At 33.1% G+C, this 69,391-nt stretch overlaps 9 protein-coding genes, 2 long non-coding RNA genes and 1 pseudogene across 16 annotated transcripts in view; 5 read left to right on the top strand and 7 right to left on the bottom strand.

The window, feature by feature from the left end:
* The first annotated feature begins 8,939 nt into the window (after nt 1-8,939).
* Nucleotides 8,940-14,336, top strand: LOC108852240 (uncharacterized). The gene is made up of 7 exons (XM_018625743.2): nt 8,940-9,138; nt 9,232-9,318; nt 9,397-9,621; nt 9,717-9,878; nt 9,970-10,023; nt 13,451-13,597; nt 13,729-14,336. Exons 1-7 carry the CDS (start codon nt 8,989-8,991, stop codon nt 14,098-14,100), a joined length of 1,197 nt encoding a protein of 398 aa, XP_018481245.1. The 5' UTR covers nt 8,940-8,988; the 3' UTR covers nt 14,101-14,336.
* Nucleotides 14,337-24,640: 10,304 nt separating this feature from the next.
* LOC108853071 (uclacyanin-3-like) lies at nt 24,641-26,407 on the bottom strand. The gene is made up of 2 exons (XM_018626534.2): nt 26,189-26,407; nt 24,641-25,447 (listed from the first exon to the last, which is right to left on the bottom strand). Exons 1-2 carry the CDS (start codon nt 26,349-26,351, stop codon nt 25,038-25,040), a joined length of 573 nt encoding a protein of 190 aa, XP_018482036.1. The 5' UTR covers nt 26,352-26,407; the 3' UTR covers nt 24,641-25,037.
* A 992-nt stretch (nt 26,408-27,399) lies between these two features.
* Nucleotides 27,400-30,872, bottom strand: LOC130511826 (uncharacterized). 4 transcript variants are annotated; one of them, XR_008945342.1, is made up of 6 exons: nt 30,689-30,872; nt 29,882-30,379; nt 29,541-29,725; nt 28,606-28,956; nt 27,943-28,100; nt 27,400-27,671 (listed from the first exon to the last, which is right to left on the bottom strand). It is a non-coding gene; the product is annotated as an uncharacterized LOC130511826 (long non-coding RNA). The 4 variants fall into 4 exon arrangements; XR_008945344.1 differs by lacking the exon at nt 27,400-27,671 and having other exon boundaries at nt 27,683-28,100; nt 28,606-28,669; nt 28,789-28,956; nt 30,689-30,867; XR_008945341.1 differs by lacking the exon at nt 27,400-27,671 and having other exon boundaries at nt 27,683-28,100; nt 30,689-30,867.
* Nucleotides 30,873-32,980: 2,108 nt separating this feature from the next.
* Nucleotides 32,981-34,843, top strand: LOC108849376 (uncharacterized). 2 transcript variants are annotated; one of them, XM_018622923.2, is made up of 7 exons: nt 32,981-33,190; nt 33,339-33,377; nt 33,466-33,603; nt 33,704-33,843; nt 33,940-34,001; nt 34,113-34,228; nt 34,307-34,843. In XM_018622923.2, exons 1-7 carry the CDS (start codon nt 33,053-33,055, stop codon nt 34,694-34,696), a joined length of 1,023 nt encoding a protein of 340 aa, XP_018478425.1. In that variant the 5' UTR covers nt 32,981-33,052; the 3' UTR covers nt 34,697-34,843. The 2 variants fall into 2 exon arrangements, with proteins under 2 accessions (XP_018478425.1, XP_018478426.1); XM_018622924.2 differs by lacking the exon at nt 33,339-33,377 and having other exon boundaries at nt 33,049-33,190; nt 33,399-33,603.
* A 2,325-nt stretch (nt 34,844-37,168) lies between these two features.
* On the top strand, nt 37,169-39,756 carry LOC108854748 (uncharacterized). Its single transcript, XM_018628387.2, has 6 exons — nt 37,169-37,442; nt 37,523-37,712; nt 37,787-37,937; nt 38,062-38,265; nt 38,337-38,591; nt 38,674-39,756. The coding sequence occupies exons 1-6, from the start codon at nt 37,212-37,214 to the stop codon at nt 39,560-39,562; spliced, it is 1,920 nt and encodes a 639-aa protein (XP_018483889.1). The 5' UTR covers nt 37,169-37,211; the 3' UTR covers nt 39,563-39,756.
* Nucleotides 39,757-39,931: 175 nt separating this feature from the next.
* LOC108854747 (nitrate regulatory gene2 protein) lies at nt 39,932-43,022 on the bottom strand. The gene is made up of 4 exons (XM_018628386.2): nt 41,794-43,022; nt 41,524-41,708; nt 41,223-41,446; nt 39,932-40,835 (listed from the first exon to the last, which is right to left on the bottom strand). The coding sequence occupies exons 1-4, from the start codon at nt 42,884-42,886 to the stop codon at nt 40,052-40,054; spliced, it is 2,286 nt and encodes a 761-aa protein (XP_018483888.1). The 5' UTR covers nt 42,887-43,022; the 3' UTR covers nt 39,932-40,051.
* Nucleotides 43,023-46,252: 3,230 nt separating this feature from the next.
* Nucleotides 46,253-50,181, top strand: LOC108854746 (ATPase 7, plasma membrane-type-like; annotated as a pseudogene).
* A 1,722-nt stretch (nt 50,182-51,903) lies between these two features.
* On the bottom strand, nt 51,904-56,165 carry LOC108854961 (protein ARABIDILLO 2). 2 transcript variants are annotated; one of them, XM_018628638.2, is made up of 10 exons: nt 56,009-56,165; nt 54,164-55,705; nt 54,011-54,091; nt 53,795-53,926; nt 53,486-53,701; nt 53,276-53,370; nt 53,129-53,192; nt 52,844-53,019; nt 52,447-52,756; nt 51,904-52,377 (listed from the first exon to the last, which is right to left on the bottom strand). In XM_018628638.2, the coding sequence occupies exons 2-10, from the start codon at nt 55,670-55,672 to the stop codon at nt 52,180-52,182; spliced, it is 2,781 nt and encodes a 926-aa protein (XP_018484140.1). In that variant the 5' UTR covers nt 55,673-55,705; nt 56,009-56,165; the 3' UTR covers nt 51,904-52,179. The 2 variants fall into 2 exon arrangements, with proteins under 2 accessions (XP_018484140.1, XP_018484141.1); XM_018628639.2 differs by having other exon boundaries at nt 54,164-55,662.
* Nucleotides 56,166-61,233: 5,068 nt separating this feature from the next.
* LOC108851741 (probable U3 small nucleolar RNA-associated protein 11) lies at nt 61,234-63,080 on the bottom strand. Its single transcript, XM_018625206.2, has 9 exons — nt 62,931-63,080; nt 62,765-62,840; nt 62,580-62,670; nt 62,303-62,394; nt 62,110-62,203; nt 61,947-62,026; nt 61,729-61,809; nt 61,540-61,639; nt 61,234-61,460 (listed from the first exon to the last, which is right to left on the bottom strand). The coding sequence occupies exons 2-9, from the start codon at nt 62,818-62,820 to the stop codon at nt 61,368-61,370; spliced, it is 687 nt and encodes a 228-aa protein (XP_018480708.1). The 5' UTR covers nt 62,821-62,840; nt 62,931-63,080; the 3' UTR covers nt 61,234-61,367.
* Nucleotides 63,081-63,461: 381 nt separating this feature from the next.
* LOC108851394 (peptidyl-prolyl cis-trans isomerase FKBP20-2, chloroplastic) lies at nt 63,462-65,073 on the bottom strand. The gene is made up of 7 exons (XM_018624818.2): nt 64,917-65,073; nt 64,731-64,809; nt 64,469-64,650; nt 64,237-64,346; nt 64,041-64,149; nt 63,882-63,958; nt 63,462-63,764 (listed from the first exon to the last, which is right to left on the bottom strand). The coding sequence occupies exons 1-7, from the start codon at nt 64,963-64,965 to the stop codon at nt 63,645-63,647; spliced, it is 726 nt and encodes a 241-aa protein (XP_018480320.1). The 5' UTR covers nt 64,966-65,073; the 3' UTR covers nt 63,462-63,644.
* Nucleotides 65,074-65,514: 441 nt separating this feature from the next.
* LOC108831333 (uncharacterized) lies at nt 65,515-67,769 on the bottom strand. The gene has a single exon (XM_018604886.2). It carries the CDS (start codon nt 67,476-67,478, stop codon nt 65,658-65,660), a length of 1,821 nt encoding a protein of 606 aa, XP_018460388.2. The 5' UTR covers nt 67,479-67,769; the 3' UTR covers nt 65,515-65,657.
* Nucleotides 67,770-68,364: 595 nt separating this feature from the next.
* LOC130511824 (uncharacterized) overlaps nt 68,365-69,391 on the top strand; it is a 1,850-nt gene continuing 823 nt past the window's right edge. The window contains exons 1-3 of the long non-coding RNA XR_008945340.1: nt 68,365-68,611; nt 68,918-69,021; nt 69,268-69,373. This is a non-coding gene — a long non-coding RNA (uncharacterized LOC130511824). The remainder of the gene's footprint in view (nt 68,612-68,917; nt 69,022-69,267; nt 69,374-69,391) is intronic.

The following is a 69,391-nucleotide window of genomic DNA, read 5'->3' as shown; positions in this document are numbered from 1 at the left end:
AATATTAAATGATGTATTTTGTAATATTTAAATATAAATTTAGATTGAAAATTAAATTTTTGCAGTTATAATAAAAATTAAAGTTAAAATTTTTAAAAAATATTCTGATATAAATTTTAAATTTCCTAATTAAAATAATATAGAGGTGGTCATAATTTTTTCCAATTCAAAAATCTTAGTATCCCTCAAAACAAAGAAAAAAATTTATAAATACATAAAATATATAACCATATCTGGAACTATAATTCTATTAAAATAAATTTGTTAAAGAATAATAATGTTGCGCTGTTTTGTTTATTTCTAGAGTTTGACCCGTGATCGTCGTATAAATATTGTTGACTATAAATTTTTTCTCTGTACTAATGGTATACTATATATATTTGTAAATTAAAATGTATTATATAATTGTTAATATAACATTTTAAAAGATAACGATTTTATTTATTACTTTCAAATAATTATATTTTGTGATTTAATTGTTTATTATATCACAGTGTATCATATAAACAAATCTTATATTTATAACTAATTGAACTTATATAGGAAGCATTATGCTAATAATATATGAATTTTTTATATTTTTTATATGTTATATAAATTGATTATGATGTGTGATTTTTTATTTTATTATTTATTAATAATAAATATTAAAAATATTTCATATGTTAATAAGAAATATATTAGGAAATATATTTTGGTTAAGATTTTATTAAGAAATCTATTATTTAAATTAGGAAAAACATTAAATGGTTAAATCTATTATTCAAATTAGGAAAAGACAATCATATTTAAATATAAATGCATTTAATACTTCAGTGGCATGACAATGTAAATATAGTGAAAAACTAAGGGTTAATCTAATTCTAATAAATAACTTAATAAATTTATTAAAAATTACTAGAAAACTTATATACAATATAATATTTATATAAATTATTTATATACATATACGTCTTTACGTACATGTATATGTATTCATATAACGGATCAGATCAGATATTCATTCTTAATAATATTAGTATTTTTGATTTGCTACGTTTCTTACAGATATTGCATATAAGTATTTTCTTTGCTTTGTAGAGTTACATATATTTGAAATTTCGGTTTAAATCGAAACAGATAAAATCAAAATTTACGGATATTTTGTCCAACTGTTATGGTATTGTGACTAAGTTAATGTGACTATTATGCTTATATGTGATTATGATTATGTGTGTTTATTTTTATCAACATATAAAAATTGGTTATGTTGTTGTAGATCATGCTACTATGAAATTTAAATCAAAGATAACGATTTTCCAATGGATTGTTGTAGGTCATGCTATTAAGGAATTTAAATAAAAATAAAGAATTTTCAATAGAAATAGTGTTATGGATAACTCGCCTATACAATATGAATATTGATGCCGAAATCATAACTGGAAGTTATGTGGAAAAACAGATTTGTATTCTTAGAATAAGTCTCATACCTACATATGCAAGATGACCTTTCAAAATGAAAAGACTTCAATTTTCTATAAGAGTGTTCTATGAAATGACTATCAACCAGAACTAAGGTCAAAGCTTAAAAAGTTGGTCTATTTGCCAAGTTCAGTCTTACAATTATATGTCGCACTATCAAGAGTCACTACAACTCGAGAACTTCAAATTTGTAAAACATACCGACAATGGTGTTTTACAAAATATTGTATATAGAAAAAGATGTTAAAGTCACACCATGAATGTTAAAGTAAATAAATTTGATATTTTATCTAGAAATATATTCGATATTTAGCTGACTATCGATAAAAAATATTGACTGGTGTTATGTAATATTAATATTTTTAATTGTGTCGTTTTTAGTTTTCTTACACAATATAAACAATATAGAGAGTTCACAGTTCTATATATTTCAATTAAATATAGCTAATATTATTTTGAAAAATTATAAAAGTGAAGTATTTATTAAAAAATATAAATATCAATGTACTATTTAAAACACCATTATTATTAAAATAGAATATCAATAAAAAAATATGTAAGAAAACAGATTATTGTTATTAAAATGTCACCAATATATACTGAAAATCCAAGAACTAACGTGAGAAAAATATTTCCAATCTTTTTATGTGTTCGTGAATTAAAACATCAAATAAAACCCGTGCAACGCACGGATCCATATCTAGTACTATATATAAGTTAACTCTATAAATCATTGAATGTCAACATATTGTTTACTAAATAAACTAAATGTTTGAAACATAACCGTAAATTAATTAATAAATATTAATCGTAAAAATAAAATAATTTCAAATAAAAATAAAATATGATTTGAAAATACATATGATTTCAAAATTGAAACTATTTATATAGTTTTCTGATATTTTTATATTTAAAAATATCAAATTAAGATATTTGTAAATTCTATATGAACACATAATTTCTCTCAAAATAAAATGAAAATATAATAAGTTAAAGACAAAATCCTTCATCAAATATTTAACTTGATATATAACATAAATGTTTTAAATTCCACATAAATTGTTAACTGACCAAAAAATAAAATAAAAACAAATTAAGTTTTCAAAAATTAATGTATGTAAAATTAAAATAAATAAAAAACTACAAATATATAATCAAAAAATGTTAAATTATCTTAAACTTAGATTTATGTTTCTATTAACTTATTGAAAATTTAATATATGAGATTTAAAAAGAAAAAACAAAAATATAATAGACAAATTTGAAATTTAACATTGGATTTATATTAAGGTTACAACTATTAGTTAAATGTTTATGTTAAAAATTATTGAAATGACATATTGTTAGAAACTAAATTAGAGCAAATTTTAAAAACATAATTCTATTTTTGATATGTTATTTGATTTGTAAAATAATAGACAAATTTGACGTGATAAAAATATAAAAATTAGTTTATTTTTAATCTAAAAATGACTTAAACATTTTAAATATATTTAAATTATTTATATATTTGTGTCGGGCGGGTTTAACCCTAGTTATAAGCAAGCTTCGGAAACAAACAAATTAATGTATATCACATTCTTCCAGCTCCACTCCTGCATTCAACTCCTTCCCCAAATAATTAATAAAAACTATCATCATTGTCCTACAAATCACTTCCCCAGGCAAACCTAACACAACAGCAAACCAACGCTTCCAAATTTCTTGTTGTATTAACTAAACTAGATAATGACCCATGCATTAATTTTCACTTTTAGTTTTTATTTATTTATACAAAATAATATATTTATAATATTTAATCGTTTTATATTGACTAAGTTAGGGGTGGATATTTGGGTATCCACTCGAATTCGGTTAAAATCTATTCATGTTTGAAATTTTCGAGTTTAAAGATTCTAGCTTTATTCGTGTATTTATAATTTTTTGGTTCCGGTTTGATTCGGATTTTTGCGGGTTTGATAACCCGTTTAAACTATTTTTAGATTTTCAAAATTTATATATCTTTAAATATCTCTAAATCTAAAAATAAAAATAATATAATATGTAAATATGAGTAATGTAATTTGAATAATGTAAGCCAAAGTACCTAAATTAAAAATTAAAATATGTTTAACTTGAATATTTGGATGAGAATAAATATATATTTTAAGTATTTTTGTGTTTTGATTATTGTTTATCTATTTTAGATGTTTACTTTTGACTATTTTTTATATTTCAAATATTTTAAACAATTTTAAAATAGCTTATATCTTTGATATTAACTCTAAAAATAGCTAACATATTGAAGTATATAAATATGATTTAAATACATTCAAATATCCAAAATATTTCGTTCGGATTAGGTTTGGTTATGGTTCTCTAGATATCAAAATGGTAAAAATCCGTTTGGATATTATCTAGTTTCGGTTCAAATTTGGTAATATTTTTCGTTCAGATTTGTTAAATGAAAAGTTGATATTATAATTTCTATGAATTGTTTGTCCAATAAAAATGTAATTTTTTTTAATTTGAAATTTATTTAATGGAGAAGTTAATGAAATGTATTTAATTCAAATTCAATTTTGGAAAACACATTAATCTAAGTGAAAAAGACAAAGTATTAAAATAGAAAGTATTATTTAAGTGTGTATTTAATTTTGGAAAACACATTAACTAAAGTGAAAAAAACAAGCATAAAAATAAGGAACTTAATTAATACTACAGTGACATGAAATGTAAATAAAAATGAAAATCAAGGGGTATTTTTAAATTGGTACTTCTCTTTTAATAAGATAGATAAGAAGAAATAGGAAGACATATTCCGTGCGTAGAACGGTTAATACAATAATTAGAAACTTTACAAGTGACAAATAAATATAGAACAGCTAGCGTGCACTCAAAACAAAAGGAAAAAGTAACGGGACTAGGTAAACCAAGTTGAATTTGTGCTTTTTAATAATTGTTATCTGACCAGTAATTACAGTACTTAATTTATGTTAACCGTAATTTTGTTTAAAGTATTGACATCGATTGATATATATATATATATATATATATATATATATATATATATATATATATATATGTTTTAAGAAATAATATTTTTTTTTATAAAAATATTTATATTATATGAAATTGAATAGTATAATTTTAAGAATACAGCTTCACAGAATTAATATTAATACTTGTTATTTGATATGTGGAATAATGTTATAACATGTATTAGCTTATTTTAATATCTAATTTATAGTTTGTGGAAGTGAAATAATATTTAACAAAAGAGAAAAAAATATAATATTTTTGATATATCATGGAATTTTTTAATTTTACCTTCCATGTGGTACCATTAATCGTGTTTAACTTCTCTACATGGATAGTTTCAAAATACCTAAGCATAAGGTTTCACTAAGGAGACAAAAAAAAACATTTATACTCTTTCTTTACAAAAATATAAATATAAATAATTATTTAAATAAATAATAATAATAAAATATTTTTATAGTTTTCGAATTATAAATTTTTAAATTCAAACTGATTTATTATTTTATTATAATAATTTACCGAAATTATGATAATATATATTTTTCATAATATGCTTGATGGGCAATACACAAAAAAAGTTACAAAACATCTTAGAGAAAATATAACAAAGTTTGGGGTCAAAGAAAATAATACTTCTTACAAGCACAATAAAGAAAATTCAAGTTTTAGACGTGTGTAATTACTCCTTTTTGTTTATATATAATTAGTTATATTATATGATATGATATTGCAGGATAACCTAAATTTTTTCTAACAATTGAAGGTTTTGCTAAAAGAGATATGATATGATATTGCAGGATAACCTAAATTCTAAATGTTAAAAATTAAGAATACCATATTAAAAATACTTTAAATTAAAATTATTACAAATAAATTTAAATACAGAGAAAAACTATATTAAATTTGATATAGTCAGATGTATATTAGTCTGACACTTACCTAGTAGGTAAATAAGTAACACAACAAAACTTCATTACATTGATCTGGTTTTCAATTGTTGTTTGTTACAGGTATTGATCTGTGTTCAATGCAAAATCTTTGGATTTTTTTATAAAAAAAAATCACTGAGATTCTGTTTTATCTATGGGTACTATCATCTAATTATTATGAGACTCCAGTTTGTTTCATTGGAATAGTATATCTAGAGGTGTCAATTGGGCTGTCCAAATGGACACACCAGTCTAAATGGACATTATTTTTTAATCTCAGATTGTACCAGACCAAATTGTCCAGACCAAATTGGCCCATTTCAAATGGGCATTCCGCAAAACCCAAATACAATCTCTACTTTAACATCCAAAAATTCATTTTAACAAAAAAACATAATTTCATTGTTTTAATTCAAAAGCATAGATACGATTTTGGCGAGAAACTTGATTTTATGGTTTTGACGGGAAAACTCGATTTTACGGTTTTGGCGGGAAAACTCGATTTTACGGTTTGACGGGAAAACTAAAAATTCGATTTTATGATTTTGGTGAGAAATCTCAATTTTACGGTTTTGGAAAAAAACTTGATTTCACGGTTTTGGTGGGAAAACTCGATTTTACGATTTTGGCGGGAAATCTCAATTTAACGGTTTTGGCGGAAAAACTCGATTTACAGTTTTGACGGAAAAATCAATTTACAGTTTTGAAGGGAAAACTCGATTTTACGGTTTTGGCGGGAAAACTCGACTTTACGGTTTTGGCGGGAAACTCGATTTATAGTTTTGACGGAAAAATTAGATTTACAGTTTTGACGGGAAAACTCGAAAACTCGATTTTAAGATTTTGGCGGGAAATCTTCATTATACGGTTTTGACGGGAAAACTCAACTTACGGTTCTGTCAAGAAATTTCGATTTACGGTTTTGGAAGGAAAACTTGATTTTTTCCTCAAAATAAAATCATATGATTTTTTCCTCAAAATAAAATCATATGATTTTTGTATCATTTGGTCGCCCATGTCCATTTGGATTAAGACCATTGGATTTGAGTCTAATTGGTTAAACTCAATTGGACATCTTTATTTGTTGATCTAATTTGGTTTAGTCCAAATAGGTTTGGACATGGGTGACCAATGACATGATGTCCAAATTGACTATCCCTAAGTATATCACTCTTCTTATTTTGATTTTGTATCTTATCTTTGTTAAGAAAAGTTCTTCATTTGGTTGCATGGGCATATGCTGGAACCAATGACTTATACTGTCAATAATAAAAAAAAGTCTAAAATCTGAAGGTAAACAATCATATTGTGATTGATCAATTTCACACAGTGAACTAAATTCAGTGTAAAAAAAACAACTAAATCAGCCATTTGAACTCTTTCAAATCGAAAGAACTGCAAAACACTATCAAAAATGAACTCTTGGTTTAACACAAGATAAAAAAGGAAAAAAGTTTCTTAGCTGCATGAAGTTTACACTAATATGCTGGAAACAATCTAATGTATGAACCGGAACTTCTAGCTCAGGTGATAAAGAATTCACACCTGTGAGTTCCATCACCTGGGTTCGAATCTCGGTCACTGAGAAAACATTTCGGCATCGTCAGGGATAGAAAACCAACATGTGGCAACACGTTACTAATCTGGACCATTTCAATGGGGTCATAATACCTCTGTATATTTCAAAAAACAATCTAATGTATGAAAATGTGTCAATTATTACATGAAGTTTATGTTAATATATGCCATATGTACGAAATAAATGATAATATGGTGGCAATATCACAATCTGGTTTAATTGATCTTAATTTGAGTTAAGAGTCAATCCGTAATTTATGAGATTTATAAACTTAATTGATTTTATTAATAAACTTAATAATTATTAAACTTAATAAAATTATTAAACTTAATTGATTTTATTAATACACTTAACCATTATCAAACTTAATAAAATGAATAATTTATTAAACTTCATAAACTTAATCCTAAACTTAATAAACTTAATAAAGATAATAGTTTAATAAATTTATTAAGTTTAATAAGTTAGAAAAATAAATTTAAAAAATTATAATTTAATAATTTTAATAAATTTATTAAAATTATTAATTTTATAAAGTTTAAATAATTATGAAGTTTATTAATGAAATCAATTAAAATTATTAAGTTTAGTAATAAATTAAGTTTAAAAGTTTATTATGTATATGAATCTTTATGTTTATTAAGTTTATTATGTTTAATAAATTATTAATTTTATTAAGTTTAATAATTATTAATTTTATTAATAAAATAAATTAAGTTTATTAAGTTTCATAAATTACATATTGTCCCCATTAACTTACTTTAAAATCAATTTAACCCGATTTTGATGTTGCCATCATATTATCATTTACTTCGTACATGTAACATGTATTAACATAAATTTCGTGTAATGTTGACATATTTTTATATATTGAATAGTTTTCACCATATCAGTGTAAACTTCGTGTAACTAGGAAACTTTTACAGTTAGCGTAGGAAAATAGTCTAGCTTTTTCTTTAAATGTTACATTTAATGTACAAAATAATAAATTTAACATTAATTCAAAATAATAATAATAATAATAAATAGATCAAAGATTGTATATACAACAACTAATAGCAATATATTTCAAAATCTTTCAAATATAACAAGTGATAACCGTAAATTTTATTTAAAATTTTCAAATCAAATAATCTAATAACACTAGATTATAAACCTACAGAACTAAATTTAATCTATATATCCAATAACACCTCCTTAGTTGTGCCCGCTGCTGACAACAATTTGCCTGGTCCATGCTACGCACATCATCATGATAAAAGTCATCTAATATATACAAAATAATAATAAAATTTCATTTAAAAATGTCATCTTATATAGAAATATTCTTAAGTTCAAAAAAAATCTTATATAGAAATATTCTTGTTTTTTTTTTGCTAAAAAGAATTATTCTTGTTTCAATATATATATTCTGCATGTAAACTATAACTGGAACATTACTTGAGATAATGGATAAAAAGTCAATCTGTGTATTTGTACATTTTGTATGACAAAAAAAGACTTGCTTGCTTTGATGACGTTTAATTACTGAGTCAGTTTTCATGAATTTTAAAATCACGAGGGGCTGATGATGTTAATTCATGAGCCCATTTTCAATTGTATGTTAAAGTAAGTAATCACTAGTGTTTTTCTTTTGATAACCCAGCATCCGACCACTAAGCGTGATCGACTAGCCCATCGGGCTTATGCCTATGCCATTATAGTAATTTTTAAACCTCTACTTAAGGACCCCTGGTTACGCAAAGTGGTCTCGAGGACGAGAAAAGCCCATGTAAATTCTCTCGTGGCTAACGCAGATCGAACCCAAAACAGGCACTCCAGCTGGAGTTCCTTTACCACTAGGCCAACACGCGTTGGTTCACTAGTGTTTTTCTTTTATCCAATTTCCTAATTATATATATAATATATGAGAAATTTACTCCTATAAATTCCAGCGGTAGTTGATAAAAAATTTTTATAATTACCAAAGAGTGTTTCTCAGGATTACAATTAACCATAATGGGAATGGCCGGTTTCGCAGTAGCACTGATGATAATAGGAATGATAATCTCTCCTTGTGTCTATGGAAAAGAGTTCTCTGATCACGAGGAAATCAAAGTACAAAGACTTTTGAAGCGGCTCAACAAGCATGCTCTTAAATCCATTAAGGTGTATATTATACAAATTCCATATTCATAAACTCAATGCTTTGATTGTTGGTGGGAAAGCTTTATTGAATGTTTCACTTTAATCTCTGTGAAGAGCGAAGATGGTGATATAATAGATTGTGTTCCAATACATAGTCAACCAGCTTTTGATCATCCTCTGCTTAAAAAACACACCATCCAGGTTTGACTTTCATTGACAAGCCATCTTTTGTTTATATATGCATGCATGAGGATGTTGAAACGTCAAGTTTTTGCGTAGATGAGACCGAGCTTTATACCGGAAAGTACGTCTACGTACACCAAGAAAAAGATAAACGCTACTCAGGCGTGGAACAAGAATGGAAGATGCCCTAAAAATACAGTTCCGATAAGAAGAATAAAGAAAGAAGATATCTTACGATCAAAATCTATTAAGAGTTATGGGAAGAAGACGACTCAAGGCAGCCCTGAAGGTACTACGGTTGATCCAAGTAAAGGCCATGAGGTATACTTTTAATATATTGTTCTTGTTTTAATTACTCTCTAGTCTCTCTTGCGGGCGGCTTTATTTACATTGTTCTCTTTTTGGAGCTGGTTTAGTACGCGGTCATGAATTCCATGAGCGGAACGTTTTTCGGGACACAATTTTCAGTGAACATCTGGAAACCAGAAGTTCAAGTTCCGGAAGAGTTCAGCTTGGCCCAGACTTGGCTCGTGTCTGGAGTTGGCACTGCTCGTAACACAATTGAAGCTGGTTTGCAGGTCTTGTAGTACTTCATATATCCTTAATTACACCTTTATTCATTTGCAAAACATCCAAAGTAACATTACATCTGTTTTCCTTAATCTATAGGTTTATCCAGGAAAATATGGTGATAGTAATCTAAGATTATTTGTTTACTGGACGGTAAGTTCCCATTCTCTACATCGACATGTTATAAAGCTAATCACTAAAAAGTTTAAATGACTTACTAGCTAGTTTCTATACTATTAAACCATAATTTTTATTAGGATTCTGACTTTGATTTCTATAACATCTTGAGGTAGAGAATGTCACTTGTCTTTTTTTTAATGAATTACGAACATATTATAGTCAACCAATCAGAAACAAGAGTTTTCTTGACCAATCAAATATCAGCACCATTTAAGCACAATAATTTATGCCTATTTCGGGTGAATTATAAACCCAATCTTGCCTATTTCGTCTATAATATAAACGATGCATTAAGGAAAACATAAACTCCTTGTGAGCTCGCCTATAAAAATGGTTTTAAATAAGTGATCAAATGTATCAGAATAAAAGCAACAAAATTAAACCCAATACAATTTTGATTTCTGAGGCCCAACAATTAAATGTTATTTTTAGTTTTATATAAAAATGTGATTTACAAAGTCCAATAATTCAGTGTTTTATCCTTGATAAAAAAATATACACTCTAAATTATATAAAATTATTATAGAATAAAATTTATATTTAATATTTTAAAAACTATTAAATTTTTATTTATATTCTATATAAATATACAACTTTAATAATATCTTTAACTATGTGTTTTGTCCGCACGTGCAGACTTAATCGTTTTAGTAATATTTATTAGTTTATATTTTATTAATTCGAAAACCAGTATGATAATTTAATTATTTATGTTTTCAAGAAAATCAAACATCAAAAAAAAATAATATATATATATATATATATATGTATATATGACGAAAATATTTCATTAAAATATATATGTTTATAATCGTGTTAATATTTTAAAAGAAAACATTCACATATTAAAAATATTTTAGAAAATATATTTATACAAAATGGTTTTAGTTGGTTAATATTTAATTATAAATAGTTTATATGTTATTTTATATCTTTATAATTGTAAAATTAAATTTTTAAGATAACAACACAATATATAAGAATTATCTTATTTAAAAATTTAAGATTATTAATAAAAAATCGTTTTTATTAAAAAAAATAATTATATATAAAATTCATTAATGTTAAGGGATAATTTTATATATACACTGTTTATCATTTAAATTTTGAAAAATGCATTTCTCTTTTTTTTTTTTGAAAACTACACTTTTTTGTATATGATAAGACATATTTATCCTGATTCTAATATTTCTTGTACATTAAATAACTAAAATGTAAATATGAAAATATTATTATTATTTATGTGTATGAAAATTTATGTTTGAGATAAATACATAATGTTGTGGGGTTTAGTATTTTCATGAAATAGATTGAATTGTTTTACTAGTTCATCCTCCATCATTAAAAACAGGCAAACCACACAATTAAAAACTGTGAAAATATGTCATAAAAAAATTGCAGCTCCACGAATTCTTATGTGCCCATATTCACAGAGTTCATAAACATACTATTTTTTCCTGTAATCATCATGCTAATCAAAGTACAAAGTTACTGTAATTATTAAACTGAAACAAAAAGAAAAGAGAAACATCAATACACCTTTTATTTTTTATGTATCTTGGATTGTTTTCATGAGTGTCTGAATTATATCAACACAAAATAATCTTCAAGGGATCATTACTATATGCCAAAGAAGTTTGTATTGGTGATTGATTGGTTTTTGTTTCTAAAGAGATCCTAAGAACAAGAATATGTTGAATAGTGATGAAATACTTAAAAGCATTTTGCTGGGGAAGCAACAATAGAGCTACTCGAGCTTTGGCCTTTCCAAAGTATGGATAATTGATTTCTTTTTTTTTTAAATTCCAAATTTGGTTATATTATCGTGAGGGACTACTAAGTTTTCTCCATTATTTTTAGTTTTTTATTTCTATAGTATTTGGTGCAATACTAAAATAACTAAAAATAATGGAAAATATTTAGTAGTCCCTAACGAAAATGTAACCAAATTTGGAATTTTAAGAAAAATAAATCAATTATCCATACTTTGGAAAGGCCAAAGTTCGACAAGTTCCATTGTTGCTTTCCCAGCAAAATGCTTTTAAGTATTTCATCACTATTCAACATATTCTTGTTCTTAGGATCTTTTAAAAAAAATCTAAGATAATAACACAATACATAAGAATTATCTTATTTTTTTAAAAAATTATTATTAATAAAATGAATTATCTTATTTTTAAAAAATAATATTATTAAGAAAATGAATTATCTTATTTAAAAAATAATATTATTAATAAAATTCGTTTTTGATTATATAATTATTATATATAAAATTCATTAAGGGTATCATCGACTTTGACCACTCAACTTTTAACGTGAGAGTTTGGTTGCGAAAATTACTTACAAATAATAATAAAATTTATATTTAATATTTTAAAAACTATTAAAATTTCATTTATATCTATATAAATATACAACTTTAGTAATATGTTTTAACTAGGTGTTTTGCCTGCACGTGTGAGCTTAATCGTCTTAGTAATATTTATTAGTTTATATTTTATTAATTCGAAAACCAACATGATAATTTATTATTTATGTTTTCAAAAAAAATAAACATCAATATACATATATATATATATATGACAAAAATATTTCATTAAAATATATATGTTTATAATTGTGTTAATATTTTAAAAGAAAATATTCACATATTAGAAATATTTTAGAAAATATATTTATACATGATGGTTTTAGTTGGTTTATATTTAATTATAAATAGTTTATATGTTATTTTATATCTTTTATAATTGTAAAAATAAAATTTAAGGTAACAACACAATATATAAGAATTATCTTATTTAAAAATTCTAAGATTATTAATAAAAATCGTTTTTTAATTATATAATTAATTATATATAAAATTCATTAATGTTAATATTGACTTTAACCATTCAATTATTATAATTTTTTATATCTTATTTTTAACTTTTATAATTGAAAAATATTTTAAAATAACAACACAATACATAAGAATTATCTTATTTTAAAAAATAATATTATTAATAAAAAATCGTTTTTGATTATATTATTATTAAATATAAAATTCATTAAAAGTATCATCAACTTTGACCAATCTAACTTTTAACGTGAGAGTTCGATTGCGAAAAATTATTTCGCAAATAATAGAATAGATAGTATGCATATTTGATAAATATAAACAATCGACATAATTGTAACTAGAATATATAGTCTTATGTAAAAATTTATAATTTTTAAGCAGTAAAAATATATACTACTTTTATCACTTAAATTTAGACGGTCTGTTAAATATATTAAAATATATACTACTTTTTGGAAAAAAAAATTAATACAAAAGTGTCTCTTACTATTTTTATGCGTGCGGATTCACGACGAATATATTAAAGACGATAATCATAATGTAACTTTTTGTTGAAAATAGGCCGATGGATACCAGAATACAGGGTGCTACAATAATGACTGCTCAGGTTTCGTTCAAAGGAGCAATCTTATCACAGTAGGTGGAACCTACACCACCGTCTCAGAATACGACGGAAATCAATACGAGCTCTCCATACTTATATGGAAGGTACTAAGAACTAACATACATAATGTCTTTTTCTCATTTTAATAACAATATGGGGTATTATTGAGTTTACCCTACGTTACGTTATATTATATCTGCATATCAACCCAAAATGGATTGTCGATTATATCTAGGACGGGGAAAACTGGTGGCTACGGATAGGTGAAGAGCTTGTGGGGTACTGGCCTGGCAATTTATTCAATTCTATAGGAAGTGGAGCTACGATAGTTCAATGGGGAGGTGAAATCGTTAACTTGGAGACTGGTGGGCAACACACGACCACGGATATGGGAAGTGGCCATTTTGCAGGTGAAGGTTATAAGAAAGCGAGCTACTTCAGGAGTCTTATGACAGTCGATGGAACCAATACTCTGAGTGCACCACAAGGAGTTTACCCCTTGACTGGTCATGATAACTGTTACAACATTATGGCAGGAGATGCTGGAACTTCCTGGGGGGTGAATTTCTTTTACGGTGGCCCTGGCCGGAACGAGAATTGCCCTTGATTTGGATCTGCCTAGCTGCCCATTGCTAGAACTTCCAGTGCTAAGGTGTTTGGTGTGGTTAGGCTAGGAACTCCTCTTTCCGACTTGTGTGCTTTTTATGTATCTGACTATGAACGTGTAAGTAAGAAAAATAATTCACGTCACTGATGTTAATATTATCTGTCTTCGGATAATACGTGTGTATAAGCTTTTCGAGTTTCGCGTGCTTGTAATTTGAATAATAATATGTTTGACAAGATCTTCAGTTTATAGTTAATTTTGATCTGCCTGGGAGGCTTTTTGATACGAGAATAAATATTCTTTACCTAGAGTATCATTTCTATGTTATAGTGCATCTGTAGAGGATGATATATTTTTCTTGAGTCATAATAAGGAAGAACCCCTGTTTTAATAGCGACTCATTCTTAACACACAAAAGCAACTTTTACATTGACAAACTGGTTGATGGTCAGTACTCTGTACAGACTAATGTATATATACATAATAATAATTTTCAATTTTAATATTTATTTTAATTTAATAGGTCATATTTTCAGTTTATATAATATTTATTATCTCAGTTTTAAATAAATTATTTTGATAACATTTGTGATTTTATAGATAAATTCATCATTAACATAAATTCATTTAGGATTTTGATGTTCTTCATGTACAGTTACAAATTAATTTACTTTAGGTTATGAATATGGTTGTTTAATATTATATATATAATATTTAACATAAATATACAATTTTTATTTTACTACATATTTTCAATGAAGTTTTACCTTTAATCATAACTTTAATATTGTATGTACTTGGATCAATTTTCATTCAAAATTAGAGAAACTGGTTTTAATATCAGTCACTAAACATAAGATATTACCAGTAGATATTGTTTATTTAAATATCCTAAATATCATTACAAGCATATATATTAAAATATATTATTTTAAAATAATAATATATATTGAATTGAATAAGTTGATGTTTATTAAATATCATGATATATATATATATATATATATATTAAAGTAAATTTTTAAATAATAATATTAATTGAAATAATAATTTATCTTAAAATCATAAAGAAGATGACAGGTAAGCTTTTCAAATAATAGTATAGGTTTGACTCTTTATGGTTATTGGGTTAGACCAAACATTTTTTTGTTCAAAATGAAAAATAAGATAAGAGATGTACGTTTTTAAAGAGAAATTACTTAAACTACCATGTTTTTAATATTCTATTTCATATTTATTTTAATCATATTATATTTAATTTTAAATAGAAAATATCATTATGCCTTTAATTAACTAAAGATAAAATTCTGAATAATCAAAATGTTTCATTAAAAAGGTAAATAAACATTTATACCTTTGAGGTTAACTATTATAGACTTGGGATTCAAATTTGAATGGTGAAGTTTTTGGAGAGAATTTAGAGTTTCTAAAAATAAATAAATAAAATAATAATATAATTTCGAAATAATTTTAAAATTAAAAAAATATAAATTTCAGAAAATATAAAAGTTCAAATTAAAAAATATAATTTAAAAAAAAATATTTTTAATATATTTACTCATTTACAATTTTTTGGGTGAAATTTACTCATTTAGAATTCAATTAATGATTTTAATTATTTATGAAAATTTCTTTTACTGAAGGTAAACATAAAACGTGATACAAAATATGAGGCAAAAGCAAAATTTCATTTTAAATGAAATCGAGAATAATAATAATAAAGTTCCTATTAATTTAACAACATTTTACGATGATCAAATACCTTTTTAAGTTGTGTGTATTTTATTAAAAACAGCAGAAAATGTCTTTGAATTTCTTTTTGTTAACTAAATGTTCAATTTATTTCAATCTCTTTAAATCCTAGACACGCCAAGGATTACATAGTTTAGGTATAATTAAAAGGAAAAAATGCCAAAAAAAAAAAAAATAGCATGATTGTCCTTATAATATAAAATTATTATTTAATTATTCCTTTAGTATATTATTTTATAATTCTAAAATAACACTTGATAAATCTGATTGAACAGATTAAACTAATATTTTTTTTTTAAATTAACTAAAAACGTTTTACAAAGGGAAAACAAAATACAACTCTTTAAAAAGTTTTTGATAAAAATAAAATTCGTAAACTTTATAAAATAAAAATATTTTACAATTTTTTTTAATAAAACCGTTAAATAAAATTTATAAAAACGTTTTACAAATTTTTTTTTATAAAAAGTTTAAAACGATTTTGAAAAATTTTGATAAAGTAAAATTTGTAAACTTTATAAAAATAAAAAAAAAACTTTACAAAACTTTTTAATAAAAAATTTGAAAAAACTTTATACAAAATATTTTACAAATTTTTATTTTTTATAAAAAAGTTTGTAAACTTTTAATTTTATCAAACCTTTTAATAAAAGTTATTTTTTAATTTGTTTAATAAAATTTTAATAAAAGTAAACTTTTTAAAATTTATAAAAATAAAAAATAAAAATTTACAAAAAAATTCTGGTAAAAAACTTTAAATAAACTTTATAAAAACGTTTATAAAGTATTTTTCTTTATAAAAAGTTTAAAACGTTTGTAAATTTTTTAGTTTTATTAAACTTAAAAAAATAGAACAAAAATTTGTGAAATTTACAAGACAAACTATGGAGATATCATAGATTGATGAAAAAATGCAAAATCATTTTTCACAGTAAAATCGACCATAACACGTTTTAAGAAGTTAGAAAATTTTTAGGAGATTTTTAGAATATTTTCTTAACTGAAATTTCATTAATTGTTCGTAAAAAATCATGTATTCTTATACGTAGAAGGCGTCTTCTAAAAGTTTAGAAGAATGATAAAACTCCTTTATATTTTGAGTAGACGTAAGAGTGCATTGTAGAAAACACATTCTCCGAAATTTAGAATACTTTATAAAAGTAAAAAATATATTTAGAAGAAAAATGGATACCTTTAGGATTAGTAGAAATATCATTTATTTTATTTAGAAATTTAGTAAATACTAGAATGGACGTTTTAAAAGAAGTAGATGAACGTGTTTATTTTAGAAATGTTTTCTACTATACTATTTTTCGTAGAAAACGCATTCTACTTTTAGTAGAACGTATTTCAAAAATTTTATTTATCATGTTTTTGAACAAAAAAAATTACCGAGCAAGTTTTTAGAAATACAAAAAATAAAAAGGAGAAAAAATGGACAAAAATGATTTTATACCAAAGGGATAATAACATGTTTTTTTGTTCTATTCTTGCAAATTTCCCTAGTTAAAATGTGCTGGCGGATCATAATAGGGACTCGTTCAAACTCACAAATTAGTCACAATCAGAATAGAAACACTCCTTAGTATACCAGAGACGAAACATTCGCTTGGGCTTCCAAAACAAATACTATATTAAATTTTTAACTTCTAAATAAATTATAAATATATGTGTAAATTATAGTTCAATCAGAAATTCTATAAGTTTTAAAAATCAAAGGGCTGGCCCTTTTATAAATTCACGAAAATAGTAGAGCAATATTGTCATGTAAGCAAATAATAATGCAATTTGTAAAACTAAAAAAAAGTATTCTAATAATATTTACACTTTTAACAAAAAAAAAAGATCAACAACACATATTCTGAAAAGAGCTAGTATAGTATATCACAATTTGAACCCTTTTTTGTCATCTGTAGATTTCACTTAAACAAAAGGAATAATAGTTCATTACAAGCACTTAATCCATCCTATACTAGAAAGGATTGATCACAATTTGAACCCTAACTGGGGGGCATTACATCATGAACTATTATTTACATGACATAGCTCGCCAAATAAACCTCACAAAAAAATATTCTTAATATCAGAAAATACAGTAGCCACATTTGACCTTACCAAAAGAAAAAAAAAGAGACAATTTGAGAATCAACGACAACGTCTTGTAGAAATAGAATCCATACATACTTATGGATTTTGGAATTTAAATTCTTTCTAATAAAATTGTGAAATGTGAATTTTGGAGTTTTTCCTAGGTGATTAAGTAGATGAGCAAGATTTGTTTCTGAAAATTTCATATAGTATTCTACTAGATGGATCTTCCAAGTTCCAACCATGTTGGCATGTACCTATATTTTGTATGATTAATGTACCTACTATACTTTTATATGAAACCATTTACAAATATATAGAGATAATTAATATTCTCACATATTTCCAATATTAATATGATATTTTCATGATATATATTATAACTGGTTTATATTTCTATTAAGTTAAATTTTGAGAGAGATACATTTCTGGTAAAGAATTACCAAACATTGTTAACTAAGATGTCATTTATCTGTCACAACTTAGATTACTAAAGTGTTTGTATTCTTCTGACTTCTGCTGTTGTTTGCAGTGAATGAATCTGCATTTGACATTCTTTATTGCATTGCCTTCAAGCTAAGGGATCAGCAATGGCTCTCCATGCGTGCTTCATACATGGAATTTAACGTAAGCACTTTCCTATTATCACTAGAAGTTTTGGATTCAAATGAACATTGGGAATCATTTTGGCTACGTACTTTTGATGCTTTTTCTTGGCCCCAACATAATAAGATCAGCAAGTGGTTAATGGTAATTGTGTCAAAATGTGGATAAAAAACACAGACGGTAATGAAATCGACAAGGCGGCAATTGGAGAGAGAGATAATGGCTGAAGACATAACATATATTGAAGATATGCCATTTATACAGCCTCCTTCTCAGTCAATAAATAGCAAACAGCTTACGAATGACTACTGTGTAAGTAGAATGATCTAACACCTCAAGAAACTCTAAGACAAGCATGAAAGTGTTGGAACTATTTTTTTAGCAATGTATTCATATGCTAAAAAATAGAGTTAGTGTGAATGAGAAATGGAGGTTTAATGTGTGTGATTTGAAAAACTTGTATAAAGTTACAAATATACACATTAGATATTTGGATTTGGGTTTTGATTTGTTAGTTGGACTTCATGTTCATTAACTTAATCTTATAAACCAAATATATGTGATCTTTTATATTGATAAAATATAAAAAAAAAATCCATTTAAAGTATATTATTTTGTTTGAATGAGTCAAATAATAATAATTATACTCTTTAATTTTCTTGGTCAAAATGTGAAATGAATTCACATATTAATTGACAAGAAATAAAGACTCCATTAGTGCACCATGGAAGTTTCATTTTATGTTGAAAAATGAAACTTGTGTTTCTCATTATTTTCTATATAAAGCCTCATGGCAATGTAGAAAAGGAGACACATCAAATACCAAAAGAAAAAAACCACATTCTCCTATATTGAATAGTCATGTTAGTATTTTTTTTTTTTGTGTCTGAGAGTACAACACAAAACTAGTTTCGCCAGGCTTCTGATAGAGTGACGCAAATTCAGAAGATTGTTTGCAGTTGTATCCTGGGACTCATTACGTTATCGAACCGCCGCACTACGGGACATATTTTGAGTTAAGAAAAGAGATAGTATATTGCCTCTGCAATTGTATCATCTTTTTCTTACTCTTTGGTATAGTTTTATCATTTTTATTTTTTACAATATTCAGTAATCTGTAGTTTATAAAATACGGTTCTATCAGAAAGAAGACAAGGTCTCTCTATCTACACATTGAATTTAATTTATCTTAGTGATGGCTACATGAATTTCGGACATTGAGTTGTTATTTCTTTGAAACAGAAGTTCAGGTTGTTTCGTATAGGATTAGTTTTGTCTAACTTGTATAAACGTTGTTTGGTTCGATAGTTTTTGGGCTAATTAATAAATTTGGTTATAATATTGGTTAAAAGCAGTGGACTAGATGTGTAGTTTACAATAGTCAAATGTTATGTAGCTGTGTGAAATATATTTCAGTCTATTTACAATAACAAGTTGAGTTGCGATGATTAGATTATTGTTTTACAACGGGTTAATTTTAGACCACGTCTTTGTTCTTTATACGACTTGTTTTTCTTTAAAAAAAATAATTCAAACCCATTTTTTCACGCGCTAATTTGGCGTAGATATATATCAACTTGTGTTTTCTTGATTAGTTAAAATCCAATATGGTTTGTAATTTGCTCCATAATCATGTAGAACATAAAGTCTCAGACAATACTTGTATAAGACTCTTGTATAACAAAAACAGTAGCTTCGTTTTTATTAATCTTCTTTCTTAACTTGAGATCTCTTACATTAGTCTCTATATATAGGTAATAGAAACCTTAGTTTTATCCTATTACATCATGAACAAGGAACTTATCTTAATCCTAATCCTATTGTTATTCTACTTATCTTAATGAATAACTTGTTCTCTAAGTAAGCTATTTGAAGCTTATCCAACATTCTCCCTCTTAAGCTTCAAGTCTTCTTTACTTAAGTTGAGAACTAGAATTCGATCCCTCATTTCCTTGAACTGAATCTTAGCCAATGCCTTAGTCAATATGTCAGCAAGTTGATCCTTTCCTGGAACAAACTCAACATCGATCAAACCTCTTTCAACACACTCTCGTATAAAATGATACTTCTTATGAATGTGTTTGCTCCTTCGGTGAAAAACTGGATTCTTAGTTAAGGCAATAGCTGATTTGTTGTCTACAAGAACTTGTGTCTTCACGACCTCCTTGCCTGTGATCTCGCTCATTAAATCCTGAAGCCATATGGCTTGCTTCGCAGCTTCAGTTGCGGCCATAAACTCTGCTTCACAAGATGAGAGAGCCACAGTTTCTTGTTTTTGAGAACACCAAGTTATAGGTGTCTTGCCGAAACAGAACAAGTGTCCCGTGGTGCTCTTACCGTCATCAGGGTCTGTGTTATGACTACTATCACTAAAGCCAGTGAGAGATTGTGGTCCGTTCCGCTTGAACTTCAGACCGTAACCCATGGTTCCTTGAAGGTACTTGAGAACTTGCTTCAGTGCGTTCCCATGAGATACACGAGGAGAGTGCATGTAACGACTGAGAATGCCAACAGAGAAAGCTAAGTCCGGTCTTGTGTGTAATAAATATCTTAGACATCCGATCCTTCTTCTAAACAGAGTTGCATCGATCTCTGCCTCCTCTGTTCCTTTAGATAGCTTCAAACCGAACTCCATAGGTATTTGACTTGAGTTGCAGGTGTCCATCTTTGCTTCTTCCAATATGCGTCGTGCATAAGCTTCTTGCTTGATTTCTATGCCATCGGAGACTTGCCTTACCTCAATACCTAGATAGTATGTCAATTTACCAAGATCCGACATCTCAAATTTCTCTGCCATTGACTTCTTAAACTCCATGATCGATTTGAGTGAGTTTCCTGTTACAAACAAATCGTCAACATAGATAGCCACTATCAAAAGCTTCTTGCCTTCCTCCTTTCGATAAACAGAACTTTCTTTGGAGCATCTTACAAACTTCAAACTTTTCAGTATCTGATCAAGCTTCGTGTTCCAGGCTCGTGGGGCTTGTCGTAGTCCATACAATGCTTTAGAGAGTTTGAAAACTTTGTGCTCTTCTCCCTTCTTTTCAAACCCCTCAGGCTGCGCTACATAGACGTCTTCATTCAGTTCTCCGTGCAAGAAGGCCGTCTTGACATCCAAGTGATGGATTTCCCAGTCACTTGTAGCAGCCAATCCTACCAGGAGTCTGATCGTTTCAATGCGCGCTACAGGTGCAAATACTTCATCGAAGTCAATCCCCATCTCTTGAACATATCCTTTGGCTACTAGCCTTGCTTTAAACTTGATTATGTTACCATCTGCATCACGTTTGATCTTAAAAACCCATCGAAGACCAATAACTTTCACTCCTTGTGGTTTATCAATCAGCACCCAAGTCTCATTCTTGTTGATAGAATCAATCTCATCTGAGCAGGCTAATCTCCATCGTTTGTTTTTGCTTGCTTCTCGATAGTTAAGAGGTTCATCATCGAGTGATAAAAGCAAAATCTCACATTCTTGGTTTGCCATAAGAAGATAATCTTCTAGGTAACTTGGACGAGCGGTTTGACGAGTTGATCTTCTAGGTTCAGGGTTCTCTATTTCAACAGACCCTGTATCTTCATCTACTTGACGTTGGACTACTCCGGTTTCTGCAATATTAGGAAGTTCTTCTGCAACTTCCTCTGTAGCTACTTCTGGAGTTTCCGGCAGAGATACGATATTGAAAGGACCGTGACCAACGTCCATAGTTGTTCCCCAAGATAGGTGGAACATACCGGGTTCTTGTATCTTTTCCTTGCCGTCTCCCTTCCACTTCCAGCAAGCCTTCTCATTAAAGATCACGTCGCGGCTTACAACTATCTGTCTTGTTGTAGGGTTATACAATCGATAAGCCTTGGATCCTGGTTCAGTTCCCAGGTGAACTAATGTCAATGATCTATCATCAAGCTTTCTTAAGAGAGCAGAGTCTATCTTAGCATGAGCGATGCAACCAAATATCCTTAGGTGACTAATGCTCGGCTTTCTCTTCTTTAGACTCTCATATGGTGTCTGATTTTTTAGTGCTCTTGTGGGAACACGGTTGATCAGATACGTAGCATGACGTACAGCTTCCCCCCACATATAGTTTGGGACATTCATAGCCTTTAGAAGACTGCGAGACATCTCCATGAGTGTTCGATTCCTCCTTTCCACCACACCGTTCTGTTGAGGCGTGTATGGAGCCGTGAGATGACGTCTGATTCCACTTTTGCTGCAGAAGTCATTGAAAGCTCTTGATGTGAACTCACCGCCTCTGTCCGTTCGAAGTGTCTGGATTTCCTTCTTAATGTCCTTCTCAACATATATCTTGAATTCTTTAAACTTCTCATACGCTTCACTCTTATCTTTCAACAAGATCGTCCACATATATCTAGTACAATCATCGATTATAACAAAGATATATTTGTTGTGTGAAGGCGTTGATGGTGAGATAGGACCACAAAGATCAGCATGTAGGAGTTCCAAAGCTTGTGACGATCTGTAAGTAGTTGCTTTTGGGAAGACATGTCGCGTTTGCTTTCCAACCAAGCACGACTCGCAGATCTCTTTTTCTTCTTGAATCTCAGGAAGTCCACGGACCATATCATGAGTTGACATCGTTCTTATGGTCTTGAAACTAATATGCCCAAGTCTAGCATGCCATCTCCATGCTTCTTCTTCTACTTTGGCAAGGAAACATGTTGGTTTACCGACCTTAAGAGTGATCTTGTAAAGACGGTTAGGCGCTCTTAAAACTTTTATCAGTAACCTACCATCAGGGTCTCTTAATGTCAGATAATCATCTTTCATTCTGATGTCACAACCTTGCTCGGTGGCTTGCCCTAGACTTAGTATATTGCTCTTTAGCTCCGGGATATAGTAGATATCAGTAAGTAGCTTTTGTTCCCCTGTTTTAGCTTCAAACAGGATTGTACCTTTTCCATCAATATCTACATATGATCCATCTCCAAACTTAACTTTACCTTTGATGTTATGATTCAACTCTGCAAAATACGAGACCTCTCCTGTCATGTGATTACTTGCGCCATTATCTAAGTACCAAACTCCCTCTTCCTTTTTGCTGGTTTCGTACTTCTTTGGCATCACCTTTTCTTCGTTAAGAAAAACAGTTTCATGTAGATATAATGCAGCATCTGCCTCTACCGTATCAGCTTTGTTGAGTTCGTGGTCATCTTGTTTCTTCTCAGGGCAAACAGACTTGAAGTGACCTTTTTTCTTGCAATTAAAGCAAACAATCTGTGAGTAATCTCTCTTTTCTTTGTTACTCTCACCAGAACTGTTTCTTCCACGTCCCCTTCCTCTATTGCCACGCCCACGACCTCGATACGAGCCTCTCCCTTGTCCTCTTGAGTTCTGATCATTAGAACTTACTGCGTTTGTGAATAGGAGGCTGGTTTGTTGATCTTGCGGTAACTTTCCTTTGAGACGTTCCTCATATGCTTTAAGTCTCCCTACAATGTCTTCGAAGGGAATTTTATTTAGGTCTAATAATTGCTCCAGAGATGCAGTCATATGGAAAAACTTCAGAGGTAAACTGTTTAAGAATTTCTTGACAACTTTTGGTTGATCAATCTTGTGACCTAATGAAGCCGCTTTAGACACTAGTTCAGATAATTTTCCAGAGAAGACATCAATACTCTCTGAATCTTCCATAGTAATCCGATCAAACTCATTCATAAGTGTTATTAGGCGAGCTTCTTTTACACGTTCTGCACCAACGTTTCTTGTTTTGATTGATTCCCAAATCTCTTTAGGAGTATCATCATCTCCAATCTGCATTACCAGACTCTCAGACACTGATTGATACAGTAGTATAGTCGCCATGCTAATCTTTTCTTCGTCCTCTGTTCCTGGATCAATTGCTTCCCATACCCTATAAAACTTAAATAACGCTTTCATCTTCTTCGCCCAGACATTGTAGTTTGTCGTTGTAAGCATTGGACAAACTACTGCACTTGGAACATCTTCTCTTCTTCCTGGTGGTGTCGGAACTTTCACCTCTGTCAAGTCTTTAGTATCAGCCATGGATACCTTTTTCTCGACTTTATAATCGCAACAATAACCTGGTTGCTCTGATACCAAATAAAGTCTCAGACAATACTTGTATAAGACTCTTGTATAACAAAAACAGTAGCTTCGTTTTTATTAATCTTCTTTCTTAACTTGAGATCTCTTACATTAGTCTCTATATATAGGTAATAGAAACCTTAGTTTTATCCTATTACATCATGAACAAGGAACTTATCTTAATCCTAATCCTATTGTTATTCTACTTATCTTAATGAATAACTTGTTCTCTAAGTAAGCTATTTGAAGCTTATCCAACAGAACATGATTATACATAGCCTGCACAATTTACCAATTACAAAAATGAAAATGACAAGGAAAAAATCATTAGAAACAAAAGCAGGTGATAGTGTAGTAATAGTAGTTACAAAGATCCAGACCAAAAAACAATATTGAGCAAACAAAGCTCTGTACACTATGTAATTTAGCTCATGGCAACAAATATCACTAACATGGTGAGCCCCATCATTCCATAGCTCACCGTGACTCCCTTAAAAGCTGCGTTTGACGGAGAAGGGGTTGTTGAAGTCGGCAAGGACGGCGAAGGGGAGGGCGACTCTGATGGAGATGGAGTCTTAGGTTTACGCGGAGAGCGTGGGGCAAGCGGTGGAGATTTTGGGGAAGGAGTGGCAGGATCAAGGACGGGAACGGCGAGTTTCATGCCACCTAGGCAATGACCAGGAGTAGGGCAAATGAAGTGTATAGTTCCAACTGTTGTAAGATTGATCTTAGTATCTCCGCCTGAGAAGCTTTGCGTAGCTCCGCTACTGTCGCAGGCATCGAAGCCAGCTTTATTCACAACGGACACCGAGTGTGAAGGACCGTACTTGAACTCTATACAATGATACATGATAACGGTTAAACATTTAGGCTTCATTAGTTTAATATTTTACATCATAGTTTTTGGTGATTTTTCCATTTAACCATTATCTAGATTGTGATCCGTTTTTACTAGCAGATTTTATTTTTGGATAAAATATGTTAATTGGTATTAAGTATTGAATTTTGAATTTTAATTTACATATTTATTTTATTAAAATAATTACACTTATTTCTTTAATTTTACTTAGCTTAATCGGCTTTCGGTTGAACCGGTAAATCTAATAATCTATATGAGAAAGAAGAAAGTTCCGTGTGTCAAATATAATTAGTGTTCAAATGATATACATTTCTGACCGGATATTTACTAAACAATCAACAGTATAAGAGAGGAAGTAATAAAAGTTCGATAGTATTAATTATTTTTAACGGGTTTAACATTAAAATAAATAAATTTATTTAGTTTAAAAACTTACAAAGAAGATTGAGTCCAACACAATATTTCTGTTTTAATAAAATAAATTTAAAACTTTATTTTCTATTAAGTTTAACCGTTTTTAATATTAATTGAGTCTTTATATAATAGTTTCTTATGATTAATAATAAAGCATCTTTCAAGAATTAATTTAATTCTAATTCTAACAAAGGTTAGGTTAGAAGAAAGAAACAAATTTGCTTATTAGGTTAAACTTAAAAATATGTTTCTTAGTCAAGCAATTTAATTTTTTTTAGAGGAATGAAAATCAATTTATATACCTAGAGTGTCACCGACTCTGAATGTCTTTCCAGTGACCCAAGTCGTGTAATTGACACCACTGGTCCAGCCAGCAACATCACCGACCTTAAAAGTCACGGCCAAGACGGCAGGGGCTCCCGCTAGAAGGAGAAGGAAGAGAACGCCCGCCGTGGTTGATCCCATTGAGATAAGTAACGCAAAAGAAAAGAGAAAAAGAGATCGAGATAAGGAATAGAGTTATATCGAGAGAGGAAATGAGGAGGACGATGCCAACTACTAATAGATATATAGTTACATAAGGGATCACATTTGAAAAAGTCGTGCTTAGATGATCGATGGCCAACTAGTTTATATTCATTGATTTTAAATATTTGCCAGTTCTTTCTTCTTTTCAAACTTTGTCGTCGTAAAATGACGAACTATATATTTCAAGTGTTCAACCTAAAGTTTATATATCCATGTGCAATTTGCTCAACCTAAAGTTCAAAATAAAAAGAAGTTGTACTCCATCTTTCGTTTTTTTGGATAGTTTCATATCAGAAAAATGTATTTCGAAACGTTAATTAATTGTCAAAGTCGATAATTGTTATTTTACCTATGTGACTATGTTTCTTTTTTGATAAAAGGCTAAGTGACTACGTTGTTTGCTATATTTTTATCAAAATTGTCGTTTACACATTTAGCTTGCATCAATGATGTTGGGTGCTTTTTTGATACAGTCAGTATGTTTGACCGCTAAACCGTTGACCTAAAACAAGTTACCAATTGTTTCTTTTTTTTGCTAAAGTATTCGGTGTGTAGAAGATAAAGACGAATGAAACAAGATACAAAATGTATGAACATTGCAACGATCAAAAAAAAAAAAACATTGCAACGATCGAGTTGAAGTAAAACAGTTTCTCTGTTACTAAACCTCGGTGTGGACCTGTGGTGAACGTATAGACAGAGAGAGACCCCTTTGTTGCTATAAAATTATTATTATTATAGAAATTAAAATAGATAGAACGTATATAAGCTTTCTAATCGGAATGAAACCTTACAACCTTTTTTTTAAATTAGGTGATAGCAAGGAGAGGGCTACCATATTCTCTAATATCCATTTCAATATTGGAAGACATTGCCCACAAGATTGCAGGGGAATGGCTACAAGATCTAAGAGAGAATTTTTATTCAGAAAAAAAAGAAAGAGAATTTTTATTCAGAATAGTCAATGACAGAACAAAAATCCGGTAAGAAGTATTACTATTAATTTGACTTTCACAAAATAGTTATTTTTAAGAAAACCAATCATTTCTCTAACAATGGATTCTCTGAGTAATGTCAGAAAAAATGTAAAATGTTGACATTTTCCACATTCATATATTACTATATTAGTTATTCAAATGATTCTAGAAATGCTGGTCTTATAGAACAAGTAAACAACTGTTGTTTTTGCCAAGTAGCAACATGTTTGTTCACTCTCTCTCCAGTCTGTCTCTGTTTAACCGAGCATCTCCAATCCCACTGCAAAATTTACTGCAAAAATTTACTGCAAAATAGAGTGGAGAATACAGTAATGAATAAACAAAAAATATATTACTCTATATTTATAGTAATGTTTTTTTGTTTGTTTATGACTGTATTCTCCACGTAAATTTTGCAGTGGGTTTGGAAATGTTGTAAGCACATTTTATGGTAAGGTTGCAGGCCCAATGCCGACATAAATAAAAGTCAACACGTTTCAGAAGACAGACCTTCAAGGTTCATTATGTAACAAGAAGGTGAAGAGATATACTTGTTTTGAGACATTACTATGCAGATTTGAAACTGGAGCCGCCAAGTTGTATTTGTCTCTCAACTTGTCACCACTTATTATTTTTTCTTTTCTTTTGCATTTCCATATTTCTCCTTCCATTGAATCTCACCACTTTCTCTCTTTGTCTTCTTTGTTCCCTGATGCACAAGAAAACAAATCATCACTTTTATCATTCATCCAAAAGAAATCACCCTACCTATTTGATTTGAGCCAAATACAGATAAGCCCAAGTTCACCTTCATATAAATCCAAAAACCCATTACTCACTAGAAAAGACAACAGTTCACATAGAGTAGTAATGATCTCCATGAACTTATACCAATTCTCAGTCTTCCTGATGACGTATATGCACAAAAAAATGAGAGGTTCATGGTTTTCTATTAAAAATGAAAAAAATAAGAATCTGTTAACATGATGACTCTTTTCATATAATAATAGTTTAATCTAAAAAGCAAAAAATGCAACTAGTCATACACCTTTCACAAATACCTTTCAAGCTCTGATGTGGCAAATCCAATAGCAAATAAGAATTCCCCCTTTTTTATATACTAAGTATCTAACCATTCATTTAATGTTTATGTATATGAACACAAGCCGGTAGTTTCCAAAACCGTTTTCATATAGAAGAGAAGAAACAATGACCTTTTAAAATAAAGACCATGTTATCTTCATGTGTATATAAGAACACGCTTTGCATGCCTGCTTACTATAAGTAGGGAGACAAGGTTAGGTCCTAAAGTACCAAAACAGATTCTTGCAAAAAGAAATGGAGAAAACAAATAAAAATGTGCTTGGTGATTGCTTTACTAGTGCTATGGCACTTACAGAGTCAGGTGTCCCTAATGTGCCTACCCGTTACATTCTTCCTCCTTCACAACGACCAGTTCTCACTCCAAGCATTGGCACTGGTAGCATCAATCTTCCCGTCATTGATCTCTCCTTCTTACATGATCCTCTGCTTCGACCCAGTGTCATCCATGAGATTGAAATGGCCTGCAAGGAGTTTGGTTTCTTTCAGGTAATATTCTTGTTTTCAGCTACATAAACTACACGGGTAAGACACGTGACGAGTTTATGTAACTCAGATTCATGAACTATTACAATCCAAAAGTGTCCTATTCATGTGTATCTCTCAGTTCATTAGATTTAGGCCATGTGTGTTACATTGCTCGGGTCACTAGGATTAGTATGCAATGAACTTATAACATCTACCAATCACACACTATATATAAGATTTATGAGTTCTTTTTTTCTTTTTCGTTTGTATTTCCACCAATCAACTAAGTCCTTACCAAAACAAAATATAAATGAAAAAGATAAAGTCCTTAGTTTCTGTCTTTATTGAGGATAAAAATAAGTATACATGTCACAATGCTTATCTTTATTATTCATGCAAATGTCATGTATGCTGCTCTGTTTCAATAAAACACACTATACTAGTGTCATTTGTATCCCTCTTATTGAGTACATAACTCTAATCCAAAACTTGCTAACTCATCAACAGGTTACAAACCATGGAATATCATCATCAGTGATGAGAGATACCCTAGATGCAGCTACAAGGTTCTTTGACCTACCTGCCGATGAGAAGATGCTTCTGGTTTCTGATGATGTTCATACGCCAGTAAGATATGGCACCAGCATAAACCATTCAACGGACAGTGTTCATTACTGGAGAGACTTCATCAAACATTACTCCCATCCTCTCTCAAAGTGGATCGATCTCTGGCCATCCAACCCTCCATGCTACAAGTAAGTAAACCTATATACGCATAACTCTTGTGACTCAAAACTGATGTGATCTATCTTCTTACTATCAGGGAAAGAGTGGGGAAATACTCGGAGGCAACGCACGTGCTACATAAGCAACTAATGGAAGCCATCTCAGAAAGTCTAGGCCTCGAGAAAAGTTACTTACAAGAAGAACTCGAAGAAGGGTCACAAGTCATGGCGGTGAACTGCTACCCAGCGTGTCCAGAACCCGAGATTGCCTTGGGGATGCCACCACACTCGGACTTCAGCTCACTGACCATCTTACTCCAGAGCAGCCAGGGGCTTCAGATAAAGGACAGAAACAACAACTGGATCTGTGTGCCGTACATCGAAGGAGCTTTGATAGTGCAGCTGGGAGATCAGGTTGAAGTGATGAGCAATGGCGTGTACAAGAGCGTGGTTCATCGAGTAACAGTGAACAAAGATGTCAACCGCCTCTCTTTCGCGAGCCTTCACAGCTTACCAATGAACACGAAGATAAGTCCAGCACCTCAGCTCGTCAATGAAGACAAACCAGCTGCTTATGGAGATTTCAGCTTTAACGATTTTCTTGAGTATATCTCAAGAAACGATCTCACAAAGCAGAGATTCATTGATACTGTCAAGAAGAACAGGTTCTGAAGATGGTTGGATTGCGTGGAACCTAAGTAAGTTGCAAAATGTATTAATAATTAGTGTTATGTGTTATGAAACCACTAGAGTTATCACAGAACATAAGAACATGAGTAAGATTGTCTGCAAATAAAATTGGACTTGTTTATATATTAATAAAAAAGACATAATTACTTGTCAGAATTGCAAATGATTCTCATGTTTCTCTTGATGAATCGTACAAAACTCCATAAAAGAAATTTTTGAATGTAAAGCAAAGATTCATTGAACAGTGTCTGAAGATGGAGTCAATTTATAAAAAAAAAATGTTAAATTTGCAGCATCGAATCGAATTACTTACAGTGTACGGAAAATTAGCAGCGATAAATAGTTTTTTTTTCCGACAAGCTCTGTTAGTACGGCTTCGCCCTATCCGCTCGGCTCCGTCGGCAGATTCGCCGTTAAACTTCACTCCGTTATCGTTATTGATTTTTTATATCGTGAATCTTTTTCTTATTTACGTTTTTGCCGCGAATGATTTCTACATTTACTTAATCATCGTACATATAAAACTGAACAAAACGCCCCTTTTTCAGTGGTACCTAGATTTTATAAAACATTATTATGAACATAAATAGAAATATATTTTTTTCCCAAAAAGGATTAGATAGAAATTATGATATGAAGAAATCGTTTTTGTGTATATTAATATGAATAATGCTACAACTCTGGAGAGAAAATAGATGACAAAGAACATATACAAAAATGGATCAACATTGAAAAATAAACATCACATAACATAAGTTAAAATTATATATTAATGATTTATCACATGTAAAATATAGATTTTATAGCTCTGGTTAGTTTATTCAACTTTTGATCCACTTGTGCATTTGGTTTGATTTTCCATCTTATTGTTTATATTTATATTGGGAATTCGGCCAAAAAAACACTGAACATGGCAAGAATGGCCAAAAGAAACATGGACTCGAGGCTGGCCAAAAAAAGTTTGAACTTTTGTTGATTTTTATCGGTTTATTAAGAAACTTTGATTGACCGACCAGATTAAGACACCGTTAACTAACAGTTAAGACGGTGGTTAATCAACGTTAAATACGATCGTTAAGTAAAACGACGTCGTTTTGAGATGGAATGAAACGACGTCGTTTTACCTATTTTTATTATCAAAAATATGTTGTTCGCGTGGGTCGAACCTGAGAACTCTTGGCCAAATGACGAGGTTTCTTGCCACTAGACTACTGTCACTTTTAAGAATATCCATAATATGTTTTCTTTTATTGAGTATCAAACAAATCTCGAAAAATCTAAATCCTTTTTTAAAAAATTCCAAAAAATCTTAAAAATTCAAGAAAATTCTGAAAATTAAAATTAAAATTGAAATTATAAATATTTAAAAAAAAATCAAAACATTAAATTTTTTTATAAAAATTAATGTATCTAAGATCATTTGAGTTTTTTTATCTTAAATACATTAATCATACTTTTTTTTATAAATTAATATATTTGAGATAAAATAGAAAAATGATATTTATCACACTACAAATGTTTTTCATTTAATTATTATCATATTTTAGAAAAATATTTTGTGATAATATCATTGGTTTATTGTATCTTAATTATCATTTGTCTATTTTATCTTAAATTCATTATTCATACTAAAATCTATAGTGTGATAAATATCATTTTTATTTCATATTACATACGTTAATTTATTTAAAATTATGTTTCAAGTTTTTAATCATTAAAGTTAATTCGTTGCATTTTTTGAATTATTTTACTTCTTTTTTGAAAATTTTAATGTATTGATTTTTTTTTTTAAACTTATTTGTAATTTCGATTTTAATTTTACTTTTCAGAATTTTCTTGAATTTTTAAGATTTTTTAGAATTTTTTAAAAAGAATTTGGATTTTTGAGATTTGTTTGATACTCAATAAAAGAAAACATGTTATGGATATTTTTAAAAGTGACAGTAGTCTAGTGGCAAGAAACCTTGTCATTTGGCCATGAGTTCTCAGGATCGACCCACGCGAACAACATATTTTTGATAATAAAAATAGGTAAAACGACGTCGTTTTACTTAATGATTTTTGCAAACGTCGTTTAATCATTCTGTAACGGTGTGTTTAATTTGGCGAGTCAGCGATAATTTACTGATTAAAATTTTAAGTCAAATATAGTTCGGTGTTTTTTTGGCCAGCCAATATGTTCGTATTTATTATGGCAATTCGTGCAAAGTTCATGATTTTTTAGGCCGAATTCCCTATTTATATTTGTTATGTTGGATTAAAACTTAGTTTATGAACTCTCTTAATAATTGAATGTTGGTCGGCCGCCACTATATACATAACGGACTAAAATTTCTATTGATGATGATGTTGTGTCCTAGTTTTGAATGAATGTAACTATAGTTTTTTTTTTATCAAAAATGTAACTATAGTTTAGTTTTGCAATCGAGTGTAATTGTATGATTAGTAAAAATAATGCGAAATCTCAGTGGCGAGAGGTTGAATTTGAGCAGGAATGGTCAGAATTGGTCGAATTCCGAATTATTGGAATAATATGGGGGTCGTTTAAACGAAATAGAAAATAGTCTATAAATAAATGAATACGTGGCGAAACCGAGTCATTACAGAAAAAAGGTCTGCTTCGGACATCCCTCCCTCCGCTTCATCGCCGTCTCTCCGCTGTCGCCTGACCAAAAAAATGACAGAGGAAGAGGTGGCGATGGAGATGGAAGCCGTAGAAGCAGTTTACGGAGACGAAGCCGTCATAGTGGATTCATATCCTCCTCATCTTCACCTCCACATCAAGCCCCGCACCGCCGAGATCTCTTCTCAGCAGGTTTTTGATTGATTCTTTTAAAAAAAAATCGAAACTTTCTTACGCATTGGAGATTTGTCTAATTAGGGTTGTATTGGGTCGATCGTACAATAAGCTAGATGCAAAAAGTTTTGATTTTTTAATGCTTAACCATTGTTTTGTTCTGTAGTTTGTGGAAGCTGTTGTGAGAATACAAGCAGGTTCTAAGGTACTAACTGTTTGGTTTCAGTGTTGTAGAGAAATCATCATTGGCTGTCTTATTGAGCTAGAAAGGATCTTTCTTCATGTTGTTACAGTATCCAGAAGAACCGCCGGAGATTAGTCTGATTGAATCCAAGGGTCTTGATGAGCAAAGGCAAAAGCTTTTGATTGGGTTTGTGCATGAGAAAGCTTCTGAGCTATCATCTTCTCTGATGCTAGTTGCACTTTGTGAGGTAATAAGAATCTTCAAAATTCATTTTCTTGTTTAAATCAATAGTAGTATATATAACTGATTTTGTTAGGATATAAGAAACATATGTATGTTGTTTCTAGGAAGCAGTTGAGAGGCTGACGATTATGAACCATCCGGATGGAGATTGTCCACTTTGTTTGTATCCCTTATTCCCTGAGGATGGCGAGAGTAATCCAATGCCCTTTATGAAGCTCATGTCTTGCTTCCACTGTTTCCACTGGTAAAAGAATCGTTGACCTCTTCTGTTACCAATGATTATTTTTACCAATGTTTATTAAGGTGTCTAATATTTCTTACACTGATTTCAAGTTATCAGTGAGTGCATCATTAGGTGGTGGAATTGGCTTCACACAGAGAAAGAAGCTGATTCAGAACATGGTGAGATAATGTCTTTTTTTTTTTTGATGGAAACTGGAAAGGAATTAAATACTCTGAAGAAGGGGGAGTTCAATTAAATAATTCTAAATAAAATTTTAAGTATTATTGCAGGTAACTCTGGATCAGTAGATAAAAGCTTGGGCAACTGTCCTGTGTGCCGGAAAGTTGTTCATGCGAGTGATATTGAACATGTTCTCGGCTTAGTAGGTGCTCAGTCATCTCAACAGGTGAGTAAGCCACTAATATTTGACCATATGTATTTGTCTTTGCGTTGATTCTAGCTTTCGTGATTTGGAACCGAACAGGAAACTGGTTTGGTACAAGGTGAGGACAAAGAAGACCCACTGCTCCAGTCAGAGTCAGAGAACATGAGAAGAGAGCGGTTTGAGGCGATTTTAAAGACGCAGGAAGAAAAGGGAGGTCTGGTTCAACCAAAGAAAAACATATCGGTTGTGCCCGGTATGTATCTTCCTCCTCCACCAGCTCCTGCATCATCTTCATCAAACCAAGAAGAAGCTCGAGAGATGGGACAACAAGTGGAACACAAAGAAGCTGAATCAGAGACGAACTCTAGCAGCTCCAACAACAGGAGAGGCAGAGGCCGAGGAGGGCGGGGACATAGTAATGTCAACAGAAGGAAGCAGACCTCGCAAGATCCAAGAAAACCTACGAAGCAGTGGGTGCAGAGGAGTTGACAAAACTCATGTATTATTTAGATATATATATATCGAGAGAGAGAGAGAGGCAGGGATCAAACTCTTACTCAAAAACTGACTACATTACAAAAATAAATCCTCTGTTTTGCAAGGATATTTTTTAAAAGAATTTTCACACATTAAAAACATCTAAAGTTTAGTTAAATTTATATAAATTTACAAATTAAATATAATAATCTAAAAGAGTAATTACTGATTTACTGTCAATAAAATGTGTGGTGATTTTTTTTGATATCTACAACATGTTTATTAGTTAATAAAATATTTTAAAGAGAAATTGGTGAGATTACCCTTATTTAGATCCTTAACTGGCAACATACCATTTTTCATACAATCTATTTTTGCTGGACGATTTTATCCATCTGTCACTCTTTCTCTTTTTTTCTGTTTTCTGTCAGGTGGCCAGTCACTTTTCTGTCACTCTCTCTCTCACTTTTCTGTCTCTCTCTCTCTTCTCTTCTCTCCACGTAAAATCAAGAGACAATTCAAAGTTTATTTTTATGTTTATTTTTTATGTTTTTTTTCGTGCTGTATATTTTATTTTTCTCTTTTTCTTTTTCTTATTTTTCTCTCTTTTTCTATGTTATAATTTATTGTAAATCCTCATACATGTTTTGGTATCTGACACATAGTTTGATATTGAAGAATTCATAACTGTTTAACATGGTGTTATATAAGTCCTTACGTTAAGTGGTACATGATTTGTTTAGCTGATATTTGGTTTATTAGCTCACAAACAGATTGATACATGTCTGTGAATTAATAAGTTACATGATAAGTTGGTTGTTATCCGTTAACCGATTTGTTACTTGGTACATGTATTGTTAGCTGATACATTATATGATACCAAATAATTGATAATTAGTTTGTATGATATTACAAGAAACTTGTTTTGATACATAGTTTGTGTAGATGATAAATAATTGAATAAATAACTTGTGAATTTGAACATTTTTTATATTTAGTTTGTTAGCTGACAAATGGATTGATAAATGGAGTTGATTAATAAGTTGCTATCTGATACATTATTTGTTATCTGATACAATTTTATATGATAAATGATTTCTTATATGTTTTGGTATCTGACACATAGTTTGATACCGAAGAATTCATAACTGTTTTATTTGACACATAGTTTGATACCGAAGAATTCATAACTATCATTTTTATATGATACAAGTTTTATATGATAAACGATTTCTTACATGTTTTAGTATCTGACACATAGTTTGATACCGAATAATTCATAATTGTGTTAACATGATGTTACAAACGTCTTTACGTTAACTGGTACATGATTTGTTTAGCTGATACTTGGTTTATTAACTTACAAACAGATTGATACATGTCTGTGAATTAATAAGTTACATGATAAGTTGATTGTTATCCGTTAACCGATTTGTTACTTGGTACGTATATTGTTAGCTGATACATTATATGCTACCAAATAATTGATAATTGGTTTGTATGATATTACAAGAGATTTAATGTTCATTGATACATAGTTTGTGTAGATGATAAATGATTGAATAAATAACGTGTGAGCTTATACATCTTTTTATAAGTTATTCCATACATGTTAGATGATATATACTACTATACCTTAGAGGTTATACATTACACTAGTTATAATTTGACCAAAAATTAGTTTTCAGCTAAAATAATGTGTACCTGCTAAAATTGCTAAAATAATGTTTACCTGCTAAAATTTAGAGTTATACGCTGTATAACAACAAAGTTAACCGTTAATATATATATATGATATATAACACAATATATTAGCTGCTATAGAATATTTTATCGCTAACGTAATTTCAATTTAATCTTCGCTGATTTATCCAACAGTCCATCGTCTGTCCTGCTGTCCATCTCTGCAGTCTGACACACGCCTTCTCTGCAGTCTGACACACATTTTTTCTGCAGTCTGACCTGTATTCAATAAAGGAAAGGCATTTTCGTCTGCACAATACCAAAAAATTATTTCTTTTTTAATTATGTATAATCATTGGCATTTCTTTAATATGAGCTTGCCTTAGAGCATTTTTAATGGGATATGTGAAGAGATATATCTTAAATGTGAAAAGTTAATAAAATAAAATAAAAAGTGAAATTTAGTACCACGTCACCCTAATAATCTCACCAAAACACTTCTTGTGGAAGACCTTGAGATACACATCTCTGATCACTATTTCAATTTTTTTCTTTTATTATATTGTCTTAAGATGTGTTGAAATACACTAATAAAGATGCTCTTAGGAATATTCCAACAATTCTCCCTATTTTAAAATATATATTTTAAAAAAATTTATGAGTCACAAGATAGAGTAGAAAACTCATCATGAAAGACTATGTTGTCAAAGATTAAGCCTGAGTATTAATTGGGCTTGGGCTTTTTTGCTATTAATGGGCCGTACGAAATTACTAATTACAAACATATAGCTTAAACGGTCTTGTAGTGATCCTAAGTTAACTGTAATTGCCGGCGACTCTGCTCATGTCTCCGATGTCCTCTCCGTCAGCCGTCGCCGACCTCTTGGCCGCGCTTTCATACCGTCTCGAGAACGGAGACCGAGTCCTCGAAGAAGAATTAAACGAGCCTTCTTCCTCTATGGGACGAGCTATCTCAGAGCTCAACCGATCGCTAACTCTTGACACCAACGGCGAGGATTCTGGGTTTAGGGTTTTAGACGCGACGATGTCTCTAATGTGCTTCAAGTCACCTCAGGTTTTCAGTACATGATGATTGTCTCTTAAAAGTCTCGATCTTTGTTTCTTTACTTTGTGTGCGGTCGTTTCGTCTCTCAGGTTTTTGATTCGGCGATTGAGTATCTGGTGAAGACGATTGTCTCCGTCTTATCATCTTCAACCAGTTGCAAGGTGGTTAGGTATCGAAAGGAGGAAACTTTACAGTTTGGGAGCTCGAGTTTTTTACCTCAGTGCTCTGAGGAATTGATTGAACTCTCTAAGGACATTATTGATAAGTTGGGAGCAAATGGTGGGTTTATGGTTTTAGCTTTTTATCTTAAAGCTTTGTTTTTTTTTTTGTTTCTTACTTGGAACTGTTTATAGGAAGACTATTGTTCGAAGCTGTTGTGAGATCAGCAGCTTCAACATCATGCAGAGCTAGAAAGTTAGCTGATGGAAGAAACATGGGTGTGTCTAAGCTTCTTGCTTACTTACCAAGAGAATCATCTTTAGAGAACGACAAGATACCTCTGAGGTTTAACCTCTTGCACTGCTTCTTCTATCCCTGGCTATGTTAAAATTTGTGAAACTGAAGCCACGTTTCTCCCTCTTGTTTCAGACAAAATTGGTAGACCGGTCTGACACTTTTTGATGACCAGGATCCTGTTCTGGTATCAAGACCCTTTGACTTTGAAGGAAGACGTTTCAAGAATCTTGAAAGATGTGGTGGAGAGGCCTTTCCTTTGTCTAAACAAGGAGCTATTCGAGAGGGCAGAGTGGCGTGATATAGTCGTCTGCTTAGCGCTTTCGTCTTCTATGTTTATCAACGCCAGAGCTCTCTTGCATAAGTGGCTTTTGCTTACGTGAGTTCCTATATCCAACTAGCTTTCCATCTTTTATTGCTTTCTAATGTGCTTTCGTTCTTAACTTCCAGGGGACTTGCTTCAGTCTTTGAGTTACTTGCGGCTTTGGTCTCTGCAATAGTGGACACAGTTTCAAGACCAACGTTGTGGGGTATACCTATGGAACTAGCTTCCATGTTGCCATTCTCTGATGCATATTTTCCTCACAAGTATCAGTTTCTGAGAATCTTGACTGGTCCTCTCTCCTCCAACTCTCTCGTGACGTTAGCTCATAATTGCAAGCCTACTCCAATAAAAGTCCAAGCACTAGATGACAAAACCGAATGGTAACTTAACATGACGATGCAAATTGACTCCCACATATTTGATGTGTGTGTGATTTTTGTATGATGTTGTGTCTTCTTGCAGGGCTTTGGCTATAAACTTCCCAGACTGGTTTTACTTTGCTTCTGCTATGCTCTTCTCTGGAGGAAGTTCATTAGAAAACATTCACCATAGATACGCCTCACAAGTGGGTGAAAGGAAACAAACATGTGATGTGGAAGGGCTATATGTTGCCGCAGCAACATACATTGCTTGGATTCTGAACCCTGCGAGTGGAAGCATTCAAGAATCACTAACTAAGTCTCTCATCAGAGTCTCAGAGATGTCACAACGTAGTGAGTCTATAACTGGCAAGAGAAAGGAACCAGCTTCTAGTACTGTGGAAGACATGGTCAGAGAATTTCACAACAAGATCAACAATTCATTTTCAGTTACATCTTCCAGCTCAAGCCTCCAAAACAATCTGTTGGTAAGAAGAGTGGTGGTTGGTGTACTGATTGGCTCTCTATATACAGTAACAGACGAAGAGTATGAGCTGGTACTGCATTATGCTGCAACTGGGAAAATGCTAGCTATCAAGAAGTTGCGGATTAACAGATTCAAACAAGCAAAGGGAAGCTCTAAAACATCTATGTTGATGTCTAATGAAATAACCAAGGAGGATGCTGTTGAAGGCGCACGCCTTCTTTTCAACTTAACCGACACTTTGGAGAGTATGTGTGTATCGAGCTTTGAAGCTGAAGAGGACGCACATGAGTTTATTAACCAGTTTAAGCTAAGATCCAGCAAGTACTTGGTCAAATGCATCGACCGCATGATTCAACTTCACTGTCAAGAGGATGGAGATCTATTACTAAATGACATAAACATCAGACTGGAACAATGGTCGATTAAAGGACCAGAAGATCCGCAGCTCAAGGAAGATCTTGATACCATTGCTGCTAAACTTGCGTTCATATTCTCACCTATGTAGCTCCTCTCACTCTTTCAGCCTGACCTGTGTACACATGTTTTTTGTTGGGAATGATGTTGTGCTCAGAGTATTCACAAAGAGCCACTGGGATAACACCAGATAGTAACATGTTTTGTAATGATAATACTGAATCAAGAGGTGTTGTGTAAATATCATTAGAGCACCATAATGACATGGGAGAGAGATCCTGTCTATTGGGTTTTGGAAGGGGCACACAAGATGATTCCAGAGAGAAGATTCGGTTTACTAAACCAAATCATGTGGTTTCACTTTAAGACAAGAAGTGAAGAGTTGTCAGATTCAGAAGAATCCGATGGAGAGGGACCCCTCACACCAACCCACTTGGGAGTTTAAATTAAGAGTAGAGACAATCACAACATAGATTATTATTACCCTTCCCTCACAAAATAACCAATCCTTGGTAGTAACAGTACTTCAAAATTATAAGAATTGAAGAAGCTATGTATACATTATATAATATAATGCGTCCTATTTGATAGAGTATGAGCGAGTGCATACCGTTTGAAGAGACTCCATGAACAAAGCAGAGAAACTTGTTAAAGCTTGGAACACACCAGGCAACCCTGTCTGCAAGTTATTCAAAGTCATGGTTCTTGTCACTTCTATAGCCTTTGAATGCTTCACCATTTCTTCCTCCACTCTCCTCCTGCAAACCTCAAGCTCCGCTTTCTTGTCGCTTAGCGGGTCTCTAGAGTCTAACATGTGTTGGTTATCAGGTCCTGTATCTGGTATACCGACACCGACCATTGAGTATGACTGGTAGTATTTCCTTTCTAGGTTTCTAAGAGACGAAGCTTTCTTCTCCAGCTCTTTTGATGCTGACTCTGTTCTCTTCTTTATCTTGTGTTCATCTGCTTGCTTCGCGGATATCACGTGCACCACGTTGATGAAGCTTTTGATTGCTTCGGATGCTACCGTGTCGGGGACACGGTCCAGAGCGAGTTTCCACTCGTCGCAGAAGGCGTAAGCATCCGTTGGTTCTTTGGCTGTTTCGTCTTCGTGGCAAACCGGAAAAAGGGTCAGTTTGAACCATGCGTGAACCGAGTGTATGAAGTCACGCTGGAATTTGATCACGTGAGTAAAACTGGAGTGCCAAGAAGAGACAGCTGATTCTAAGTCACGTGTAGCTTGTCGATGTAGCTCAGAGGTTGATTCGCCTTTGTTTGATCTGTTGATGAGCCCTCGAACTTGCTCCACGATGCTGTTCTGTGTCTCGTGGTATTGATGCATAGCTTTCCACATGTACATAAAGCTGCATCAGGTGAATAAAATGTCTCAGTTTTTAGTTCAACATCTTATTATTATGGTTTTGTCTAACAAAATGTCTTTAATTTGAGTAACAGAATTTGACAGGATAAGCTATAAAACTTTATAAAAGGAGCAAAAAACTATAAACTGTAGCACTAGATAAGAAAGGTAAAGGACCTACCTAAACATATCATTACCAAGGACCACAAAATTCTAAAAAATATGGCCTAATAACTGTTTACCTACTTATTGCGTCCACAAGATTCTTTGAAAGTAGGTGGAGGTGAATGCAACACTGACTTTGAGAAACCAAAATGGGGTAATAATGATAACTTACCAAAACTGTAAAATTCAAGAAAACTTTAGGATCAAGTAGCAGAGGAAAGCTTACCCATGACATAGTTCAACAAGCTGAGGAACAAGGTCGGTATCACGAAGACGGATTATAGCCGTAGATGTGGTTGTAACAGCTTGAGATGTAACAATGATCAGTGACTGTAACCTCGTTATAGAGGCCTTTGTCTTGTCTAGCTTAGCTTCATCCTCCCCTTTATACTCTTGGCTTTGAAGTTGTGATAACTTCTTCTCGTGCTCAATCTTCACACCTTCTCTAGCCTGAAAGAATCCTATCAGTTTACCAACAGTCAATTGGTAAAAAAAATTTCATCAAAAGCTGGGAAAAAAAATTAGACCTTGATTTCATCATAGAGCTTCTTCTCCCAAGCCAAGAGACGGTCAAGAGTGGAACAAAGGCTCTTGACACTGTTTGGTTGATCCAAAGCCGTCGTGTCTAGCCTGTACTTAACTGCTAACGGCGGCTTCGAGGTCCAAGTCGAGCTCAGGCTGCTTAGTAAGCTACTCGAATGAATCACAGTTTCTAAAAAACATAAACCAAACCAAAATCAAACTTTGTGAAAAAAAAACTCAAAATTTATCAAAGAAACAGAACATAATAAACTCACTCTTCAACTGTCCGAAACTCTTATCAAGCTGAGCTCTACCTAGCTCAAGCATCTGAGACACTTGCTCACCCGCAGCAGCCGCCTTATCGAAATTCTCCTTGAGCGCATCAGCGATCTCTCTCAAATCTCTATGCCTAACCACCATCTCTCCTCCCCCTCTATAGCTACCATCATCAGCTTTATCATGATGATATCTTCTTTCTCCAATGCCGCCGCCGTGTTCCTGCTGTGGCGGCATTGGTGAAGAAGGTTCTTGGTGATTAGTCCCGATCTCGGAGATCGACTCCAAATTGTCATCTTCAGTGACGTCAGAGGAGCTGGTAGTGCTGTAATGATCGTGAACGTCCCATTCACTACACTGCACCTCCTCTCTCTCCGTCTCTTCTTCATCCATTGATTCAAACTGTTTCTTCTTCTTGTTATTAGTACTCGGATTGAAGAAGTCATACTCTGACGACCTCTCCGTCGTCTCGGTATCATCGCTAAACGGATTATCTGGCTTCTTCTGTTTCCTCCTCCTCTCTTGAGCCTTTTTATCGAAGAACTCGGAGTCGGGAGGAGAGGGAGGGTAGAAGTTCTCCCAGTTCCAGACGGAAGAGGCGTGGGAAGGAGTAGCTGAGTAAGTCGAGTTCTGGTACGCTTCCGGGAAGAGATTTGATCTCTCACTCACAGGAGACGACGACTCAGAGAGTATATGAGGCACCTTAGGTTTGTTTTGCTGTTTCCTTCGTTGTCGATTGGCGATGATGATCGGAGGAGGAGCCTGCTCCAGCTTCAGAAGAGGAGGGATAAGATTGGCGGGAGATTGTTGTTGAGGAGGAGGGACACGTGGAGGGATAAGATTGGCGGGAGACTGTTGTTGAGGAGGAGGAGGGTGGAGGAACACTGAGGGAGTTTGACCGGATACGGAGAGAGGCTCGCCGGCGGCGAACGAGGAGAGAGCGGATCCGGTTAGACGAAGCGATCGGCAGTAATCGGAGTGAGCGGCGGCGAGGTGGTGGCGAGCGTAGACGGCTTCTTTCATCAGACGGCGGCGATCTTTGCACCGCCGGACAGTGTCCTCGCTGTCGAGTTTCGACGCCGCGCATCCCATGATTTTTTTTTCTCTAAACTTCGGTTTAGTTCGTTACGGTGGCGCGTGGAGCTCAAGTCGGCTCTGCATTATTCAAAAGAGAGAGAGAGAGAGAGAGTCTGTGTGTGCTCACTCAATACACACTAAACACTGTACTCAATTCTCTCATATTTATCGGAAAAGAAGAAAAAAAAAACATAACCGACAAAATTAGTTAAAATATTATTTTCCTCGACTGATAAAACGAGTTAGTGACTGTCATTTACCTGCACTAACCTTTCTACCTTTCGGTCCGTTTATTTGTTAAAAACTTTGATTAAAAAATGCATTTTAGACATTTTCTGACACAATTTATTAACCGTTACCAGAACCTATACATTACAATACTAAGGTTAATAAAGATAATTCACTACAAGAACTTGTATTATACTATCACTAACACTACAAGACACGTTTAACTTGTGATTATCAAATTTAATAGAGGAGATGCTGTTTCAATAATAAAATAAAAAACTGTTGCGAATCAAAGAAACAAAAGGATCGTGCATCTGTGAGGCTTCTGAGTTCTGAGCTAAGGTCAGGAGGACCAGGAGGAAAAGGCACCACCGAAAGTGGAAAACAGAAACGGCAGGATGGTGAAAATTTTGAAGCTGAATACGGTGAAAAGTGTTACTTTCCTCTCTTTGAACAAGTCTTTTTCGAACAGAACAAAGAACCACATGCATCTTTCCTTTTATTTCTCTTTTTAGCTTTCTATTTTCTTTACCAATAAACTTTCCTCTAAAGGCCAAAAGGCCCATCATCATCACTAGTAGAATCGACCCCACAACTGTGGACTTTTTACTGATTAACAAATCAAAGAGCATATCATTCGTCTGCTCTTTAATGGATTCTTGAATGCTTCTTTGAATCTGCATTATATATCTTCTTTTGCAAAATTACTTGGCCGCCAGACTTACTTTTTTTTCCTTTTTTGTTACTTGTCGCCAGACTTACCAAGCTATTGAAGATAACACTTATGCGCACTCATTACAATTCACTATATGTGTATCATTTTCCTATAAGAATACTGAATCATAAAATACATATGATTAGCAATTTTTTTACATAAAGGAGAAACGTTTTCTAGTTAAAAAACTCATACATTTTACATTTGTGTAAATGATTTCATTCATATAAAGTTACTTTATGAATATAGGTACATAATTGTACAATTCTCCTTTATGAATATAGGTACATAAATTGTGGATACTTCTTCACTAATTTGCATTTTCTCGCTCCAACTAGTTGCAACACAGTTTCATCCCAACTCTTATAATACCTTTCTTAGTTACTACGCCCATGGATTCTTGATCGAAGAAACTTGTCGAAAGGACGTCCGGCTAAATTGTTCGGTTCTTGTCTTCTGAAGCTTTATATGGTCAAAACTTCTTACATTTTAATTATTGATTTTGATTTAATGGATGGTGTTTATGCTCGCAAGGATCTCGAAATATCCTGATTAGCGTAAAAAACAAAACAATCCCAACATCATGGGATCACCACTATCTTAAATTGTTTATTATAGAGTTTACATTTTGAGAAAATTTTCTTACACGTTCTAAGAATAGAAACCTTTGTTTTGCTAAATAATTGCGAATAAGGTAACCTTGAGGAGGGTTTGATTGAATTATTTGACGTATGTGTGTGTCTTTTGTGTCTCTCTCTAACATTTTTAATATGCAAAAAAAAAACAGAGGTCAATGACCTTATGACCTTAAACATCGCTGTAATCAACATCTTAGTCAGATTCTTTTGACTTCTGAGAAAAATTTCTTCTCCTGATTGATAGGAGCACGAGTTACCATCCCGGATTCTTACGGAGGTGTAACATAAGGAGTAGGTTTAGTTTAGATTTTTTTACTACCCTAAGGCCAGTACAAGAGGCTCTACGACTTTGTACATCCTTTCTACGTCTTCACATATACATTGGTAAATGAATATTCATTCTCACATAATTTTTCCTTATTTTAGTTAACTTGTGGTAAATATATGATGTCAAGTTGAATAAAAGAGTTGAATGATTCAGCTTTATCCTGCATTTGGTTAATCTGACCGGCAAATATTTGAACTTGTTATTATATATAACCCTCTAGTCTTCTTTATTTGTTGCCTGCATTCCACATTTTCCCTAGGTTTGAAAAGGTTGTCTTCTTTCCTTTCGTGAAGGTCAAGCTAATGAAGGGGCTTACGGATGATGATTTGGTGAAGTTTTTTATTTAAATTGTTCCAGGTATTTGTTGCTTATTTGATTCACGTCTGCATGAAATTCTAATACATAGTTTCTTCTTGGACGGAAGGATATTCATATTAAGAGATGCTTTTTGATTAAGCAAAGTGGCCCTGTAATGTCTTGTGGCACAAGGAAAGTGTGTAATCTCTTGTACTGGTGAATAAAGTAACTTGTCATTGCAGATTAGTACATAAGAGTTTTAGTAACTTCCGGCTCAAGCAAAAAGGAAGTGAGATATGACGGAAATAGAAGCTCTCAAGGCTATTACCACAGAGAACATTGATCTGGTAATGTATTTGTTGTACCCCATCACTTGCTTTTTTTGTTTGGTTCTGATAGCCTTTTTATATGGATCCTTGCCTTGCAGGAAAATGTTCCCGTTGAAGAGGTATTTCAACATCTCAAGAGCACTAAAGAAGGGTTGACCTCTAATCAAGTGCAGGAGCGTCTTACCTTGTTTGGTTACAACAAACTTGAGGAGAAGAAGGTTTAAAACCAGTCTCTCTCTGTCTCTCTTAGTTACGTAGATCTCTCACTTTATATGGCTCTGCAGGAAAGTAAGATACTCAAGTTCTTGGGGTTCATGTGGAATCCACTTTCATGGGTCATGGAAATTGCAGCCCTCATGGCTATTGGTCTTGCACATGGAGGAGTACTTCTTTTCTTCCCTATCATCATTCATGTTCTTCAAGATTGTGATGAAAAACTAATCTGTCTCAAATGTTCAGGGCAAGCCACCGGATTATCATGACTTTGTGGGTATTGTGGTCTTACTTTTGATAAACTCAACAATCAGTTTTGTAGAAGAAAACAATGCAGGAAATGCAGCAGCTGCTCTCATGGCTCAGTTAGCCCCTAAGGCCAAGGTATTCTACTCGTTAATTTTTCGGTTGCTTTCATATGATTATGTGATGGAAATAGCCTTATCTTATTAATCAAATTGTTTAAGGCCATCCGTGACAAGAAATGGAATGAGATAGATGCAGCTGAATTGGTTCCCGGAGATATAGTTAGTATCAAACTTGGAGATATCATTCCAGCTGATGCTCGTCTTCTTGAAGGAGACCCTTTAAAGATTGACCAGGCTAGTTCTGCTTCTGGATGATGTCATAGCTATGCGTTCTTTATCTTCCCTTTGGACTAATCTTGGTTTAGGTTTATATTTTCTCCAGTCAGCACTTACAGGTGAGTCTCTTCCAGTAACCAAAAACCCTGGTTCATCAGTATTCTCTGGTTCAACTTGCAAGCAAGGTGAAATTGAAGCAGTTGTTATAGCCACTGGTGTCCACACTTTCTTTGGAAAGGCTGCTCATCTTGTGGACAGTACTAATCATGTTGGTCACTTCCAGAAGGTAGGTTTGTTCAAAATTTCATTAAAAACTACAAACCTTCCATTTTGAGAGTTAGTGACTAATATAGAAACCTTGTTTATTGCTATCTAGGTTTTGACAGCAATAGGAAACTTCTGTATCTGCTCCATTGCAGTAGGAATTGTGATTGAAATCATTGTTATATATGGTCTACAAAAGAGAGGTTACCGTGTCGGTATCGATAATCTTCTTGTCTTACTGATTGGTGGTATCCCCATTGCTATGCCCACTGTTCTCTCTGTCACAATGGCAATTGGTGCACATCGCTTGGCTGAACAGGTAAAACACAACTCTCAAGAAAAGAGTCACTTAGCTTCTGTTGTCTTTGTATAATGACTTTACTTGTGATCCACGTCAGGGTGCTATAACAAAGAGAATGACAGCCATTGAAGAAATGGCTGGAATGGATGTTCTGTGCAGTGATAAAACTGGTACTCTCACGCTTAACAAGCTTTCAGTGGACAAGAATCTCATCGAGGTTCGCATCTTTCCTCACCATCCTACTCACTCTGTAGCTACTGATCTTGATGTAACAAATAGCACTTTTATTTCTTGTGTTGCAGATTTTCATGGAAGGCATTGACAAAGATATGGCTGTGCTTATGGCTGCAAGAGCTGCACGTCTAGAGAACCAAGATGCTATTGATACTGCTATAGTTTCCATGTTGTCAGACCCTAAAGATGTATTGATCAAAGACTCAACTTCGACTAAGCTGTGATTGATGTATTGATCTGATACTTTGTATCCAATCCAGGCACGTGCAGGAATCAAAGAACTCCATTTTCTTCCTTTCAGTCCAGCTAATAGAAGAACTGCACTAACCTTCCTTGATGGAGAAGGTAATATGCACCGAGTGAGCAAAGGAGCGCCTGAAGAGGTTGGTTACTATAAATAGCTATCACTACATCACCTTAATATTCACTCGTTTTTTTCTGAAAGTGTGTTCTCGTTGTTCTCTAGATTTTGGATATGGCACACAATAAATTAGAAATCAAGGAGAAGGTACATGCTAAAATCGAAAAATTCGCAGAGCGTGGCTTAAGATCCCTAGGATTAGCATATCAGGTTAGACATACCTAACTTCTTTCTCAAGTAATGTCTGAACTTGCTATCAATAGGACATCTTCTTACTTTGTTTACTATCCATTTCCATAATAGCAAGTACCAGATGGTGATGTTAAAGGTGAAGGTGGTCCATGGGACTTTGTAGCTCTTCTTCCTCTGTTTGATCCACCTCGTCAGGACAGTGCACAAACAATTGAGCGAGCACTTCATCTTGGAGTCAGTGTTAAGATGATCACAGGTATAAAGCATGTCCTGTCTTTGCATCATGCTAAACTTTTTTGCATTCAATGTGTACTCATAAAGTGTCAGAACATCATAATACTTGCAGGTGACCAGCTTGCTATTGCTAAAGAAACAGGAAGAAGACTTGGAATGGGAACGAACATGTACCCATCTTCATCTTTGCTCTCTGATAACCACACAGAAACAATATCCATTGATGAACTTATTGAGAACGCAGATGGCTTTGCAGGAGTGTTTCCTGGTAAGCGATAACCACACTTGTAACTATGATCTTTTAAGTGTGATATCTGAAAAAACACCATTTTGTCTTGATTTCTTAGAGCACAAGTATGAGATTGTGAAGAGATTACAATCAAGAAAACACATATGCGGTATGACTGGTGATGGAGTGAATGATGCACCTGCACTGAAGAAAGCTGATATTGGAATTGCTGTGGATGATGCTACTGATGCTGCTCGTAGTGCTTCTGATATTGTCTTAACAGAACCTGGTCTTAGTGTTATCATCAGTGCTGTCTTGACTAGCCGTGCCATCTTCCAGAGAATGAAAAATTACACGGTACCATAAAATGCTTCAGCTTCATTGACACGTGTAACAACCTTATAATGTTTAAAATGAACTCTTGGATTGATTCATTCTGCAGATATATGCTGTTTCTATCACTATACGTATTGTGGTAAGTTTCTACACCTTATACTAAAGGTCTTATTCACCATCTGATAACACATTTTTTTCTATATGCCTTTGTGTTTATAGATGGGTTTCATGCTTTTGTGTGTGTTCTGGGAGTTTGACTTCCCTCCATTCATGGTTCTTGTTATTGCAATCCTCAATGATGGTTAGTGTGACTGCTGAATTTTTTTTCAATTATTCAGCTTAAGGTTGCTGTCATGATAAGTTTACTCTTATGTTGAAAAGGTACTATAATGACCATATCAAAAGACAGAGTCAAGCCATCTCCAACTCCAGATTGTTGGAAACTAAAGGAGATTTTTGCAACTGGTGTTGTTCTTGGAGCTTACTTGGCTATCATGAGCGTTGTGTTCTTCTGGGCAGCATATGAAACTAACTTCTTCCATGTAAAGCTATATACATTATCTCTTTCCTTGGTTTACATACATTACCAATAATATCTTCTTTTTTTCTTCTTATGTGGTAGGATATTTTCGATGTGAGAAATTTCAACCAGCACAATTACAACATGAAAGACAAGGCAGTGGCTGCACATTTGAATGAACAGATGGCTTCTGCTGTGTACCTTCAAGTCAGCACCATCAGCCAAGCTCTGATCTTTGTGACCCGTTCAAGAAGCTGGTCATTTGTTGAACGTCCTGGTTTCCTTCTTGTGATTGCTTTTCTCATTGCTCAGCTGGTAAGGGAAATTTTACTCATCTATCTCATTCCCTTTATTACAATTTCCTTCTTCATTTATAGCAAGGGCAAACCCTTTAGATAACACAAAGAAATTTATGTGCCAAAATAGCACCTAAAGAAAAAAAAATCCAAAAATGTCATTTTTAAGTAAAATAACTAAAATACTACACTCTAAACCCAAACCAAAATAAAAATATATATTTTTAAACAAAGACTTTGTATTAATGCTACTATAAGAAATGTTCTCTTGTTTGCTATTTTCTTGAACAAAAATTGTTTGTGATATATATCATATGGTATTTCTATTTTTTTTTTCCTTTTTTTTTGGTATTTCTCTTATAGTAGTGTCAATGGTCTATGTGTACTTTTTACAAGGTTGCATCGGTGATAGCAGCAATGGCAACATGGCCTTTTGCTGGAATAAGAAGCATTGGATGGGGTTGGACTGGAGTTATATGGGTGTTCAACATAGTAACATACATGTTACTTGATCCTATCAAGTTCCTAGTCCGTTATGCACTAACTGGCAAATCATGGAACCAAATGGTCGACCAAAGGGTTTGTATACATCTCTCATTTTGACATTTTGTACATCACAAATAACATTGGCCTAACAAGAATTGTGCTTTGTTGTTATCAGACTTCACTCACTGGCAAGAAGAACTTTGGTTTAGAGACAGGTCAAAAGCCAATGAATGAGAGAAATGGTGCAGCCAGAACTTAGCAGTTTGGCTGATGATGAAGCTAAAAGGCGTGCAGAGAACTTGCAAGGTTGGAATATTTTTTGTGATAACTTTCTCTAATATGTATATGTTACTAGAGAGTAGTCTCTTACATGTTATGTTTCATCGATGATGATTTATATGTTGGACATCTTGATTACTTTCCAGAATGAGAGAGATTCAGACATTGAAAGGGAAAGTTGATTCAGCTGCAAAGCTGAAAGGATATGATCTGGATGATGTTAATAACAACAACTATACAATCTAAGAGATATTTAATTTTCTGCTTCATTCTTTTTTTATATCTTCATTTTCTTCTGTATTACTATTCTTCTTGATATAGACATGTATTTTGATATCTTCATTTGATGCTTGTAACTTTGTTACTCTTATTTGATTGAAAAATCGTACTTGATTGGTTTTGTTCGGTATTTAATAAAGAACACATAGGACTGGGTAACCGGGGTACCATTCGGGTGTCGGTTCTATTTTAATCGGGTTCGGGTTTTTTTGGTTACCGAAAACCAGCCCCATTCGGATAATTTAAAACTTCGGTTCGGGACCGGTTCGGGTGCTCTTCGGTTCGGATCGGAGTTGGTAAATTATTTTGGTATTGGTATAACCCGAAATACTATCGGGTTTAGGTTTCAAACGGACTTTCGGTTCTTGAATATATCATTTATACTAAATGTAACCAATACAAATCTAAATAAATCGTAACTTGTAATACAAGTAAGTAAGTAAAATCATCAATTTTGTCACTAACCAAAGAAAACAATTATAAAACGACGCAAATTTAAAACGAAAACCAAACATCTTTATTGATATAAATAAATCAAAAAAAATGAGAGAATTCAAAGAAAGCTAAAACTAAAATCAAAACGAAATGAGAAACATATTATTTAATGAAATCAAAAACCAAAAAATTTAAATAAAACTTCGAAAATAAAAAAGAAACATCAACCTTGATCATTCAAAATCAAACAAAAAAGTAAACATATCTATCGATAGAAATAAAACAAAATAAATGAAAGCATAAAACGAAAACCAATTTCTCATGAAATGAGAAGCATTGTTCAATGAACACAAAACCAAAATATAAAAACTTCAAACTTCAACCGCAATCTTCAACTATAAACTTCCATGTTATAAAACCACCAACCTTTATGTAATAGATAATAATTTAGATGTTTCATATATCTAAGTGTATTTTGGATACATATCAGAAATTAAATCATGTTTAGTGTAAGTTTTTTTGGGGTTTTGAATGTTTCGGGTTCTATCGGATATCCATTTAAATTCGGGTTCGGTTCGGATAATACCCATAACCCAAAATACCATAAAACAAGATCCATTCGGTATTTATTTCGGGTTCGGATCGGTTCGAATTCGTTTTTATCAGATCAGATTCGGTTCGGATTTTCGGGTTCGGTTAATTTGCCCAGCCCTAAGAACACACATTAACTGGTAACTAACTCTTGGTTTGATCTTTGCCATTACAATATTTCTTGCTCTGTTTGATCTCGCCGTTACATAAAGAGCCTGTTTAGCCAAACAGTTAGGGCAAAGCTGTCATCCCAAGGTGGGAAGTGCCTTGACTTACAAGTAACCTCACCTTAACGCTATTTTCTTTCTACTGTATCTTATTATTAGATGTCCGTATTAATGGGTTTCAGGAGATAAGTATGCGGATGAAACTGGACTTTTTTTGGTTTGGTGTTTGACAATAATCCTGAACCATCAAAACTGATGGTGATCTCCCAAGACATCAGGGATTTTGCATCTTCTCTCAAAGATTGGAAAGCCACAGAGCTTCTTAGTAAGAAGAAGGATACTAAGGCATGGTAATTCTATCATATAAGGAGATCGATGAGATTTTACCTAATCATCTCACAGTATCAGGCAAAAGAACTATAAGTGATCAGTTTATATTTTATGATATAAAAAAGCTAAATAACTTTTGTCACAAGAAATGAACAGAGCTTACAAATGGGACAAAGAACACCAATCATAATAATCCGCTAAGGTCTTTTATTACAGGAAAAATATCTCAGGAGGAGACAAATAAACACAATAAGTCCACAGACTATATAGTATCACAACACCTTTCTTGTCCAAACACATCTTCTCAGACCCAAAAGTCTTGATGGTTTTGTGTGTTTTGCAGAGCATGAGCCTTTGTCTTGACATGTATATGGTTTGGAGAGACACATTCTATTCACTAAAACAAATATGCTAATAAAACAAAAGGCTCTCTCAAATCCTATTATAAGATGATACTTTTCTTTCCTTTTGAACATTCTGCCTGGTGATGCTCCAGATTCCTAAGCACAATCTTCGCAAATATCTTAGCCTCACGAGGCATGTTCGCAGCTGCAGCAGCAGAACGCAAGATCCTCGCTTCTCCAGCGTTCTGCATCAAGCTTGCGTGATGCATTGCGTGTCTACCTCCCGGTATTGTAAACTGCACTTTCACAGGTTAGTACTCAAAACTACAACTGGTTTTAAAACTTATATATATATATGTAGTAACCTGGACAAGCGCAAAAGCTGCACATGCTTTGAGTATAGGAGAAGGGTTGCGCAGCATCGTAACGAATCTTCCAATCTCGGAACCGCTGCATCTCAAGTGGCCAACTTCAGGGATTCTAATTTTCTCTGAGACTTGTGCTAACATAGAAGGAGCAGATGATAAAGCAGCTGCTGCAAAGACTTGAGGTTCCATGAAGGTTGTAATGAAACTCTCAATGTGTTTAAGAGCCTTTATTCTAGCACCAGGCAAGCTAACACTCTTAGATGTACTTTCCGCCGATGAACTCCCTATCATCGCATATTCATCCATCCTGTGTAGATACGATAAGATCAAAAGCAAGTCTTTAGGCATGATTGAGATAAATGTGTATTGAATGTGGATATGAAGCTTTGAGTACCTTCCATCAAACATGTATGCTAATGCTAATGCAGCCATAAAACGAGCCATTTTGGAAACAGAAGACGAACAGAGTTGAACAAGTGCTACAACTCCTCCTTCAGCAACAATGCGGAGAGCATTACCAGGATTGAAAGCAAGATTCCACAGAGCTCCTGCAGCGGTTTCATGTACGTCCTTGGAAAAAAGGTAAAAAAAAAGATGGATTAGATTATATAACCGAAAAAAACAGAGGACATGACATGACAGCTTATGAGGAAACAAAAATGTTTTTTTTTTTATTTACCTCAGCTTCAGATCCTGCAAGAGCAATTAGAGGCGGTATACCACCTTCTTGTCCAATTGCAATGCTGATAGAAAGACCAAAAGTTATCATTAAGGTAATAAGTAAATAACTTTTTGCATTAATAATAAAAGTTCAAATGGTTGGAACCTGTTTGCTTCTGAGACTGATAGACCCCAGAGGGCACCAGCTGCTCTCTCTTGCAGACCTGTGGATGCATCTGAACATTCCTTGGCAAGCGCCACCTAATATATATATATATATATATATATATATATATAATCAGAAACAATTGATGAGTGTCCTGAAGATGTAAGGTGAACAGAGACATAAAATGAAAATTAAAGGAAACCATGTTACCAACGCTTCAACACCACCAAAAGCAGCAATGGATTCTCGATTCTTGTCATCAAACGACAAATTCCAAAGAGCACCAGCAGCTTCCTGTTGAACACCTTCATGAGGCGATTTCGTCAGCTGAACAAGTGCTTCTAAGGCACCAGCCTCTTGTCCTACAGCAGCATTGTTATTGTTGCTATCACCATGAGCAGCCAAGTTAGCCAAAGCACGAGCCGCCTGAAATAAAAAAGAAAAGACAATTCGTCACAACAATCACCAAAAGCATAGAAATCATCAACGAGGTGGTGCATTCAAGAACAAAGGAAGTACCTGTTCTTGTGCTCCTTCATACTTGCAGTTTCGAGCTAGCATCACCAAGGCATGCACACCTCCTGCTCTTGCAACTTCAGTGCTACATTTATCGTCTGCTGCTAAATTAGCTAACGCCCCAGCAGCACGCTCCTAATCAAAAGACAGAACAAGAGTAGTTTTAGATAATGTCCAAAATCCAAAGTGTTAGGCCTTTAAGGTGTGACAAGCGTGTACCAGAACTCCATCACAGCCATTTGGCCATCTAAATATAAGCTTCACTAAAGCATTCACTCCTCCAGCTTGAGCAATTTCATTCTAATATATAAAAATAAACAACGTTAGTTATAGTCTTATAGAACAAAATTTTTAACAACTCTTTATAGTTACCTTATGCTCTTCTCCAACAGAGAGATTCCATAGTCCACCAGCAGCTTCTTCAGCCACAAGTCTATTCATAGACTTCGCTAAACCAGCAAGAACATTGATCCCTCCTTCTTCAGCAACAGCCTTTGCAACGTTAGCGTTCACAGACAAGTTCGCAATAGCCTTTGCAGCTTCTGACTGAAGACCTTCACGCCAAGAGTTAGCGAGTTTCAGAAGAAGCCTGATACCTCCGTCTCTCATAACTGCTTCTGCTCTTCCACAGTCTATGCTAGCGTTCTCATCGTCGACAACGATGAAAGTCGCAAGCCCTGTCGCCGCTCTCTCTTGTACATCCTCTTGCGAGCTTTGCATTAACCTGAGAAGCAGCTTAGCTCCCTGGTTGAGCCAGAAACTGTTCAGTGCTTGAGAGTTGCTCTCTGCCATTCTTAAAAGCGAATGAGAGATGATCCACTCAATCCAACGCATTGTTTCGTCAATGCTTTTATCCTCCTTGCTTATCATCTCTCTCCAGTGAGCGAATACATCCTTTGGCGTCTTCTTTGAGTTATCGTCAAATTTAAAAGCATTGTTAAACATAGCAAGCAGGAGCTTCCCTTTGACATTCACATCATGTTCTAGCAAAGGGCAGTTCAAAGCGCACACAACTCTCAAGCTCTGAGACGACTTCATCAGCCTCGAAACCGCTACATTGTCAATGCTGGTTCTGGAAGCATCCAAAGCTGTTAACCTCGGAAGCTTCTCCCAGTTCTCTGCAGCAACTCTCCAGTTCAAGTTCATCGTCCCTGCAACGGAGAGGTACCGAAGAGACACCACTTTCCCCAGCGCTTCTTCGTTGATGTTCAGACAATCCAAGAATCCAACATCACAGAGCTGCGGACAGTGCTTGGCCAGAGACTCAATCGCCTCGGAGTTAACATCTCTCATCCCTGAAAGCCTGAGCTTCCTAAGCTTCGGACAGCAGAAGGCAATCACTTTGATAGCGTCGCTAGTGATCCTCTCGCAGAAGTCTGGTCCAAGCTGAAGGCTCTCGAGAGCTTCGTGTCTCGCAGCGATCATAGACAATGTAGCATCTGTAATCTTCCTACAATAGTCGCCGCTTATCTCAACCAGGTTCCTCGCCCTGAGGTTAACCATTGCGTCAGCAGAGTCAAGTCCACGGAACCGAACCTTCTGAAGGTTAGCACACCTATCCGCAAGAGAAGCTGCCATCGAAAGATCAAACTTGTGTGGACGGAGATCTAACGAGGTCCAGAGACAAGAGGAAGCACCGAGGCTTCTCCATGTCCTGCAGGTGGATGCTAAGCTAGCTCGGTCTCGGTAGTTCAACCGAGTAAAGAGAAGAAGCACAGTGTCGTAAGACAAACTAGTCCAATCCACAGAGTCCTGAGCCTTTGGTGCTAAATCATTATCATCATCACTAATCACAAGATAACGTTGTGGTGAATCAACTCCGTTATCATCCACTCTCTGACGCACCCTACGACTCATATCTTGACCAGATCCTACAAACATTAAAGCATCATCATCATCATCATCATAGAGATCCTACAAAAAAAACAAGAGATTTAAAAAGGACTCAACCAAGTTAGCAAATTTAGATAAGATCTCAATTGCTAATAACCAAATTCAACAAACCAATGCTCAACAAAAAAACCCTCGAAGAGATAAGCAACGAAGAGGGCTTAAACAAGCAAAAGCTCTGGCCTTTGAATTCAAATTCAATACAGAGAAACTCCAATGGAAACAGAGTGATGATGAGAGGGTCGGAGAGAATAGGGCAGAGGAAACTGAAGAAGAAGACATCAAAATACGCAAAAGGGCATAATCAAAACAGGTTAAAGTAATCACCTTTGGAGCAAAAGGGAAGAACTTTGTCCTCCTTTATTCTCTCAGCGACGACGGAGAAAGAAGAAGAATCTGAGGAATTGGGGAATGAAGGTTAAGAGAGAGAGAGAGAGACGGTGTTGAAACGAGAAGAGAGACTCTCATATAGGCAAAAGAGCATCAATCACCTCCTTTGCACGGTACATTATATATTACCAATTACCACTCCTCTTTTCATCTAGATTTTTATTACGTAAAATAATAATTTACCATAATATTACAATTTTTCTTTGAATTTTTGTCTATGTTATAAAATAAGTAAAATTTTTATTTTGATGATTAATTAGAGTATATAACTTCAAATAATTTATATAATCTAACCAATGAAATTTTTGCAGTAAAGAAATTAGGTTAAATTTTTAATATTGATTAGCATTAATAAACTTTTTATGAGTTCATATTGTATAAAATATAATTAATTTGAACTATTTTTACAGATTTTAAAAATATGTAAACCATAGAGTATCTGGCATTTTCATAATAATACATAAATAGCTTGTCATATTCTTATTTAAAAACTAGTAATTTCATTTCAGTTATTAACTTCAGAATGTGTATATACGTGTATAATCTCTTTAGTGACTACATCATTTATATAAATTTATTTTTTAAAATTAATAGTTTTCTGATATTTTAGATTTTCTCACTGGACAGAGCTGATTTTGAAGATATAAAATCGATGTTTTAGTAGTAATAACGCATATAACATGGGTCTTACGCCTTTAATATTTACGATTTTCTCATAATTAATTAATAGCTTTTATGATGTTTCTTAAATAATGTAAGAATGTTTAATACTTTCTCCAGTAAAAAGGACAAATAATCAGAAACCATGAGTGCCAGACATGTGATTTATATGCCAAAGGGAGGATTTTTTTTCTTTAGTATTTTGGGATTTTTATTACATCATGTAATCTCTCCGTTACTTCATAGTAAATGTAACACAAATCGAGAAGAAACCAAAATAACAAATCATATTTGCACTTTCCTTTTTGAGTAAAGATTTGCATATTTAAGGTAAAAACCAAACACAAGAGAAAGAAACGCCTTGTTGGGTTGCTTGCTATTAACAACAACCTTCTTTTCCAACCCCTACTTTCTATTTAAAGGAATACATCACTAATGGTCTGAATCTTGGGATGTTTCACAACTGCTTTGGCTCCATGTGTTTCAAATTTCATCAATCACATTAACTATAGCTTTAACAACAACTAGATCATGACCCGCGCGACCGCGCGGATTTGTTTTTTATTTTTAACACATAACATATATTCTATAATAGTTAATATAATTTGAAGTTTGTCCTTTTCACATAATATGGTTTTATATAATTTCGAGTTTTCTCATTGTTTAAGAAAAATGTTAAAACTGTTTTTTCTATTAATAGTTTTTCATTTGTGTATTAGAGATATAACCGTATGGTGAAAACACTAACATAATATCAAACAATACGATTTGGTTTTGACATTGTGCTTTTTGGGAGTTTTTTCTGAATGGTTTGTGAATGTCCAATGATAAATACGAAGGCAAGTACTTGTACACACATTTTAAGTGGGAGGAATTGAATATTTTCTAACCTATTAAGTTAGATATAATAAATACAAAATCTATTGACACCGAGATTTTAGGTATAGTAGAATAAACTTGGAGAAGAAGGTTTTCCATATTCATGATTTTTCAAATCTGGCAATTTGATTGTGAATATTTGATTGTAACCGAGATTTTAGGTATAGTAGACTCAACTTGGTGAAGAGGTTTTTCAATAATCGATTTTTTTTAAAAGTATAAATTGATGTTTTTGAAATAAGAATATACGTTAGTATATTCTATTCAGTGTATATTCAAAGTAAACCTCGATTATTTGAGAATCAAAAAATATATTCTGATATCTTTAGTATTGAGTTTTAAAAGTTATGTATCAAGCTATTTAAAAATTTAAAGATTCATCAATATTTGATGCCAAATAATTGTTTTTTAAATCCGATATTGTAGGTTGAGAGTTATTTGATTAATTGAATCAATTCGTGTAATGACTGGCTAAAGTATAAATTGATGTTTTTTGAAATAAGAATATATGTTAGTATATTCTATTCAGTGTATATTCAAAGTAAACCTCGATTATTTGAGAATCAAAAAATATATATTCTGATATCTTTAGTATTGAGTTTTAAAAGTTATGTATCAAGCTATTTAAAAATTTAAAGATTCATCAGTATTTGATGCCAAATAATTGTTTTTTAAATCCGATATTGTAGGTTGAGAGTTATTTGGTTAACTGAATCATTTGGTTTAGTTGTATAATGACTGGCTAAAGATTCGTGTAATTTTTGTAATTTTTTGTCAACCTACTCGTGTAATAATATTTATATTTTTAATAACATGTGTAATATTTATTTTTATTTCTATCTATTTATATTTTTATTTTTAATAACTCAACTCGTGTAAATATTGGAGACATTTATCGTATTCATTTGACTATAATAAAAGAGAGGTTTATTGTATTCATTTGACTATAATAAAAGAGAAGGATTGTTATATTTGTACTATGATATAATATAAATATGATAATGTGAGTATACTCTAACGAAAAGAATAGATATTTTGTTTAATAGATGTATATAATGTAAGACATAGATCTTATTGTGGAGTTAATTAATAGATGGTTGATATCTAACTCTTTAAGGAAATATTTAAATGAAAGGTTAGACTAAGAATAATAATGTGATGTCCAACTTAAAATCCACCTAGAAGAAGTTATAATGTTTCTGTTTTAATAAGATAGATAGATCATGACCCGCGCGACCGCGCGGATTTGTTTTTTATTTTTAACACATAACATATATTCTATAATAGTTAATATAATTTGAAGTTTGTCCTTTTCACATAATATGGTTTTATATAATTTCGAGTTTTCTCATTGTTTAAGAAAAATGTTAAAACTGTTTTTTCTATTAATAGTTTTTCATTTGTGTATTAGAGATATAACCGTATGGTGAAAACACTAACATAATATCAAACAATACGATTTGGTTTTGACATTGTGCTTTTTGGGAGTTTTTTCTGAATGGTTTGTGAATGTCCAATGATAAATACGAAGGCAAGTACTTGTACACACATTTTAAGTGGGAGGAATTGAATATTTTCTAACCTATTAAGTTAGATATAATAAATACAAAATCTATTGACACCGAGATTTTAGGTATAGTAGAATAAACTTGGAGAAGAGGGTTTTCCATATTCATGATTTTTCAAATCTGGCAATTTGATTGTGAATATTTGATTGTAACCGAGATTTTAGGTATAGTAGACTCAACTTGGTGAAGAGGTTTTTCAATAATCGATTTTTTTTAAAAGTATAAATTGATGTTTTTGAAATAAGAATATACGTTAGTATATTCTATTCAGTGTATATTCAAAGTAAACCTCGATTATTTGAGAATCAAAAAATATATTCTGATATCTTTAGTATTGAGTTTTAAAAGTTATGTATCAAGCTATTTAAAAATTAAAGATTCATCAATATTTGATGCCAAATAATTGTTTTTTAAATCCGATATTGTAGGTTGAGAGTTATTTGGTTAATTGAATCAATTCGTGTAATGACTGGCTAAAGTATAAATTGATGTTTTTTGAAATAAGAATATATGTTAGTATATTCTATTCAGTGTATATTCAAAGTAAACCTCGATTATTTGAGAATCAAAAAAATATATTCTGATATCTTTAGTATTGAGTTTTAAAGTTATGTATCAAGCTATTTAAAAATTTAAAGATTCATCAGTATTTGATGCCAAATAATTGTTTTTTAAATCCGATATTGTAGGTTGAGAGTTATTTGGTTAACTGAATCATTTGGTTTAGTTGTATAATGACTGGCTAAAGATTCGTGTAATTTTTTGTCAACCTACTCGTGTAATAATATTTATATTTTTAATAACATGTGTAATATTTATTTTTATTTCTATCTATTTATATTTTTATTTTTAATAACTCAACTCGTGTAAATATTGGAGACATTTATCGTTTCATTTGACTATAATAAAAGAGAGGTTTATTGTATTCATTTGACTATAATAAAAGAGAAGGATTGTTATATTTGTACTATGATATAATATAAATATGATAATGTGAGTATACTCTAACGAAAAGAATAGATATTTTGTTTAATAGATGTATATAATGTAAGACATAGATCTTATTGTGGAGTTAATTAATAGATGGTTGATATCTAACTCTTTAAGGAAATATTTAAATGAAAGGTTAGACTAAGAATAATAATGTGATGTCCAACTTAAAAATCCACCTAGAAGAAGTTATAATGTTTCTGTTTTAATAAGATAGATTAAAAGTTATGTATCAAGCTATTTAAAAATTTAAAGATTCATCAATATTTGATGCCAAATAATTGTTTTTTAAATCCGATATTGTAGGTTGAGAGTTATTTGGTTAATTGAATCAATTCGTGTAATGACTGGCTAAAGTATAAATTGATGTTTTTTGAAATAAGAATATATGTTAGTATATTCTATTCAGTGTATATTCAAAGTAAACCTCGATTATTTGAGAATCAAAAAAATATATTCTGATATCTTTAGTATTGAGTTTTAAAAGTTATGTATCAAGCTATTTAAAAATTTAAAGATTCATCAGTATTTGATGCCAAATAATTGTTTTTTAAATCCGATATTGTAGGTTGAGAGTTATTTGGTTAACTGAATCATTTGGTTTAGTTGTATAATGACTGGCTAAAGATTCGTGTAATTTTTGTAATTTTTTGTCAACCTACTCGTGTAATAATATTTATATTTTTAATAACATGTGTAATATTTATTTTTATTTCTATCTATTTATATTTTTATTTTTAATAACTCAACTCGTGTAAATATTGGAGACATTTATCGTATTCATTTGACTATAATAAAAGAGAGGTTTATTGTATTCATTTGACTATAATAAAAGAGAAGGATTGTTATATTTGTACTATGATATAATATAAATATGATAATGTGAGTATACTCTAACGAAAAGAATAGATATTTTGTTTAATAGATGTATATAATGTAAGACATAGATCTTATTGTGGAGTTAATTAATAGATGGTTGATATCTAACTCTTTAAGGAAATATTTAAATGAAAGGTTAGACTAAGAATAATAATGTGATGTCCAATTTAAAAATCCACCTAGAAGAAGTTATAATGTTTCTGTTTTAATAAGATAGATGTCCCAATAAAAAGTACAGTAAAACTCTGTTATATAATAAAATCAAAAACATGATGTGAAGAGAGAGAGAGAGATACACAACCATGAAAGCTTTTTTACTTTCAGCGTTTTCGATCTGCTTTCCATTTGTAAACCGGTTTACCATTTGGGTTGAGTATCTCGTCTTCACGCAGCTTGCGTTTGCGACCCTTCTTCTACGTAATAGAAAGAGCTTTTTAATCAAGAGATGTTCACCATTACGTTTAAAGAAAGATTTTTGATAACAATTTTTACCTGTAACTCCTTCTGCATTGACATGTCCATGTATAGTTTCTCCAAATCTTTAGCTCTGCTCTTCCTCGCCTCGAGATCTCTGTATGATCTATCCATTTTCCTGGTTTTAAGAGATGCAGGAAGAAGAAGATGAGTTTAATACCCTTCAGAAAACAATCTAATGCATGATCATTGATTCAGAGACAATACTTTTTAATATCTTTCGGAATATATGTGGCGGAGATATCAATTTTGCTTTTAGCTTGCAACTCCAGCTCTCTAGCTTCCTTTCTGATAAAGAGGAAAAAAAAACAAGAGTTACAGATCACAAGGCAACGCATACAATTATGGTACTAACTTCACATCACAACAGACTGCTAAGCAAAACAGAACACTTCAGATAAAAGTGAAGAAAGAAGATAAGTAACCTGTCTTCTGCAAAGTAGACATGTCTCCGGCTAGGCTGGTCCTCCGTACATTGCAGTGATGCAGTGAGCTTATCAATTTTCTAACAAAGAGAATAAATATGATTGTAAAAACAGAAAGCTAATGAATACTGTAGAATGGAGGAAAAAAAAAAACAAAACTTACGTTCTTCTCACTCTGCCATTTTTGGAACACATATCCAATATCTTGGGTCTTCATGATCATGAGCTCTTCCGCACTGTACTTGTTTATCTCTTCCCTGAAACGCAATCAAAAGAGTAGAAAGAAACCGTGATTTTAGATATAAAACGGTAAAAGAAAAGAAAAAAAAAAGAAGAAACTTTGATATGATGACTACTTTGGTCTGTGAACTCCATCAACAGTTTTACTATTGATCATCTTGAAATAGAACTCATCTGGATTCTTGAAAGCCGCCTTCTGCTTAAGTTTCTGCAGAAAATCAAGAACAACAACAACAACAAGAAAAAGGTGTAAGAGAAGACAAAACTATCTTTCTGAAGCAATGTGTCTCTCTAATAGAAACACACCAAGGAACATATACTGTTAAAAGGCATGAGCTTTTCAATCATAACTAAAGGATAATGCAAATCTTGAAGGGATAATAAAGGTAGTACCTTTTTAATGTCTTCCTTTTGGTGGTAAGCTTTAGCTCGGATGACATAGTCCTTATGCTTCTCGAGGAGGCCATACCTCTTCCTCGCTTGTCTGAATAGGTTTAATAAAAAAAATCCAAACTTTTAACAAGAGAAGCGAATTAACAAGACAAGAGAGCAATGATAATAAATAATAAGTAGCTTACGGTTGAGAACGCTCCTTATGAGCTGGCCGTGGAACAGCATTACGTAGCGACGACATGGTTTAGATTTGCTTTCAAGCTGCAAGTAGAGACACACAACAACGCCGTAGAATCAAAGAGAGCTTATTAAAACAGAAATCAAAAAGGTTAAAAGGCAAAAGTTTCTCACATGAAACGCAGGGAAACCCTAGAAAGGAAGAAGTTGCAGAGAACACGACGATTTTCCGATGACCTGCAACTCTGTTTTCTTGCAAAAAAAAGACTAGAGAAGACGGCGAGATAAGACTTTAGGGTTTATGGGAATAGAAGGAATGTTGAACCTTCTGGCTAAGACTAAAGGTTTATTGTTGTCGGTTTCATTGCGGACAATTACTAATTTACCCTTTCAGTTTGTTTTGTTGCCCTTGTTTACAAATTAATAACAGTTACCACCTGATCTTTAGATGAAACCACAAAATTGGAGTTTTCAAGAAGTCAAAATGTGTGTAGCATTGAACATCTACCGTTTCAAACCAAAATGTATCTTTTGAATAGTTAATTAATTGTACGGGGTGAATCTTAAAGAGTGCCAAAAGTTGGGGTTAAAAGATATAAAAACAAGCAAATGTAATGAAGAGAGAGGATAAAGTTGGGCCTGAGGGATAGATGGGCTTTGACTTGACAAACCCAAAACGCTTAAACCGTGATTCAAACCAAGCCAGAAACGATAACCATGTTTATGAAAAAGGTCAAGACTTTACATGATGATCTTGCTAGCTCTATGCAACATGAAACCCCCACCACCCCACAAGATAAAAGCCTAAGCATATTTTGAGTTTCAGAGAACAACCAAGAAGAGTACAGATTCAATGAAGCTTTAGTGACGATAACATCACTCAGGTAGTTAACTGCAAGTGACATCAGAGTAGAATCCTATTGTCCTCCTCTCACAGCTCTGGATACTAACCAGCTCCACGTCAAAAACTTCAAACTGCTTCGAGCTGAAGAAGGTCGAAGGTCCCACCTGGTTACATCCAAAAATGATCATGAAGATAGCAACATTCTGAAGACAGGTATATTCCACATCAATCTATACACATGTCCTAAACGATCAGGCTCAAGCTATGAAGTAGGAACTAACCGGAGGTCCCAGTTCTGGAGGTATGATGATCCTTCTTCGTCCACCAGGCTTCATGTCACGAATGCCCATTTCAAACCCTGCATTGGTAGAAAAAAACAATCTTCAACTTCATTTAACAATCTATACACATTAGAATGCATTATATGTTTTTTAACTCACCTGGAACAAGTGCATTGGTTCCCATGCGGATCTTAGCAGGAGATCCTTGTATGTAAGTACTGTCTATTCGTCTTCCAGACTCATTATATCCAATATAATGAAAAGTCACCTGTCAAAACAAACACCATAATAATAAGATCATAACCAAATTCTATAGTCCTTTTTGTGATTTGATCTTAGGATGAGATAAGTGTACCTGCTGACCATCTTTAGGGCAATCACCTTGACCAACATCGAAATCTCGGTATATAAGACCTGAATCAGCCTTTATGTAATTATCTGAAGCTACTACCTTAACCTCAAAACCTGCACTATCATCAACAACCAAAAAAAAAAAACATAAAAAGACAAAAAACAAAAGAACAATAAGTTCCAACTTGATCTTAACAGTTTTGTTTAGAGATGTTGTAATAAAGAAGCGTTTAAACCTTCTCTAACAAAGTTGGGAAACTCATCAGGAGCATTGTTCTCTCTCTGTATCCTCTTGTTCTGTTCTAGTAACCTCCTCTCGTCATAAGGGCTCTTTGATTTAGTCTTTGCAGACGAAGGTAACGTTGCAAACAAACACGGTGTAGAAACTAAAACGTAAACAAGATTCCTCCTACTCAAGCTGCAGTTTTCAAAACCTTAATAGTCAACAATGACACAACCAAAGAACAGACCAACCATCCACCAGCAAAACCAACTTACCTTTGGTACTTTGGTTCTTCACTCAACGAACAACACGTCGGTCTTTTACTCCGACATGTCAAGATCCCGAGGCTTTCACCTACAAGAGCTCACAAGCTTAATCTTAATCTTACTTAATGCAAGAACTAGCTTACTATGTAGGAAGACAGAGACCAGAACTCAAAGATAGAGGAGACAAGAACTCACATAGAACTGTAAGCTTCGGAGAGAGAGGGTTTGATAGAATCGTCAGCATAGCTTTCTGTATCCCTCCGGTGATTCCTGCAAACTCCAATGTTATCCAAACTTCTTCTCTGCGTTTCAGTTCATGGATAATTTCTCTTTACCCCTCCATTTTCAGTTTATTACAGTTTAGTCCCCCGATTTGTTTTCAAATGACAGTTAAGTTGGCTTTCCAAACAAAACCTTCCCTCTGGTTAACTAGCATGCGGATTCGGTTAGTTCGGTTCAACATAAATTTTACCGAATTGATCCGAAATAAAATTTGGTTCGGTTCAGTATTCAATTAGTTCGATTTGCGAAAATCTTGCCAAAGTTTTCTATTCCAGTAAAATTTTGGATAATTTCGATTAAATTTCAATTAACTTAGTTCGAAATTTGATTAATGCACTTGGTTCATTTCAAAATTTTTAAGTTGGTTGGTATAATATTTTTTTTCTAAAACACCAAAGTAATTCAAACCCAAAACTGATTTTAAAAAACTACTGAATCAAACCAGATTTTTACCGAAATTTCGGTTCAAACCCAGGTCTACCAGCTGGTCAAATACAGTCTAAGAGCATCATTATTCATTAAAAAAAAATTCATTTTATTCAACAATATAAATCTCAAACAGAGAGAACTCAAGATTCTCATCAACAATGACTGTAAACAATTATTACATCAAAATAATACAAAGTGAATGAAGCAATGGTGAGTGTAGTAGTATCATCTGAAATGGCTGTTTCTGATAGCGCCAGTCCCACCTCCTCTACGTTGCTGCTCACCTGAATGTAGTTTCTGCAACCTAATCTGTTCTCTGAACTTGGCTATGAACTCATCAGCCTTTCTATCAACTTCATAATGCTCATTGCTTACATTATTGCTCTGGCTTTCCCAAGCAGCAACTTCCTCTTCTTCTTCCTCCTCTAAGGTTTCTTGAGGTAGCTCAGCCTCGGTCTCGGTCTCTTCCGCAACATCATCAGGCTCTGAATGCTGCTTCTCCTGGTGTAGTACTATTGCTAGTTCTTGCTGCCATTGTCTTCTTGGTTTTGTTCTTCCATGGCTTTCCCCTCTGTCATCAGCAGATGAATCCCCATGGTTGCGGTCAGATCTTATGGTCCTCACTGACTTTCCTCTATAAGCTCTCCAAGATTGCGGACTGTTTGGTATCACTTCCTTGTTCTCCTCACCAGGAAGATCATAATCCTCAGAGTCGACATCATCATCATCCGCAGAGTTTCTTTTGCTGTCTTTCACCACCAAAGTGTCGCTGCCCCCTCGTGAAGAAAGCATTGCACGCCTTGGTTGGAACTCAAAAGAGTCGTGGCTCCGCACCTTCTTGACACTCACCTTGTTATGGTCAGACTCTAATCGTTTCTCAAACAGATGGCTATCACTCTTCTGCTGAAGATACCGTCTTCTACTAGTAGTGGAATGATCAGCACCATCAGGAGGATAAGATCTGCGAGACTTGTTCTTCCCTGATTCAGATCCCTCTAGTTTATCTTCACATCCTAACAAAGAACCATCACTGTAATAATGCCTAGACTGTAAGACACGCCTGTGAGTATCATCAGGAGATGGAGACAGTGGTGGTGATGGTGGCAATGATGGCGAGCTAGACCGTGATGAACCTTGATGACTCTTTTCCTCCACGTTAGAGTCTAAAGACTCTCCGGAGACAGAACGAGAAGGCGAGTATCTGTTCTTCTGATCATGTGACTCAAAGCTAGTTTTTGATGAAGAAGAAGAAGAAACACTAGACCGGGTCGTAAACCGGGTTTCATCGTCTGCCGTTCCCATCATCTCAGGACTAGAATGCCATGGAGAAGAAGACGGAGCAGCAGCAGCCATGACCTCATCATTATCAGCAGCCAATGACTCATCCTCCTCAGCTTTCTCCTTGTCCTCAAGAGCCGACCTTAAACTCCTAACAGGCAAGCCTAGTGACTGGTGCACAACGTGGTGACCATCAAGACCATAAGCTGGTCGAGCAACCACAACCTTAGACCTTCCTTGAAAATACTGCGAGTTCCAAGCTTGCACTTGATTGATCTCACCATATTCAGACAAAGATTCATCCACAGCGAAGGAATCAGACTTATTCATCTCTTTCACCACCGCAGAAGCTCGAGCACTCACATCAACAAAACTACATGGATTCTCCAACTCCTCCTCCTCGTCGAAAACAGAGGAAACCTGGAGGATTCTAGACACGTATGACAAGGAAGACTCATCATCTACACCACTCCTCCTTAACTCCACATTTGATTCGACATTCCTACGGCTAAACAAACCGTAAGCGACGGCAATGCCGACGAACAGGAGGTGGATCAGCTCCCAGAGCTTGGTGAGAACCGTCTCTCCGACGAAATCGGGAGCCTGAGAAGGAAACAACGGCAAGGCGAGGAGGAATATACCGAGTAGGACAGACTTATTAGAGAAGAATCCTCCACCGGTGGGGGAGACAGAGACAGACGGCGGCGGAGCGGCGGCGGTGCTTCTCGGCGGAGAAGTATGCTTGGTGTATGGATTGGGAGACGCCATTTAGAGTTGAGATCTCGAGTGGAAGAAGAAGAAGAAGAAGTGTTGTGTGGGGGCTTTTATGGGGTAGTGAGTAAGGTATGTGGAGGAAGGAAAGAAGACTTCGTAGCGACGTAAAAGACAGATCTGTCATTAAAGTTGTGTTTTGTTCAGACAAAGAGTGAGAATGCAAACTACTATCTGCAACAGCTTAAAGCATTCAGAGAGAGAGAGAGAGAGAGAGAGGGATTAAAGAAGCTGCTTGTCGGAAAGTCTGTTGTCGAGATTTACGGAATTGACCTTGGCATTATCTGCTACACGAAGCATTCGACGTCGGTTGAGATTTTTTAAACATCTATTTATATAAAATAGACTTTCAATCACTCCTAAACTATCCACATCGGATGCCATGTCACAAATTCACTCTCACAACATTCGCCGCATGTCACGTTTATTGAAACTCATCGTTTCACTAAAAGATGTGGGATTTACGTTTTTTTCGACAAATAAACAAAAAGTCTTCTTCTTCGATCTCTGAACAGCCATGACCTTATGTCTTCTCTTCAGATAAACGAAACGTTTCTCCTAATTGATTCATCCTTTTATCATGCTTCTCAACACCATCACCCCTCTTTGAACACGATCTGTTTAGAGAAAACGAGGGTAATTTGTGTTCCTTCCATTTTTTTTTTTTTTGTGATTCTTTTCGTTTTCTTCTTGGATGCTCTTTGGAATCTCCTAGAAATGCGATTAATTTAACAACAAAGAAACTCAATTCCAGATATCAGCATGATGCCAATACCTTGGAGGCTTGGAGCGATGGTGATCTTCCTGCCTAAACCGATCTGTTTTCTCTGCGTTCCCATCCCTGCTTTCGCCGGTAACTTGCTTAGCCTTAGGAAATGTATGTTACACCTCACACTTCTCCATTCACAACTTCATCTGATACACTTCTTTTCACTTTTTATTAAGTTTTTTTTTTCATCTGATACACTTCTTTCCCTATATAAAGGTCACTCTTCTTCCCATGATCATCATCCTCACCGAATCCGTATAATGCCTAACTCATCTATCATTTTTTTTTCTGATTTCCCACCGTGGTGGTGTGCCTCCTCAGGTTTTAAGAAGCCAGAAGCGAGCTCATGGATGACTCTAAGGTGATTCTGTTCTAGAAATTCATGTTCATCCTTGGGAGATATGTTATGAAAAAACTATTTCTCCTCATTGGAGATGGTTTCTAATCCAGTTGTTTTCAAAATCCTATTTTTGGTTTCGAATCCGGTTGTTGATTATGTTTTTTTTTTCCAATTCTGTTCTTAAAACTCATGTTCATCGAAGTGTTTGAACACACGGTGGCATTAGGCTCACATATATAAAAAGATCAGAATTATAATTTCCCTCTTTCGAAGATGGTCTCGAATCCAGTTGTTGATTATTTTTTTCTCTTTTTTTAACTATTACAGGCGACACTTATGCCAACAACCGTGAACCACCCCAGCTGAGAAGTTCCAGTTTTGAAAGTATGAACAACTACAGGCTGTGACTAATGCTGACTTTGATTTGCCGGGTTTGTTTCTCAACTATTAACGTCCCAACAGGCTTTTCCTTAAAAACAGATTAATAAATCATGTTTACTTAACTTATATAACATTCGTTTGTATCCATGATTATCAAACTTTTGTATTCATATATTTACATCATCGTAGTGTTAGACTTTTTGGCTTTTAAACAATTTTCATAAACAATCATCTTTGGTTTCAATCTTTTTGGTTGCTGTGAATTTTAACCTCAGTTTTTTTTTTTGGGTTACAAGATCGATACTCCACTGAATGAGAGGGGATGGAAGAGTTCTACTGATGGTTCTACTTCTCCACCACAATGGAGCTGCGAAAATAGGAACAAGCTTACAGTGAATTAAGGTAAATCATAAGAGAAAC

The sequence above is a fragment of the Raphanus sativus genome, chromosome 4 (assembly GCF_000801105.2).
Source record: "Raphanus sativus cultivar WK10039 chromosome 4, ASM80110v3, whole genome shotgun sequence".
Lineage (NCBI taxonomy): Eukaryota > Viridiplantae > Streptophyta > Magnoliopsida > Brassicales > Brassicaceae > Raphanus > Raphanus sativus.
This window is presented reverse-complemented; position numbering and strand designations above follow the sequence as displayed.

Coding starts and splice junctions, on each gene's coding strand:
- LOC108852240 (XM_018625743.2), top strand. CDS start 8,989: ATGGGAATGGCCGGTTTCGCAGTAGCACTGATGATAATAGGAATGATA. Junction 9,319..9,396: donor TTAAAAAACACACCATCCAG/GTTTGACTTTCA, acceptor GTTTTTGCGTAG/ATGAGACCGAGCTTTATACC. Junction 9,622..9,716: donor ATCCAAGTAAAGGCCATGAG/GTATACTTTTAA, acceptor GAGCTGGTTTAG/TACGCGGTCATGAATTCCAT.
- LOC108853071 (XM_018626534.2), bottom strand. CDS start 26,351: ATGGGATCAACCACGGCGGGCGTTCTCTTCCTTCTCCTTCTAGCGGGA. Junction 25,448..26,188: donor CAGAGTCGGTGACACTCTAG/GTATATAAATTG, acceptor ATCATTGTATAG/AGTTCAAGTACGGTCCTTCA.
- LOC108849376 (XM_018622923.2), top strand. CDS start 33,053: ATGACAGAGGAAGAGGTGGCGATGGAGATGGAAGCCGTAGAAGCAGTT. Junction 33,378..33,465: donor GAATACAAGCAGGTTCTAAG/GTACTAACTGTT, acceptor ATGTTGTTACAG/TATCCAGAAGAACCGCCGGA. Junction 34,229..34,306: donor GTGCTCAGTCATCTCAACAG/GTGAGTAAGCCA, acceptor GGAACCGAACAG/GAAACTGGTTTGGTACAAGG.
- LOC108854748 (XM_018628387.2), top strand. CDS start 37,212: ATGTCTCCGATGTCCTCTCCGTCAGCCGTCGCCGACCTCTTGGCCGCG. Junction 37,443..37,522: donor TGTGCTTCAAGTCACCTCAG/GTTTTCAGTACA, acceptor TTCGTCTCTCAG/GTTTTTGATTCGGCGATTGA. Junction 38,592..38,673: donor CTAGATGACAAAACCGAATG/GTAACTTAACAT, acceptor GTCTTCTTGCAG/GGCTTTGGCTATAAACTTCC.
- LOC108854747 (XM_018628386.2), bottom strand. CDS start 42,886: ATGGGATGCGCGGCGTCGAAACTCGACAGCGAGGACACTGTCCGGCGG. Junction 41,709..41,793: donor GAGTTTCGGACAGTTGAAGA/GTGAGTTTATTA, acceptor TATGTTTTTTAG/AAACTGTGATTCATTCGAGT. Junction 41,447..41,523: donor AGCTCTATGATGAAATCAAG/GTCTAATTTTTT, acceptor GGATTCTTTCAG/GCTAGAGAAGGTGTGAAGAT.
- LOC108854961 (XM_018628638.2), bottom strand. CDS start 55,672: ATGTTTGTAGGATCTGGTCAAGATATGAGTCGTAGGGTGCGTCAGAGA. Junction 53,193..53,275: donor TCAGTCTCAGAAGCAAACAG/GTTCCAACCATT, acceptor TCTTTCTATCAG/CATTGCAATTGGACAAGAAG. Junction 52,757..52,843: donor GCATACATGTTTGATGGAAG/GTACTCAAAGCT, acceptor GTATCTACACAG/GATGGATGAATATGCGATGA.
- LOC108851741 (XM_018625206.2), bottom strand. CDS start 62,820: ATGTCGTCGCTACGTAATGCTGTTCCACGGCCAGCTCATAAGGAGCGT. Junction 62,671..62,764: donor CATAAGGAGCGTTCTCAACC/GTAAGCTACTTA, acceptor AAACCTATTCAG/ACAAGCGAGGAAGAGGTATG. Junction 61,640..61,728: donor ATTCCGAAAGATATTAAAAA/GTATTGTCTCTG, acceptor TCTTAAAACCAG/GAAAATGGATAGATCATACA.
- LOC108851394 (XM_018624818.2), bottom strand. CDS start 64,965: ATGCTGACGATTCTATCAAACCCTCTCTCTCCGAAGCTTACAGTTCTA. Junction 64,150..64,236: donor GCCCTAAAGATGGTCAGCAG/GTACACTTATCT, acceptor TTGTTTTGACAG/GTGACTTTTCATTATATTGG. Junction 63,959..64,040: donor AACCAATGCACTTGTTCCAG/GTGAGTTAAAAA, acceptor CTACCAATGCAG/GGTTTGAAATGGGCATTCGT.
- LOC108831333 (XM_018604886.2), bottom strand. CDS start 67,478: ATGGCGTCTCCCAATCCATACACCAAGCATACTTCTCCGCCGAGAAGC.